The following is a 72089-nucleotide window of genomic DNA, read 5'->3' as shown; positions in this document are numbered from 1 at the left end:
GAGTTCAGCACAGGGAATCTAGCCTGAACTGAGACTCCGAGTGTGTAGGAGTTGGTCATACAGGGAGAGAGCACATTGGAAACCATCATGAAATACCTTGAATATTCACCTTTTTAAATCATTTGTCGTCTTCATTTTATTGTCAGCTTGCAGATGCTCTTTAATAGGTGTAATGAGGGTGAAACTGAACCTTCATGATGGAATGTTTTCATACTACCTTGAATTATAGAATAATGAAGCTGAATAAATTAACTTGCAGCTTGAAATCACTGCCTTTATATTGAATTGTTAGAAATATATTTAGTGGTTAGATTAGATTTTAGTGTGGTCTGAGGCAAAAAGGTTTGTTGGTAATGAGGAAAGAAATGTCATCCCATTCATTCATTTCAGCTAAAAGAGCTAGACAGTTATAGATTATGAACTGATTCATCCAAAGGTAGAAACCAGTTTTAATGTTCACTTGGGAAAAACATAGTCTCATATCATTGACTTTGAATATTGGATAAGAAATTACCTTTTGACTGTCAAAGAAAGAAAGCCATAGTCAAAGTAAAAAAGACAAGGGGCTAACATCCTTAATATATAAATAAAAATTTTAAGTTGCAACAACAAAAACCAACAAGCACATTAAAAGACTGGGCAAAAGACATGAACAGACAGTACACACGTACATACAGACACACAAAGATGTACAAATAGCCCTTAAACATATGAAAAGATACTCAACTTATAATAAGAGACATGCAAATTAAAACTACTGTTGCTTAGGCTGTGACAGATGCTCATTCATCACTGGTAGGAATACAAAATAGTACAGTCCCTTTGGAGGGGAATTCAGCAATATTTAACAATAACATCAGAAGTACACATTTACTCTTAGGCCCAGCAATCTCACTTCTAGGAATTTATTCTCAAGATACACCTCTAAGAATATGAAGAAAATATTTGCATATGCGCCAGGTTGTTTATTATGGTGTAATCTGTAATAATAAAATATTAGAAACAACCTAACTGCCATATGTAGGTTAGCTGAATAATACTGTATAATACTATAGATAATAATCAGGAAAATCTCCATGAACTGATGATTTTTCAGAACATATTGTTCAATAAGTAAAATATGTCAAGGCAATTCACATTAGCAGATTAAGGAGGAAAATCTCATAATCCTCTGAATAGATGCAGAAAGGTTTAAATTCTAAATCTCTTCGTGATTTTTTAAAATTCTAGCAGACTGAGAACAGAACAGTTCTCTGGGTGTTCTCTAAGGGATGCTTTGAGCCAAAATCATACTTGAAGCATTCCTTTTCAGATCAATAACAAGACATAGTGCCTACTATGTCCTCTTTTCATCAGTGCACTAGGACCAAAAACAGAAGTAAAAGATAAAAATTATTTGTAGATTTTATGAATATGTGTGTAGAACATGCAAAAGCGCCTATAGGTAAATAATTAGAAATAGTAAGAGAGGGGCTTCCTGGTAGTCCAGTGGTTAAAAATCCACCTGCCAATTCAGGGGACACGGGTTTGAGCCCTGGTCCGGGAAGATCCCACATGCCGCAGAGCAACCAAGCCTGTGGGCCACAACTATTGAGCCTGCACTCTAGAGCCCGCGAGCCACAACTACTGAAGCCCGCACGCCTAGAGCCTGTGCTCTGCAACAAGCGAAGCCACTGCAATGAGAAGCCCGTGCACTGCAACGAAGAGTAGCCCCCGCTCGCCACAACTAGAGAAAGTCTGCGCACAGCAACGAAGACCCAATGCAGCCAAAAGTAAATAAAAATTAAAAGAAAAAAAAAGATAGTAAGAGAGTTTAGCATGGTTCCTGGATGTAAAATCTGTACGTAAGAATTGATTCTATAGGCTTATTGTGATCATTTTGCAATATACAAATATCAAATCATTATGTTGTATACTTGAAACTAATATAATGTTGTATGTGAATTGTACCTTGATTTTTTAAAAATTATGTACCAAAAAAGAATTGATTTTATCTTTATAAACGATCAACAGTTGCTTAGAAAATGAAATAACATTTATGATAATATCAGAAAATATCAATATAGTTTAATAAATCCAATGAGAAGTATAAGACCCATGTGAAGAAAGCAGTAAAACTTTATTGAGAGAAATTAAGAAGTCTTAAATAAATGGAGAAATATATTCCAGTTCATGGGTTGGAAGAAGCAATTTGTAAAGATGTGACTGTTTCTAAAATTGATCTGAACTTCACTGCAGTCCCAACAGTGTTTTTGTTATTTGATGTTTTGTGTTTTTTTGTTTTTTTTTTTTTAAGAACTTGACAGCTGTTGTGTTATAATTTACATGGAAATGCAAAGGGCTAAAAGTAGTTAAGACTCTTGAAGAATAATGTCAAGGCGGGAGAATTTGCTTTACCGAATGTCAAGACTTTTTGTAAAATTATAGTAAGACACTTACGGTAGTGGTGCAAGGGTAAGAAATAGTCCAATGAGAGAATGGGGAGCCCGGAAAGAGACCCACACTTGATTTATGATCAAAATGCCACTGCAGATACATGGGTGAGATGACAGTCTATTAAGTAAGTAGTGCTGGGACAATTGAGTGTCCATGTGGATTAGAATGGGATTGGGCTCCTACCACACACCATAGCCAAAAATTAATTCTGTGTGGATTATAGAATGAAGTGTGAATGGCAAAACAAACAAGCTCTTACAAGAATACCTTCATGACCTTGGAGTGGGGAAAGATTTCTTGAATAGGACACAGAAAGCACTGACTCTAAAGGAATTTAGAGATTGAGAAATTTGAATACGTTAACATTAAGAATTTACCATAATCAGAAGACACCATAAACAGAAAAGGCATTCTAAACATGCAAAGACTGATCTTGGTATTAAAAGTCAAGAATAGCTGTTATCTCTTGGGAGAGAGTGATTTGGGGGCACAAGTCAAGCTCCTAGTATGCTGGTAATATCTTTCTTTCCTGGATATGGTGCTAGTCACACAGGTGTGTTCACTTTGTGAAAATTCATTAAGCTGTGCCTAGAATTTGTACACATTTTAATATGTTACCCTTCACTATACAGATTTTTTTTAAAAAAGGAAAGCCACTGATAAATTATTTGTAAAACACGTATCCAACAAAAAGCTTATGTCAAAATATTAGAGGACTCCTACAAATCACTAAGAAAAAGGTGAACATTTCAGGGACTTCCCTCGTGGTCCAGTGGGTGAAACTCCATGCTCCCAATTCAGGGGGCCCGGGTTTGATCCCTGGTCAGGGAACTAGATCCTGCATGCATGCCACAACTAAGAATTCTGCATGTTGCAACTAAGACCCAGCGCAGCCAAAATAAATAAATAAATAGTATATATTTTTAAAAGGTGAGCATTTCAGTAGTAAAGTGGGCAAAATAATTGAATAGGTACTTTAGGAAAAGGGAAATACAAATGCTTATTTTTAAATGAAAAGGTGCTCAACTCATTAATCATTGGCAAAATGAGCTTAAGACTAGATTGGTATTTCTCTACACCTAAATTGGCCAAAAAGAAGAACCTGACAACTCCCAAGTGTTAGTGAGGATGTGGAACAATGGAGATTGTACTAGGAGCAGAAACTGACACGACCACTTTGGAAAATAGTTTGTAATTACATAGCAAACATGAAGGTGGTATATCATGTGACTCAGTAAGTCCTCCCTTGGGGAATGTGTGCATAGGTGGAGCAGAGCATGCATCCAAGAATGTTTGCAGCAGCTTTGTTAACAATTTCCAAAAACTTGAAGCAACTCAAATGCCTGTCAACAGAAGAATGGATACAAAAACTGGTGTATTTGTACAACCTCTATATTATACTAATTCTGGAAAATCATAAAAATGAACAAATTACAGAAACTGACAACAATTGGATAAATCTCAAGTTCAAAAGCAGACAAAACAATTATACAGGGTTGCTTTTTAGTAGTGATTTTAAAAGCCAGGGTAGTGAGGAGGAATTCAGAAGAGCATTGGGTGGGGATAGAAGGGGACTCCTGAGGTCATGCTTTATTTTTTGACCTCATTGGTGGTTACATGGATGCTTGCTTTCCGGCATTTCATTAAGCTGTACACTCGTTTTATTTGCTTTTCTGAATATGTGTTAGATTCGCAATTTAAATTTTTTTTAAAGAATAGACAGTGGGTGCAGTAAAGACCTTTTATCTTTAATGTAAGAAAACTTGTGAAAATTGAAAATGTGTTGAAATATGGCAAAATATTTCATGTGAAAAAGTATAATTTTGAAACAGTATTAAATACTGCTTTGAATGTCCCATTTTGGTTTTTCTGCTTTTTATACTTCTACCTTGTCATTAGTCAAAAAAAAATTTTAACAGATATCACCAGTTAAGACTCTTGGATTTCTATAGTAATTTTCAGGTCATAAAATTCACTCATTCTAAGTGTACAATTCAGTGACTTTTGATAAATCTATAGTGTTGTGCATCTATCAGTGTGATCCAATTTGAGAACATTTTCATTGCCCCCTGAAATTCCCTCTAGCACATTGCAGTCAGTTAAATGTATTGATAATATATTTTGAACATGGTAAGTTGATTGATTCATGTACTTCAAATACTTCCTCATTAAAAGTAGAATAACACATTGTTGGATAGAAACTTGAAGAGTGTCAACCAAAGTCCTTTATAAATGTTAGATTCTGTAAGTTGTGGTACTGTATACATATTAAATTAAAATCAACTTTTGTTTGCATCTGTTCTTCATCAATTATTTGAAATAAATGAACAAACTACAGTCGATTTCTTTTTTCACGTCATTTTCTTGGTGGGGAATGCTCTTGTGTGGTTCTGGGTGGTTTTTCAGTTTTAAAAAATTTAATTGATCTATGGAAAAGATTTCAAACATACAATTACTTTTGTGGTTTTATGTGGCCTTCTCAGTAGGACTGATTTCTGAGAGGATAGAGCATACAGAATAGGATGAAGAAAGGAGTGGGAAATTACACTGTAAAGTTATTCAATTAAATATATAAATATTAAGTTATTTCCTGAAAGATTAATAGTAGCTGAAAGATTTATTGATTCTGGTATTGAATTTTTCAAACTTTAGAAATACATAACAAATGTTTATAAAGCTTTTTGTGTCCTTGTTCTACCACTTCATGTTGAGATATGGAGTATATTATATAGGAGTAAATGTGAAGCATATATATTATGTACATTCTCAATTATGTGGTAATTTGTAATTGGGCTTCCTGGATTGGAATTTTAACAAACTTGAGTTAGTAATTTATGCTTTAGTGTTGAATATGAAGTATGGAGGTGTAGATGTATCTTGTTTCTAATTAAGCATTTGTCTGAGAAGAATAACATCAAGTGTCTGTACGTTTTGGAAACCAAAATGATGCCTGGCTAGTTACTAAGCCAGTTAAGAGCAAAGCTATATCTTCTCTATGTTGTTAAAATATTTACTTTGAAATTATTGGTGGAGCTCATTTTTATTGCTATTTCTCCGTTGCCAGGTACTTTATTACCAAGGTTGCCATCAGAACCAGGAATGACATTACTCACTATCAGAATTGAGAAAATTGGCCTGAAAGATGCTGGGCAATGCATTGATCCCTATATCACAGTTAGTGTAAAAGGTAAATAACTATGTATATCTATCTTCCCTCTGGGGAATTTTATAATGTTGCTTCTCATTTGGAACTTTTTTGGTGGGGAGAGGGAGGGGATGTTTTATATCTGTGACAACTTATTTTAGTTGATTTTACAGTGAGGCGAAATCCCTGGGAAGAGGTGGTCATCATTCCCTCACCAAATATTTCTGAGAGATTTACTAAAAATACTTCCCTATCCATAACTTACACTCATATTTGCTTTTAGCTTTTTCTTTGTGTATATCTTTTTATTCTTAAAATTCTGTCAAGGGTGCTGACTAGACAGACACACTGTCTTTAACAGCAGATGCATCCTTCAGAAAACAGGTTTAAAAAATGTCCCCCACCTTCCAAGGGTGTGTGGTTTTCTTTGCAAAGCCCAGTGTTCTTCTGTTTTCCCACGCCTCCGCTTCAGGTCCTCTCGTTCCTGTCCAAGAGAGGTTTGTACATAGGACAGCTGTGCAGAGGTGGATGAGAATCAGGCCTTCAGTTAGTCATGAGTGGAGACAGGGAAATAGGACGCGTCCGTAAACATCCGTGCCCTGAACATAATCCTGCGGGACATTAGACGAGTGATGTATTTCTTATACTTAACTATGTTACCGTCATTATTAAGCATGATTACTCTTAGGATTTGTTTTTTTCTATCCAATGGCAAACCATTTTTTTCCTTGAAAACAACTTTTTTGGTCATTGGTTTAAGAGGGAAGCCACAGTGATTGAACTGTTTTGTCGTTGCCAAGCATTTTATACAGCACTTTATTTGTAAAGCACTCAGCAGTCTTTTAAAAGTAATTATTGGGTGATTGAAGATGAAGTTGTCATGCTATTATTCAGAAATAACTGCACAGTTAATCCAGTCTGCAGTTAATAAACCTGCAGTTTGAGACAAATCAAACAGGTATGGACTGAAATTAAATGGAGGGAACTTTTACCGATCATAGAAATATTCAGACCCATGGGTTCATTAGTACCAAATAAAAGAAAAAGGATTTTGGCCACAGGCAAAAGTTTTAACATGGAGAGACCGTGATCCATAGCACTAATGCTGTGATACTTTAACTTCTGATGTTACTGGTTCTCAAATCCATGGTCTACTGGAAAGTATTTACACCCTACACAAAACTACATCTCTCATTCAGGAGCGAACACTGTAAAATACGAAAAAATGTAATGAAATGTAGATATTATGTTACCTTTGCATATGGTTGAACTGAAACATGTTTTATTTAAATATCTTTAGGAACTGAAGTAATCAAACATACTCTCTTGCTTTAAGGTCCCTAAGATGGGTCTGTTGAATAATACATGAACACTGAGTAGTCATTAAATGAGTCTGTGTTGAATTAGATTAAACTGGATGATTCCTGGCTCCAGAGATTGCAGCAGTATACCATGCATAGTGTGCCATCTGGTTATTGTAAATCAGCTTATGTTACAGCAAATGGAACCAGAATTTAAGTAATATATGTAAGAAGTGTTCATTCGTGGAAAGGTTTCCTTGGCAGCTGTCGTGTCCATTGTTTGGTCCTCTGACTTGAATACAGCAGGGGAATTCTGATAATGTTAGATTTATAGGCCTTTCCGTGTCATGCACGCGATCAAGGTTGGGAAACGGGTAGGAGCACCACTGTGGTATATTACGTCCCCAAATGTAATTCACAAAACTATACTGGCCTGTGTCATCAGAAGACACCTCTTAACTAGGAAGGATCCAATTTTGTGATGTGTAAGGCGGCTTCCTCCTATCCATGGGGGTCTCCCACCCTCTCTACTCCGTGCCCTGCACATGACCCTGGAAACAGCCACCTTCAGGTACCTGCTCACCCCAGACGTGGGTCTTTATTGGCCTCAGAATCTCCTCTCGGCTTTTGCCTCTTCAGGAAACACAACCCTTTGCAGTTTTTACGTCTTTGTATTTGAAGGCTCGAAGCAGAAACTGTTTTTTCCTCTCTAGATCTGAATGGCATAGATTTAACTCCTGTGCAGGATACTCCCGTGGCTTCAAGAAAAGAAGATACGTATGTTCATTTTAATGTGGACATTGAGCTCCAGAAGCATGTTGAAAAATTAACCAAAGGTTTGTGATGCTAAAAGTAGAACTATATTCAGAATGTGACTCTTTATTCTCCAGCTTTGAATCTGTTATGTACAGTGACTGTCATTTTAACTGAGACTAATGCTAATGAGTATACTTTATGTTTATAAGCATTTAAGTTAATCTTCCTAGGCTATTCTCATTTTACATTTTGTCCTTTCTTATAAATGCCATGAAGTATAGAGCTGTGCATACCAGCAATGCAGGAAATATATTATCTACAGATGATGCAGATGAGTAATAAAATTTTTTTAACTTCCTTAAAATGATGGTATCATATTTGGACTTTAATGCTGTTTTCAAATGTGACTTTATTTTCACATTTATTCAGACCTCAGACACAATCACGATGACAAGGAGATGGGTTCCATAGCTGAAGAGACTAAGAAATGTGATCTGCTATCTTAAAGATCTATGAGGTTTTTAAATAATAAAATGCCTCTGTTATTGCCGTGGAAGGGAGAAGAGAAGCTACTCTTTTGTGGACATGGCAGGGTCATACACCTGGGGACCGAGGTCACCGGTAACCTAACAATTGTAATCCTTTCGTGTGTGTTGGTAGCAGATGCTAAATATGCCCATCTCTGGAATTCCCTGGCGGTCCAGTGCTTAGGACTTGGTACTTTCATTGCTGGGGTCCGGATTCAATCCCTGGTCGGGGAGCTAAGATCCCGCAAGCCACGCGGCTCGGCAAATAAATAAATAAATACGCCCATCTCTCCCTCACGCACATCCCTTTGTCTCCTAAGTGATTGGCTTTTCTTTCCTTCCTCGACATGTGAAGCGCTCCGTTTGGACCCAGGTGCCAGGGCTGCGCACACATTTCTGAACATTGTTAAACTTCTGGTCACTTGTGAGTTTTGTCATCAGTGAAAGTATTAGATGTATGTTAGTTATCTTTAAAAGCAAAGCAAGATCCAGCACCGCTCTGGTTAAGCCTTTGTTAATAAGGAGCCAGATAACAGGGAGACCCTGACGTCCTTCCGTCTCTTCCGTTGCCTTTAGAAATTAATTGTTCTTGGCTACACAGAGGAGGCGATTTATTATTCTGTTTTTAGCTTTTCTCTGTGGGGAGGGGGAGAGAGCTTATCTGTTGGGCTTTGGGGAGAGAAAACTATCTACATGTTTCATCACCATTTGTTCACTGGGGGAGGGGTGGGATAGGCGTGCTCTCTAAGCCCTTGTCTTGCTCAGCGCTGTCTTCACACAAGCACATGTCATTCCAGGAAAAACAAAACAGGGCTTTGGACACTGAGAAAGGTATTAGGAAGCAGTTAACATTTAAAAACTGAACGAGCTGTTGTTCAGACTCCAAACTCCAAAAAACTGAATTTTTGAGTTTTTGTTTCGAGAAACTATTTAAGTTTGGATTTTTTGATGAACTCTTTTACATGCCTTTTCTACTTAATGCGTTTCTATGAGTAATGTTAATACTTAACAAGTATCTTCTGTGGGGGTTTTTTGGTAGTATTTAGTATTTTCTATTCTTAATATTTTATAATTCTACCTGTGGATGAACTTATTTACATTCTTGAGTCATTCTGGCTCGAGAAGTTTTGCTCTGCTCTGTAGAATAGGATGATACGGAGACATGTCCCTCTATTCAGGTCCAGATGAGTTTTGGGGTGACAGCCATAGTCAGTCGTATCATCAGAGAGATTGTTTGACAGAGGTTACTTTGTGAAATTATGACAACTGTTGCTTGTTCATAGGCTTCTGGTGATCAAAGAAAATTTATTGACACTAGAAATGTGCTGTCTGTGGCTAATCTGCTTTGCTTTAATTCCTTAGGTGCAGCTATTTTCTTTGAATTCAAACACTACAAGCCTAAAAAAAGGTTTACCAGCACCAAGTGTTTTGCTTTCATGGAGATGGATGAAATTAAACCTGGGCCAATTGTAATAGAACTGTAAGTGATGCACGTTCAGAATTAGTACTAATTTAACGGTGACTGCTCTCTCTTCTTAATATGTCACCTTGGAATAGATCAGTTATCAATGGTTTTTCTATTGTGGTTACAGATACAAGAAACCCACTGACTTTAAAAGAAAGAAATTGCAGTTATTGACCAAGAAACCACTTTATCTTCATCTGCATCAAACTTTGCACAAGGAATGATCCTGACATGAATACCCTGGAACTTCTGTGAATCTTACCACTCAGTAGAAACCATCCTAGCTCTGTGTAGCACATTCGCCCTTCAACAGGCAGGAAGCAAGCCGTACCCAGGCCAGCAGGCCAGAGTGAGTCCATTACACAGCTGTAGCACAGAATTCAAAGTCCAGCACGTCACTGATGGAAAAGACTCCTTTGGATACAGGCTTAATTGTAGATCTTAAAACATTTTCACTTTTCTATTAATTGTGCAATGAATAGCCTCTTTTCTAATTTGCCACTATTCCTGCCCTGCTTCCTGGAACGACACTGTTGTGGGTGGAATGTGCTCACCTTCACACTTAATACAGCAATAAGAGTGTGCTAGAGTTTACACACCTGTCCACTTCTGTTCCAATATGCTCTTCGGTTTTTTGAGTTAATGTCAAACTTTGGGTTGATGTGGGTAGGACAGTATGAGACTGCTTTGAGAGGAATTGGACCAATTATGCTGCCCAAGGTCAGTCTGGAAATTTATAGGCTGCTCCTCAGAGACGGCCTTGATTCACCCTGATCTCATGGTTCTCCTGCTTAGAAATAGTGTGCCTTGGCCAAATCAGTATCCCGTATGGGCGTGTTCGCAGGTGGTAGCTGTGATTTTTCCAGATGACCGGATCGTTTTTCTGAAAGTGAGCATATTTTTAGTCATGTTGATTAGCTTTTTTCTACATCACATCGTTACTCTTTCTGATAGTGATTCTGGGGTTAGTGATGGAACCATCTCAGAATAATTACAAATTCTTGGTGGGTTTATGTCTTCTAAATCGTGTAATCTAAAAATAATTTGAGTCAGATGCTAACAAGATACCGCAGGAATAACTGCTGTTTTTCTGACAACTGATTGTGAAACCTTAAAACCTGCATACCTCTTCTTGTAGTGATGAGTATGCAAATCTGGAGATATTCTATTTTTTTTTTATATAGGTAGATAGGATTGCCATTTATTTCCTATGTAGATATACTGACATTCATCCATATGGAAATATTGCAGGTCATTAGCTTTTTATAATTTGACTATTTACATTCTTTTGACTTAATAATGGGGCATAAATAAAACTTTCATAGAACACACAAGGTGGATATTTGATACACAGAACATTTAAGATTTGGGGTGGGCATTCTCTGGGTTAGGTGTGGAGCCCACATATTTAATATTCACTATTTTAAATGACCAATGCTAGCATGAGGGGAACGCAGTGCCAGTACTTGGCCTACTTTTAAACTCGTGTAATAAGCCTAGTCAATACCGTTCAGTATGTTTGCTTTTTAAAATAAGTAACCACAATTAAGTTCTAGCCCTTGCACTTCAAGAGATCTAGTCTCCACTTTCAGTTGTCTGTTAGGTCAGTTCTGTTTACTATGATGGATGTTAAAAAACTATATGAGCCTGAAGAATTCTCAACCCAATTTAGTCTTGCTTCCCTCTTGATTAGTTTAATTCCAGATGATTCCATCCACAGTAGCTTGAGGGGATGAGGAATTTGCCTTAATAAATTACTTTTGTTGTTCACTCAACTCTTAGACTGTGAGTTGTCAGCCCCGTGCCCTGCCCGCCCCAGACTGTAAGCTCCTCAGGGGGCAAGAACCACACGTTCTCCATGTCACGTACATTTTCTGAGGTGCTTGGCAGCGCTCTGTACCCTGTGGAGTACTCAGTACCTTTTGTTTGATGTTGCTGACAAGACCTAAAAATAATCCCTTAAAAAACCTACCATTAAAATGTAGCAAAACTGATACATTGTTCTTTCTCTTTTCTCATAGACCATAAGACATGTATATCAAGGTGATAGTTTGTCACATCTGCTGTCATTCACAAAAGTATGGTTTAGATGAACTACAAATGCCTTTCATCAGTGTTAAAGAAGCTTAAATCGAACACGGCTGATTAGCTTAGCTTTGTAATTCATACCTGAATGAAATAACAAAACGAGCGACTGTCTCGAAGCAGTAGACGCAGAATACTCCACATCCCACAAATTATTTACTTTTCTATGAAAAGATCAGCCATTGAATAGTAACCACAACCACAGCAGACTTCCAGGCTGAAACGCTGCTGCTCCGTAACTGAGATGACTTTAGCAACTAAGCCCAGAAAGACAGTCAGTTAGCTGGAGATGACTTCTGAAACAGACGTAATTTTCAAGCCAGTTGGGGCTGATGTGACTCAGGGTGATGCCCCCCACACCCTCTCCAAATTGGCAGCTTGCCTGGGCTGGGCTGCCGAAGGGGTGCAAACAGAGGGCTCTGAGAGGCGGCAGGGACGGCAAGTCTGGGGCCGCTCGGCTAAGCCAGAGGTGGCAGTTCTCTACAACTCAATATGAAACGCAGAATAAACACCAAAAAGGCTTTAGAGGTTAAAAAAGAAAAAGAAAAAGACTCCAGGATTTGATGTTGAAATAGATTGAATTTACCTTTGCTACTATATTATCTTCCTAACTGGTGTAATCTATATTTAAATACTATTTAAAAAATTTATCTTAACTTCACTATTATTTCACGTCCTGAAGAGATTGATATACTCAAAACCTGTATTTGTGACTTAATCTTTTTATTTTACATGGTTAAAAATAACCTATGCTGTTAAGTATGGAGTTTTCCTCTTAAATTTCTTCTATTCTTGATAATAAACAGGACACAGAGATGGAATTCTCTTTTCCTGAAAAACTCCTTATGTATTCGTTATGAACTTTGGAAGCGTTGTCTTCTTTCAACGGTCCGTATCTTTCTAAAGTGGCATCTTTTAGTTTAGTATAAAGAAAAAATTTTGTTTCACAGTGAAGCATTTGCTTTATCTTATAAGGTATTCTAAGAGGATTAAATATCCTAATGGTGACAAGTCACGGTGCAGACTTCAGTAGTATCATTACATCACAGAACTTCAGAGAATGCGAGAGATTGATCTAGCCGTGAACAACGATGTCAACCTTTATAATTCTGATTTAATTGAAATCTTAAACTTCTTGAAATGTGCTACAAAGTTACTATAGTTTAAAGTGTCTGATGAGTTAGTTCTTAGAAACATTGTTGAAAAGACCTGGTACAAGTAATGGGTATAGCAAGTATGATGCAATCCTAGCTTCTCAGATTTACTGATTTTTAAATATAAGTGCCAGTATTCAAATATGAATTTTGGAATAGGATCAATCAACAAAAAGAACTGAGTTCAGCCCATGGTTGCTGACCTAGGGCATGTTACGAGCCTCACAATCCTAAATCATTCTTTCTCATCGTATTACCTACTCTTTGCCGTTTTTTGCCATATTCCTTGAAAGTCAGCGGCAAGGTATAGGAGAAATAACAGACTCTCTACGTTTTTTAAAGAAATTTTCTTACTTTTATGGTCATGACACATCATTTTCATTTTTCTGTTATGCACCCTAACGCAAGAACGGTAAAAGCAACAGAATATCAGGTCAAACAATTCTTGCTACATGTAAACGCATACTCAGAAAACCATTCTCAACCAGGCAGAGCCACAGAAAGCACGTGAATGCTGTCCAAACTGGCGAACTGACTTCTTTGAAGTAGAAGGAAGACGTATCAGTTGTGGTGCTTCCCGGTGACTCTGAGGTTGAACTCAGGAGCGGTGAGCCAGGGAAGTGTGCTGCCAGGTCACCATCTTCAGTTCTGGGAGCTTGAGTTTACATGTTTCCAAAATGGTACAAGTCTCGTGAGAAAACAATGAATCAACAGACACTTGGGAAATATTAATAACCAAATTTTTATGAACTGTTACTACAAAGAACTTCAGCAAGAGGGGAGATAAAAGTTTAGTGATCTTTTAGTAAACATTTTTAGCGTAACAGTCGTTGCGACCAGATATTTTTTAAAAATCAAGCTTATAAATACGGTTGCTCTGTATTCAACTGGTGTACACTAAAAATAGGATAATAAATGGAAATACATGTTCTTATAGCATTTCCACAGGAAATGTTCATATTTTTCACGACATCCTAAATCATTTAGCAGTTACATATGCTACATTAACTAAAACACAGGTATTCTTTATTGCACATTTCAAAGTTTTAAGGAGGCTCTAGCTTACAAGGTGATTTTTACTTTGGGGCAGGGGAAATGATATTTTTTAACTGTTTGGCTCAAAAATGCACACTGCCAGGGCAGCTTAGTTCTAAAAACAAACCTTTTAAAATCAACTTTTGGATTTTGAAGCCAGTGAAAATCCTCTACTGTCATGAACAGTGCACAGTCCACTTTCTCTCAGACTAAATGTCCAAGGTCAGTTATGGGCTCTGTTTGAAAGCCTGCGAACAGCCCTGGCTAGTGCTCTGAGAGGCAGGCGGGGGCTCACCTCTGGAGCCGGAAGCCGGTGAGTCTCTTGCAGCAGAGGAAGGTGGATAATCCTGGGGGCCATGGGTTGGGGGTGGTAATCGGGTACCAGGGATAAAGTACTCTCTTGGGCCAAGAGAGCCTAAAGGTCTAAAAGGTGCGTGTCCTGCTAAGAATTCTCGAGGGTCAAGAGGCAGGTCCCGTTTTCCTGGTGGAAGGCCTGGTGCATATTCTCTTACGCCTAGTGGTGGACGCAAACCAGGACCTGGAAAAATTAAAATTCAGTCATGTAACTACATATGAACATATCTAAATTTAGATGATTCCATGTATGTTAATCTTTAATTCCTCATACCCCTGGAAGTCAGGTGGTGGCATCCCCACTTTATAGATGAGGCAAACTGAGGCTCAGCAAGTTTAAGTTACATGCCTGTAGCCAGCCAGCCATGAAGCAACATAGGCTGGATTTAAACGTGGCTCTACCTGGCTTGTGGTTTTTTCGACAACACAATTCTGCTGTCTTTATCTCACAAGAGCTTGATTTGTACTTAGAAGTACTATATATCATACTAAGACAATAGATTATGAAATAAGGGCTTCACTGTTAGTAAATTTTGATAAGGGAAATTCCACTGTTACTGTATCAATTAAAAACTCATGCAGTAGTCAGCATGGACCTACATATGCCATCAAAATCAAGGTGTCTGCCCTGCTGGGAAAGGCCTTCCAGCTCCACCTAATTAAATTCAGCAACATTCTACCTAGTAGCTATTACATTCTACCTTCTCTTTAACATTTCCTTCCTATTTACTCCCAAGGTGGGGAGTGATGGATTAATCTTGCCTTCTTTTATACTCTGTGACCCGTTGCTTATACTTCCATTATGGTGATTACAAGTTTTATGTTGTATATAATGTATGTATAGGACACCTTAAGCTCCTGGAGTTAGGAGAGTTAATTCCATCCATTACGGAGCCTAGTATGTAGCCAGAGATGTTCAAGAAACATAGGCAGAAATAATATTTCTGACTTTCTATGAACAGCCCATTTTCCCTTGTCTACAAGAGATACCTACTGCCCATCTCAGTACAGGGAGATTATGCAGCACCCCATGTGTCCTGAGAAACTGGCAGAAAAGTTCAAATGTACTCAGCCAGCTTTACCCTTTCATTGCACAGCCCTGCATAGCAACTGTTAAAATTTTATCAAGGATTAGAGTGAAAAGATGAATACACTTCACAAGTCCATTACTACCGTTCAATCATCATACCAAAGGGCGGAGGAAGTGGCCGAGGCCCAAAAGGCCCGCAGAGTTGAGGAGGTGGTCCGTATCGAATGGGCGGCAGTAGAGGGCCTCCCACGGGGGAGCTCATGAGGGGTGCCCCTGGAAAAGGAGGGGGCCCTTTTGCAGCCGTATTAACCTGCAAAGGAGAAGTAATGAAAGTTCTGAAGTGCTTGGATATGACAGATAAAAGCACCAACACCAGTAAAAGCTAAAACCCAATGAAGCAGATGTCAGGCACTTGTCCAAAGAGCGAACTATGGCAACAAAACTCTACCCCTCCTATCTGTTCCACTGACAGCTCAGGCAGGTTCAAAGAATGTCAGAGGAGTGAACACTTCCACCATAATCATATTATTGCTCGTATGGACAAACAGAAGAGGATGCAAGAGGACTGTCAAAGGATATTAACAGAGGCGATTCCCAACTAAGAACTAACAATCATACCATACACACAGTAAACTGCTTCTAGGGCAGCCCCTCCCTCCCGTCACCACAATAGCTCATTTCTCCATATTAAGAGTGGAAAGAACAAAAGGGAATGAAAAATCCATTTTCTACATGTAAGAAGAGCTAATATTCAGAGTACCTTCAATTTCCTTTCATGTGTTGTAAGATCTCACCTTGCTTTAAACATGAGGGAACAGAGGCACAGAGAGTATTAGATACCTTGCCGAAGGTCACACAGCACGTAAGAGGCTGGGCTGGAATCCACTATCAGCCTGACTCCAAGCCAGTGCTCTTCCTCCTCTGCCCCTGCTATCAGAGGAGGCTCTACTCTCTTTGAAGTCAGTCTGCTACTTCAAAGGGGTCTTGGGTCTTAGCCAGGCTGCCCTGGGACACAAAGAGCTCTCAAGCAATGTGTATTCCTGGAGTCCTGTACTGGAACTTGCAAGTATTTCCCAACAGAGATAACGTTATATATACAAGTTCAGCAGGCACAGCTCCAGCATCCACCCCCATTCACCAGTAACGCCGTCCTTCACATTATGAGGTGCTGACCAATCCTTCCCTACGGAAGCTGGGTTGGAAATTCTCAATAATGAAAATATGTATCTTGATGTCAACACAGTAAAGCACTGTGAGGTACAATCAGATGACTTACCAGCTGTCACAGCTACACAAGTTACAAGAGGATACACTTATGTGAACATAATTTAAGGCTACTGCTGGGAACTGGCACAACAGGTAATTAAAGATTTCCACTATTCAGTACTTCACTTATAGCAAACATCCTCTGTTACTGATCTGTAATTTCAGATTATTCAAAATAGGGCTTGCCTGGTATACCACTAGAGATTTTTTTTTTTTTTTTTTTTGCGGTACGCGGGCCTCTCACTGTTGTGGCCTCTCCCGTTGTGGAGCACAGGCTCCAGACACGCAGGCTCAGCGGCCATGGCTCACGGGCCCAGCCGCTCCGCAGCATGTGGGATCTTCCCGGACCGGGGCACGAACCCGTGTCCCCTGCATCGGCAGGCGGACTCTCAACCACTGTGCCACCAGGGAAGCCCAAGATATTCTTAAATAGCACACTTCCAAACAAATACATAATAATGATGAATTTACACAATATATGATGAACTGATTTGCCTTAGAGCACTCAACACCGAAGCACACAATACAGAACTGAAGTGATGACTTTTCACATTTTAAGGTTAACTACAACAGATGCTCTAAAGAGATTAATCACCTAACCAGAACAGGAAAAAGGAGTGAAAACCAACCAACCAACCAGACTTCAGCAACCCAGCAACACTTCCAAGTCAATAGTAAGGTCAGTATTGCCATGCAATTTAAGGCAAAGCAGATTAGTGTCATGCTCCTCAGCTCCTTTCCAGAAACACACCAAGTAAAAAGCCCAGTTCAACCTACAAGTACTTAGTGCTACTGGATGCTCAGCCAAAGACATAATGCTGGGAACTGAAGGGCCTTCAGGCTCTTGGGGAACAGTCTGCTTTTTCAAAAAGTAAATGAGATGGTACAGACATAACAGAACACACAAAAGGGAGATGGATGAGGCAAAGAGAGGGCGTTGTAGAGAAAGTTAGATGTTTTCCTGAAATACCTAATTACAACTCAAAATGACCGCAGGATTTACCTTGCCCTCATCCATCACCTTAGAGGGGGAAGAGCTTCTTGAGCTACTGTTCATCATGGGAGCTGCACCAGATTCTGGATCTGTGGGAGGCCAGAGAACTGATTTAGATTTATTCTGACTTGTATACTCTCTGAAGAAGAATACAAAGTCCTCTACCCACCTCCTCCACAATTTGAGACTCTTTGAACACACTTAGGTCCCTTACCAGAGGCAGAGGGTTTCCCAGATGCCTCAGATGACCATCGAGGACGAGGTAGAGGCCCATCCACTGACCCTTGAGAGAGAAATAACAGCCCTTGCATGAATTTTTCAGAATAAACCAATTGTGGACAGGTCAGGTTTCAGTTCTACCCAGAAAGCAAAATTTAAAGCGGGTCTCCCAATACGTATGAGGAGAAATCACTAACAATTTATGCACAAACTTAAAGAATTAAAATAAGAACTATCTTGGATTGAAAGACCTGCACGTTAATAGCACTGGTCAGGTACTTCAAGCTACAGGCAATTGTATAGGCTGTTTTTTCAGTCTATATGTAATCTGACTTCCATATCTTACCAAGTATTATAGACATATTTATGATTAGAAACAGACTTATAGCATTTCACATTAATGAGAAACAGATGTACACTGCATAAATTATATAGTTTTAAGGCTACTTTTATATTATTCAAGAGAAGAACTCAACAGAAGTTTAAAGATAAAGGCCTATACTTCACAGCAAAAATCTGAAAAGAAACAATAAGAATAAATGATATTTATATATTTGTTTTACATATACACTTATACATGACAAATAGTATTGTTGTAATAATAAAGAAGTGCTTTTTGTTCTAAAGCAAATCTAAAGTAGACTATCCACCGAGACAAAATTAAGAAATCTCCTTCTTTATATATTGGACAGACCCAAATTCTCAACTGCTGCTTGCATCAGAATTCTCGAAGAAGGAAAAAGCTCTTGAAACAGTTTACTGCAAGGTAACACGTCAATGCTCACCAAATTCACTTCGAGGCATCTCTCTTCGGTTAAGCGTAGCAGACAGAGGTCTTGCGGGTGGGTCTGCTGTCAGTGGCGGAGAGCATTCTCCACCACTCACAGGAGATGGGCCAAAAGAGCCATTCTGGCTCAGAGGACCTGAAGACAACGGGCAATAATTACCACTTTAAGTGAACCTTTTTTTTCTAAATTCTTGGGATTATTTCTAAGGCATCATAAATATTACACACATATTCAGAAATAAAAAGTAATTTAAACACATTTTCCACCAAAAAATAGACTGCAGCCCTTTAAAAGTGCTCCCTACCTCTCCGTGGAAGGTTTTGTGTGTTGGGTCTTCCTGGCATTGGTTTTATGATCACAGGTTCTTCTTGCAGCATTGCCATCTTTTGGGTTAGTTCCAGTAATCTTGAATATAGAGAAAGAATGGATTTAAATATGAAACAGAAAATTAATTCCTTATTGGATACCACACAGCACAGCCTTTAGAAACTCTAAAACACACTGAAAATATGTTTTAAAATCACATACTTGTGTCTCAAGTTGGCAGCTTCTCTTTTCTCTTCAGCTATGGCTCTTTCTGCAGCACGAGCTTTGAGCTATTGGAGAAAAAAAATATCCAAAATAAGCCGTGGTAGACAACACACAAAATAAAGGAAAGAAAAAAAAAATCTTACCCAGTTATCGTGAGCTTTTTTCTCATGAGTAGCGATCTGAAAAAGATAACACATCAAAAAATATGTTCAGAGATTCATTATAATATGTATTAGAAAGCAAAGAAGTCTGCTGCTGTAGGGCAGTATAATTATTACCTGGTTTTTAAATGAGCGCTCTGTTTTCTGTAATTCTTCCTCCATTTCTTCAATTCTCCGCCTAAGAATTAAACTTGCTTTTATCATTTAGAGCACAACTGAATAATATTTTAAACAATCTCGCCATGTTCCCTTTACTCTAACAGCTACAGCTGTACCCTTTCAGACTTCATCCATATGTATAAAAACACATTCTACATGGCTGTAATAAGAGTACAGTGTGATCAAAACTAATACTGCATAATTTCCTTCCTTATTATTTAATAGCTGGAGATTCTGAACTGATACCTTATAATTTCCTTAACTGTTCTCTTCAATATGTTCTCAAACAATCCCACTATAAATATTTTTCTCCATAAAGCTTTTTCTTCCTTTAATTATATCCACAGAAAATTTCCCAGAGCTATGATTACTGAGTCTATCAAATGGCATGATCATTTTCTAAAAATTAATTAATTAATTACTTTTATTTTTGGCTGCATTGGGTCTTTGCTGCATGCGGGCTTTCTCTAGTTGCAGCGAGTGGGGGCTAGTCTTTGTTGCAGTACAAGGGCTTCTCACTGCGGTGGCTTCTCTTGTTGCGGAGCACGGGCTCTAGGCGTGCGGGCTTCAGTAGTTGTGGCACGTGGGCTCAGTAGTTGTGGCCCGCGGGTTCTAGAGCGCAGGCTCAGTAGTTGCGGCACACGGGCTTAGCTGCTCCGTGGCGTGTGGGATCTTCCCGGACCAGGACCCGAACCTATGTCCCCTGCCTTAGCAGGTGGGTTCTTAACCACTGCGCCACCAGGGAAGCCCCGGCATGATCATTTTAATGTTTTTTTAAATACATCATACAACAAACTGCCTTCCAAAAAGAATTTCTCTGATATATAAAACCACTCAGAACTGTTGGCATGAACCAATTTCCCTTACAGTCTTGTCAGTATTGGGTGTAAGGAAATTTCTGTGAATTTAACACTTTTTCCTTTGTTAACTTAAAATTTATTTTTTCTCATGTTAATTAAATCTTTTGACCACTTATTTCTGCCTCTGCCATTTTGTTCTACACAGTGTAAAAAGAAACAGTTTTTTTTTTTAAAAGCCAACAGTAGTTTCATCAGCCACTGACACCCTCCTCAGAAGCTGAACTCACTTGTAAGTTTTCACTTCCTCTGCCGCCAAAAGCGCCTTTTCATCTGCAGCTGACAGCCGCTGCTCTTTTTCTTGCCGCTCATACTCTTCTTGACTCAATTTCCTAAGATAAAATCAGTTGTCAAATGAAAGTGTTTCTCTTGCTCTCCCAGCCATCTGTCTGAATGCCTTGTTACTTCCCATCCTCTCTAAAACACACATACAAACAAGTCATAGGAAGGAATTCAAACCTGCCACTTACGGATAAAAATCAGACTCTGGCCTGTTGGCAAATCACCTGCATTTTAAAACTTTTCCTCATAATTCTCTACTCACTAGTAAATGAAACAAACAAATGGAAAAAACACTCTGTGCCCCATGGGCAACTTTCCTGTGTTTGAGACAATGAAAGCTCATTTTACTTCAATGTGGAAAGCCAGGGCTGATCAACCTAACACAATTAAACTTATTAGGATAGAGCAGGGGATAATTATTGCTCTTATTTCTACCATGGAAAGACCTGTAATTACTTCTCTTACTTCAATCTTGGAAGGATTATTTTTCAATCCAAGACTGGTACCATGATAATTAGCCCCCCAAAAGCCTTTTAGAACGTCTTCTAATTGTGGAATTAACCATAGATTAATTCCACACTTCAGATGTGGGACTCCTACTGCCTATTTCAATAGAATTATGATTAAAGGAAAGAGAAAAGTCTTAGAATTGGCCATGTCTACTGGATAGAAAAAGAATCTAAGCTGTCCCATAATCAGAGTATCATCTACTGGAAACTGGTTTTAACCTACTAACCTTGGAGCTCAAGATATCAATCTACTATAACAGAGATTGCAATGATAGCAACATGGCTTTAAAATGCCATTTTCTTGTTACCCTTGTACTTCTTTGACCATAGTTCTGATCCAAAAGAAACCTGAGACAATTTCTATGAAACAGAAGCATAATCAGAAGAGCTATAGTAAAAACAGTTAGTAATCAAAGAGAAAAAGGGTTGTATATTCTTTTGTAATTGTCCATTCAATACTCAGCATATGTCTTATGAATAGCTATAACATACTTTACCTAGTAAGATGCTAAAGATAAAAATATGGGCAAAGTACTATCCCTACACTGAGTTCGCAGTTTAATATGTAAACGATGTACCTAACAGCAGAACAATCCCTAACTCAGGAAGAGATGTGAGAAAACTGGGTCTTGAAAAAAGATCAGAGAGAATTTTGCTTCCAGGAATGAATGAGTTAGTCTGAGAACACTGAAAATAAATAGAACATTCGACAAAAATATAAAGAACATGCTTGAAAGCATCAGAGAGCTAATATATTAGCTAGTAAGCAAATATATGAGGCCAAGATCTAGTTAAAAAAAAAAAAAAAAGGAATCTCAGAATTACAAATAAGCCTGGCATCTGAAGCCACTTTTCCCCTAGGTTCACCCATGCACTTAAGACAATGTAGAGATATAAGGAGGCTACTGAATAGAGTTTTCAAAATATTCCTGGATCATAGAAAATGAAGTGGAGCTCAGGGCTACCACTGAGAGGGACCCTAGTAAAAGCCCTGGGCTTTAGGTTGAGGCTAGAAAGAGTACTTGGAGTACCAAATGAGCAATGCAGTGTCCTTTGAAGGAACTAAGACCTTTTTTTTTTTTTTTTTTTTTTTTGGCTGCGTTGGGTCTTTGTTGCTGCATGCAGGCTTTCTCTACTTGTGGCGAGTGGGGGCTGCTCTTTGTTGAGGTGTGCAGGCTTCTCACTGCAGTGGCTTCTCTTGTTGTGAAGCACAGACTCTAGGCATGCTGGCTTCAGTAGTTGTAGCATGCGGGCTCAGTAGTTGTGGCTCACAGGCTCAGTAGTTGTGGCGCACGGGCTTAGTTGCTCTGCGGCATGTGGGATCTTCCCGGACCAGGGCTCGAACCTGTGTCCCCTGCATTGACAGGTGGATTCTTAACCACTGTGCCACCAGGAAGTCCGGAACTAAGCCATTTTTGAATGACTTCTATTGCTGACTGGATTAAAATAATGACCACCTGCTAGAAATAAACTCAAATCTTTTCTCTAGGAAAACAACACCATTCTAGGCCTCCAATTCCCTCTACAGTGTTTGCCACTCAATCAAAACTGTCTAGGCACTGTCTAACACCCACAAGACACTGTGATTAAAATCTAAAAGACAAGAGGAATGACCCATTGAGGATCCACATAATGGAATTATCACACAGACTTTAAAATAACTGTGCCTTATATATTCATGGACGCGAAAGTCAAGATTACAAATTTCAGCAAAGGATTAGAAACTATAAAACTGAAACACAGTAACTGGAATTAAGAACTCAATGAATGATTTTAGTAGCAGATTTGATAACTGAAGTGAGATGTTAGCACACTGGAAGACAGGTCAGAAAAAAATCCGGAATGAAGCAAATATAGGTAAGAATGTAGCCGACATAGGGGAAATTATTTTAAAAAAGGTTTAAATGGAATCTCAGAAGAAGAGAGAATGAGGCAGAATCAACATATGGAGAAAGACCCCAAAGTTCAGGAGGTGCTGATGACCTCAAACAGCATAAATGCAAAATAGTTAGGGAAGGGGAGGGGAAGGAGAAGAGAAACCCAAACCCAAACATCCACACTTAGGCACCGCCCAATAAAACTGCTGAAAAACCGAAAGCGAGCTTTTAAAGGCAGCAACAGCAGGGGTGAGACATCTGAACAGGGAAAATAAGAGTGACACTGGATTCCTTAAACTTCAAAACCAGAAACTAACTGGTTATCTTTAAAGTGCTGGAATTAAATAACTGCAAAAATCCCAGAGCCAGAAGAATATCCTTAAAAAATGAAGTCAAAATAAAGACGTTTTCACACAAAGATAAGGTGATGAAATCCGTCACTAAAGGACATTCTTCAAGTAGAATGAAAGTGATCCCAAATGGAAGACCAAAGGTGTAGGAGAGGATAAAGAACTACAGGAACTACAGGCAGACCTCAGAGATATTGAAGGTTCAGTTCCAGACCACCACAATAAAGCGGAGAAAGAAAGTGAGTTTCGGAATTTTCTGGTTTCCCAGTGCATGTAAAAGTTATGTTTACACTATACTGTAGTCTATTATAAAGTGTGCAACAGCATTGTGTCTGAAAAACAACATACAAGCCTTAACTATCAAATACTTTACTGCTGAAATATGCTAACCATCGTCTGAGCCTTCATAATCTTTAAAGTAACATTAAAGATCACTGATCACAGGTCACCATAACAAATATAATAATGAAAAAGTCTGAAATACTGCGAGAATTACCAAAATGTGACAGAGACACAAAGTGAGCAAATGCTGTTGGAAAAATGGTGCCCAAAGACTTGCTTGACACGGGGTGGCCACGAACCTTCAATGTGTAAGAAATGCAGCATCTGCAAAGCGCAATAAAGCAAAGTGCAATAAAACCAGGTGTGCCTGTATGAATATGCGTGTAAATCAAGTGAACATTGGCCGGGAAGCACTGTAACAGGCACTAAAAACATCTCGTGGAGTTTAAGTATACAAAGAATTAAAGATGCAGGAGCATCTTAACTCAGGAGGGAGTGAAAGCCCAGAAAGAGGTAAATCTATTGACTAAGTCCAGGATACATGCTGTGGTCTTTAGGGCAAGTATATGAAGACAAGTAAAGCAACCAATAACTACCAAGCTTACACAGGGGAAAAATAGAATTATTAAAAATATTCAAATAATCCAAAAGACAGAAAGAAAAGAAAAAGGAACACAGAACACGCCATCAAATAGAAAGCAAATACCAATATGTAGATTTAAACCTAAATATACATTTAGGAATTACATTATAAGGAAAAAATGAGTACTCACCTATTTATTTATTTATTTATGCCACAACTCACTCTAGAAAAGATTTTAAGGAACATAAACATTTGAGTAGGCAGGAGATTGCCAGGTGGAAATAATGTAAAAGGACATTTTTACTACAGAAAAAGCAGCATGCATAACTACACAGAATCTCAGAGTGGCATGAAGGAACTGTGGTCAGGTCAGGCTGCATCAGAAGGAGCTGCAGGAGATGCACCTGGAGAGGCAGCTCAGGACAGCTGAGGGGCCCTGTGTGCTTGCCAAGCAGTCGGAAATTGACCCTGAAGGGAATGGGGGGGGGCTCCTCGACAGATTTTAAACCACATGATGATATACAAGGACTTGTATTTTAGAAAGTTCCTTCTAGCAGCTGTAGACTTGGAAGAAGAGGTTTAAGAAAGAGAAACTGGAGATAGGTGATTAGTTAAGGGCTGGCAGAAAAGATGACTTGGGCCTGACCACACACAGTGGCTTTGGGGATGAAGTGCAAGCAATTTGTGCCCGGACATGGTGACTGAATGGATGCTGGAGGAATTGAATAAAATATTGCCACACTGACTATATCATAAAGACAGACAATTGCCATTTAGGTGATTCAGATGACTACTGGTGGCAGAGAAGTGCCTTTTTTCCCCCCAATATTTATTTATTTATTTATTTGGCTGCGTGGGGTCTTAGTTGTAGCTCGCGGGCTCCTTAGTTGTGGCTCACAGGCTCCTCAGTTGTGGCATGCAAACTCTTAGTTGTGGCATGCATGTGGGATCTAGTTCCCTGACCAGGGGTCGAACCCAGGCCCCGTGCACTGGGAGTGCAGAGTCTTATCCACTGAGCCACCAGGGAAGTCGCCAGAGAAGTGCTTTTTAAAAAATAATAATAAATAATGAAATGGGAAATATTTATCTGAAGCAAGTCAGGTATTTAGAGCTAGCCTGAACAAAACTTGGAAAATCTAAACTAATTTCTTGGTGAGCAAAGAATTAGAGAAAAAGTGGTATGGTTCCAATGTTTAATGGCATCTGGCAATAGCAACCTAAGCATATGAAAAAGATTAAATTTGCTTAGCAAAATAAGCCTGCTCATAGACTGCTATAAATGCCAAAGAGTGAAGTATAGGAGCAAACACAAATCGCAACCGCCACCAATAAACTATTTTAGAGGATTCAGGTATTTTCGGTGGAGAAAACTGGAACTATGAAAGTATATCTTTCAAAAGATATCTAACTCCAAATTTGAGATGTATATTTCAAAAGATTAATACCTAAACGTACACATGAAACAGGTATTTCTTTTTTTATGGTTTCCATATGGTTGTCATTGAGAACACATGCAGTTAAAAAGTTAGGGGCATGTGCTATAGAGTCAGAAAAACCTAGTACAAGGCCCTGCTTCACTACGATGTGATACTGGGTAAGTTACTTAGTCTCTCTGAGCCTCAGCCTCCTATACTTAATATACAAATAATAATTGTACCTATCTCATAAGTTGCTCTGAGGATGAAACAAGCATTTCTATATCCCAAACTCCCAACAACCTTGCCACAATTACATATTATACATGTATAGTCTGAATATTGACTACATTAAGTCCAAAACTTACAATACTGTCAGTAACTAAGTACTCCTTTTGAAGTATTTATTCTATTTAAAATCATGTCATACAAATCACTCAGGATTTTTAAAGGCTATGTTAAAAACTAGTAGAACAAATGCAAGACAAATCAGAATGATATAACTAACAACAGCAAAAGAAAAGTGGAGTAAGTGGTGGAGCCTCAGAAAGGGTATGAATCGTCAAAAGAAGCACTTCCAGAACAGCAACTCTTAGTACCTGTTAGTTAGTAGCATAACTACTATGGGGTATCATAACTACTACTACTACTACTACTACTACTATTATGCTACTATAGTAGCATAACTATTATGCTTCAAGTAAATTACAGGCAATAATTGCTGACAATTAGTTAAAATGGAAAAAAAAATTGCAAGTTATGGGAAACAAGGCAGAAAGGAAGAAAGACAAATCTATACTAATTATAGGCAGAAAAAACTATAAACAGTCTTTAAAAAAGACAAGATTATCTATAGTAGTACAGACATTTAGCTAGATGACAATATTGTTAACAATGAACCACGAAAACCTTACTTTTGCAGAGCCATCTCCTTTTGCTGATAGAGCTCATTCAGAATCTCCACTTTCTGCCTCAGTGTTTTGCATTCATCTTCCAGTACAGCTTTGGCAGACTGCAGGGAATTGCGATCCTCCTCTAATTTCTTTATTTGGTCTGTAAGGGATAAAACATTTGAGCTTTGTGTGCACAAGAACTGGAGAACTTACTGAGGCGGCCAGCATTAAGCGGGGTGAGAACACGGAAACAGGAAGCCACTCTTTATTTTTCAAGTGGCAATTTCTTTTCAAGAAGCAGCCTACCTTCCAGGTTACATTTAGTGGACATGGAGGCTCTAAGTTTAAATTGTAAAAGTTTTAGATCCTCTTCAACTACTGATATTGCAGTCTGTGTCTAAAATTTGCAGAAGAGAGAAACAGTCTTAAAAGTGAGGCATAGTAAGAATTCACAGGCACTTATAGTACTCTATAAAAAGGATTATACCCGAGAAATGTCCATCATCTGCTTAATCTGCTTTTTCACCTTCTCACTCCGGTCACCTAAGAAACAAAAGGATTTCAGTGCTCTTTCCTTCCATGCTGTTTAACTATATTTTCTTAATTTCCCCCAAACAATTATCATGTTCAAACATTCGATGAAAAAACAAACTAATGAAAAGAACTGATTCAGCTATTTGACTTTTAAGAGATGTGCAAACTTAGGTTGAAAAAAAGAATTCCCAGTTTGTACAATAAAAATATTATCCATGCTGTACTTGAGCAAGAAGGGATATGTGAAGTAAAGCTCTTTCTTCTCTCTCAGATCTACCTGCCCCCAGTCAAATACCTTATTTAGAAAGACTCATTCCTCTGCTCTCCCCTTGAATCTGCTACCAGGTGTAGGTTAAAACACCCACAATGTGAACAATCTCCAACTTGAGACAGAGTGTCTACAAACATTTCTCTCATCAGTAAACACTCTTTCCCTTTAGCCTCCACTCTAACTGCTTAGTTAAGTTTACGGCTCCAACCGCTCGGTACTTTTGAAATTGGTTGTGGCCCTAAAACCACAGAACTACAGAAATGATAAGCATGAAGTTCAGAAAGAAGTTTCTCCTACTGAGGAGTGTTCAGTACACAGAGCTGGGAGACAGGACGGATGCTGCTCTGGCTCCAGTGCATACCTACTGCTATACCACAAACCAGCAACCCACCTCTGCCCAACGCATACAGACCTGTATCGTCGTCCCTTGGTATCCACAAGAGATTGGCTCCAGGACCCCCTCCCCCACCCCCCACAGGAAACCAAAATCCGTGGATGCTCAAGTCCCTTATATAAAATGGCACAGCATTTGCACATAACCTACACACATCTTCCCACATACTTCATCTCTAACTTACTTATAATACTTTAAACAATGTAAATGTTATGTAAACAGCTGCTGGCACGCAGCAAAATAAAATTTTGCTTTTTTGAACTATCTGGAATTTTTTTTCTCCAAATATTTTCAACCCGCAGTTGGGTGAATCCATGGATGTGAATCCACAGATTCAGAGGGCCAACTGTACAAATTCAGTGACAGGCGTCTACAGCTTTAACCCTAAAGAGGAAATTCAGACCGCTGAAAAAAGCAACAGTGTACTTAGAGACTAGGAGGGAAAAAGAGGTCCAACCTCCCTGAAACCAATCTTACCTCCCACTTCTCCATTTGCTAATTCATCTGATTCATTTCCTCCTTTATTTTGACCCTCAGATTCAGATTCACAATCTAACTGATTCAACTGTGTAATGCAATTAGTCAAAGCCTAGAAAAGAAGCAAAAGGATATTTATTAGAAAGAGCCTCTCAATTTCAATTACCCAGATTCATGAGAATTCATGAGAATTAAGCACGTATTCAGGAAAATGAACTCACATTAATATTATCATCCTTGTGAGTGAGAACCACTTCCAAATCTTTCTGAGACTTCTCAAATGATCTGATTTGTTCACTGAGCTCAGCATGTGATTTACTCCAGTCTTTGATTTCTTGCTGCAACTGCAAAGTTAAAACACATCAATTTCTAAACGTTATGGCTTTTGCACTGGAGACAGCAAGACCACAAAAAAATGAGCCAGGGAAGCAGGGAGCCATGCTTCTCCTTGGCTCGTCATTAGGGACTATACTATGGCCTTGGTTAAGGGATGGAGAGTGACTCTATCCCTCAGAACTGCAATGAGAACCTAAGAGCTGTCAAGGACACTGATCTAGTGTATTGCATCCTTCAGAAAATTGCAGCCAGTTCAAATAATTCACTTCCAGTAGGAACAGAAGGGCACGTCTCCCTGCCTACCAAGCCCAGACTCCAGATCATGTAACCTTCCCTTGGTCAGAGAAACAGTAACTGCTCAAAGGAGGGTAATAAATACCTAATTCTTTGGGTCTAAGAAGCAAGTCCATCGCCCTCTTGAGGCTATTCAAGTTAATATTTGGCTGGTGCTGGATGAGACAAAGACTAAACATTCTGATAGCTGCAAGGAATTGTACAAAAGAACAGAAAACCTAGAACAGATGGAGAATGTACACATGCACTCAATTTGGGGAGCGCAGTTTAAACTCTGCATATCTAAAAATTGAATCCTGCATACGTACTTCATTTCCTTAAAAACCATATCCAAGAAAAGATATTCAAGCGGTAATGATATCTGGTTTCCTAGTTACATAATCTATGATGTTAACTTTCCTTTACCTGCTCCTTCTTCTTCTTAAGTCTAGCATTTTCTTCTTGAACCCGATGGCATTCAGACTTCGCTTTCTCTTCACTAAGTTTAGCTTCATTAAGGGCAATTTGAACCTAATGCAAAACACTTCTATTAATGCAATAATTCCAAAGAAAAACACATAAAAAGTTACTTTCCCAATTAGACATACGGTTTTTGTCTTTTGCATTTTCTAGCACACATCAAATGTTTGCTCCTCAAAATACTAAGGCATCATATTAATGTATCTTGCAGGAATTGTACAGAGCTTTACCTCTGAAAATTCTGAGGCATTCATTGAAATAACATCTTTTAACTTCTCTACAGATTTCTTGTTTTCTGATATCTGCCATGGGAAAAAGAACACAAAAATGTATTAGAATTTCAGTAGAAACACTGGGATATATGATAAAAAGAAGAAACATTAACAAAACACATCGCAGAGCCATCCCCTAGATAGCAGGTAAAAGCAGATGATCCAGTCTTGGCCTAGGAGAAAAGTCAACAATGTAAAGACATGAGGAAAGAAAATACTGAAGACATAAATATTTCATACCATCCACAACTTTCCTAGTTATGAAATAATGTGGTACATGATGAGACAAAAAAGTCAAAGGAAAGAAAATGAAAAAAAATTCAAGTAAACCAGTTCAAATCAATGATTTTTCCTAGTGGTAGAGAAAAAAATCCCAAGGTCACTTAAAAATTCTCTTGCTAAACTAAAAATGGCTGGACTTGAGGGGGAAGAGCCAAATCTCAGATACAGAATTCCAAAACTTACCAAGGAATATGTCAAGGAGGTGGAGCGTAACTCTTCACTCTTTAACTGTGGGTTGTGCACAGTAACTTCCTTCCAAAGAGTACAATATGCAGAGGATGGAAAAGGGTAACTTTATAGCGAGAAACCTGGCAAATACTACCTCAGCCAGGTGATCAAGCTTAACTGGGTGTGCAATATATGGGAACCCTCTCTACTATCTTTCCAACTTTTATATAATTCAAAAATTGTTCTAGGGACTTCCCTGGTGGTGCAGTGGTTAAGAATCTGCCTGCCAATGCAGGGGACACAGGTTCGAGCCCTGGTCCAAGAAGATCCTGCATTCTGCGGAGCAACTAAGCCCGTGCGGCACAACTACTGAAGCCTGAGCACCTAGAGCCCATGCTCCACAACAAGAGAAGCCACAGCACTGAGAAGCTCGCGCAACACAACGAAGGGTAGCCCCCGCTCGCCACAGCTAGAGAAAGCCCGCGCGCAGAAATGAAGACCCAACTCAGCCAAAGATAAATTAAAAAAATAAAACAAAAAACTGTTCTAGCCTTTAAAGTTTATTTTTAGAAAAGAACCATGCAAAAACAAATCAAAACAAAGTACTAAGACCACTCAAAGGGGCAACTATTTCTTATTTGCTCTACATGTTTCAAAGGGCAGAGCCAACCAATATGCAAATTACCCAGGGCTGAGGACAAAAATACTTCTGAGGTCTGTAAAATTAATAACTTGGGGTATTAGCATTTAAAATTCCACGAAAATGCATAGAAGTAGGTTCAACTTCCCTGACTCCCAATGTTATTTGAGTTAAAGCATGGGAAAATGCAGAGTTCATCTCATCCAACCTACAAAATAGTTGAAAAGCCAATTTACAGTAACACTTAACAGCAAAACTCTTACCAAGTCCTGATTCTTCGCATTCTGTTCTCTCTCAGATTCTAACATAGCACACAAACTTTTAGCTCTGTCACCCAGAATTTCATTAGTTTCTTCAAGATTCTTGATTTTATCCTACAAAAAAAGGTATTAATAATAATTACTCATTACTTTTCTTTTGTCTTTAGAATGCAATCTCAAAAAGAGAAGGGATTTTTACCTTAAATCTAATTGCTTCGTCAGAGAGAATCATGTTTTGTTTCTTGGTTTCTTGAACATGTTTCTTTGATTCCTTGATCTAAATAAAATAAAGCATTCAAAATTTAGAAACATAAATTATAGTGCTACCAAAACTTATCTCCAGGACTTCCCTGGTGGTTCAGTGGTTAAGACTCCACACTTCCACTGCAGGGGGCACAGGTTCGATCCCTGGTCTGGGAAGAACCCACATGTCGGGCCATACAGCCAAAAGAAAAAAAAAAAAACTTATCTCCAAATAGGAGATCCCTCAGAGAAGAAAGCAGTACTTTACACATATGATGACTACTTCACATTTGGACAGTTTGTAGGAGATAAAAAAAATTTTTTTTAATATGATTTAAAAACACCATAACAGGACTTCCCTGGTGGCGCAGTGGTTGAGAGTCTGCCTGCCGATGCAGGGGACACGGGTTTGTGCCCCGGTCCGGGAAGATCCCACATGCCATGGAGTGGCTGGGCCCGTGAGCCATGGCCGCTGAGCCTGCGCGTCCGGAACCTGTGCTCCACAATGGGAGAGGCCAGAGCAGTGAGAGGCCCGCGTACCGAAAAAAAAAAAAAACAAAAAAACCCACCATAACAACTGAACTATAAGACAGGAGGAAATAATTCGAGCTGGAACCACAGGGGGAAAAAAACTAAAAGAATAATTAATACCTTCTGCTCATAACTTGATAATTTTTGTACAAGCTCTGCATTTTCTTTCATGATATTCTTCAACTTCTCAGAAATTTGCTGTTCAGTGACTGAAAAGGGGGGGAAATCCATAAAATCATCAAAAATTGAATTACCCAATGCATTAGCAGCAAAGACATGCTATCTGGCACTCTGAGGGAAATGAACTCAGCATTAACTATTATGCCTTTAAAAAGCAAACTGTAGTTAACAGCATTAAGGATGTAAAAATATTAAAATTTAAGAAAAACATAATAAGAACCCTTACTTCAATGAGATTCCAATTTAAATTTATTTCAAAGACAGGAAATACAGTAAAATGTTTTAGCTCAATGTCTTTCCCCTTCATGAGCACCTTTCTTCTCAGAAAATGTGATCATTTCAAATATATGCCATTTGTAAATAGAAATAGAAAATGCAAGCATATTGACATACCTCTATTCCTCAAATTATCTACTTAAATACGTATTTACTGTACTGAATAAACCATTAGCACAGGAACACTGTTCACAGGTAATAAATTGCACTACTTCAACATTCAAAGTCAATCTGCCCAAGCCGAATCCTCTTCTCCCTGCTGCCACCTCAACTCCTATCTCATCTACTCGCATCACCATCTACTCTGTCATCTAAGCTAGCAACCTAGGATTAGTAAAATGTTCAGGAGTTAATAAGTCAATCAGAGATCAGAAGTCACCATATCTACTGTTAGCTTACACAAAACTCGTATCAAATACCAGTACTGAGGGAATAGTACAAATAACAAAATAAGCCTGAATATTTACCTTGATATACTCTATTCTTTACCTAAAAGAGAGAGAAATAAAATTAAACTTGATATCAAGACATCTTATTAATAGAAATATTATAGTTCTTAACACAATAGTCAAATCATAACAGAATGAAAATTTAATAATGGTTTGGTTCAGCATAAGGATCCACAGGATTAAAAAATAAGAAAAGGCTAAAAAAATTTCAAATTTAATTGGTAGTGATACTTCATTAATAGTTTATGATAGATAAAAGCACTAAGGTAAATACCTTATTTTTGCAACTAAAGATACGTTCACGGGGACTTCCCTGGTGGCGCAGTGTTTAAGAACCCGCCTGCCAATGCAGGGGACACAGGTTTGATCCCTGCTCCGGGAAGATCCCACATGCCATGGAGCAACTAAGCCCGTGCACCACAACTACTGAGCCTGCGCTCTAGAGACCGCGAGCCACAACTACTGAACACGCATGCCACAACTACTGAAGCCCGCGTGCCTAGAGCCCGTGCTCTGCAACAAGAGACGCCACCACAGTGAGAAGCCTGCACACTGCAATGAAGAGTAGCCCCCGCTCGCCACAACCAGAGAAAGCACGTGCACAGCAACGAAGACCCAACTCAGCCAAAAATAAATAAAAAAGATACGTTCACGTATCTTTTCAATGAGCACCAATCTTATTAAAAGAGGACTTAAGTTCCATAATGGAAAGGGATTATCATATACATGGACGTTGCTAAGAGAGCAGATCTTAAAGGGGGGAAAAGGGGAAAAAAGATCTTGTAACTATGTATTGGTGACGGATGTTAATAACTAGACTTATTGGCAATCATTTTGCAATATATACAAATATCAAATTATTATTTGTTCACCTGAAACTAACATAATGTTACTAGTCAATTATTTCTCAATTTAAAGAAAGTGAAGAGGAATAGTGGTTTCATATTAAACATACTAATGCTTCACTTATCCAAATCATTTACTTGACAACCCCAAATAGCCAGAATGAGATCTAGAAACAATGATAATTGAAAAAGACTCTGAGGAAACAAAATTAAAGGCATGATTGTTGTCCTAAGATATGCCTCTTTCATGAGGAAACATCTTAGAACTCCTAATCAAAGTTGGCTATTGGGTGAATTTAGAAATCTAACAGACTGCAGCATCTGATTTTCCCAACCCCCTAAAAATAGCAGTCATAAATCTAAAAGGGAAAAGAAGACTGCTACAGGAAAATACACAAGCAATGAGAGAAATAGCAGCTAACATCTTCTAAATCATCTCCTAAAGACAGCACCGAATTACAGGAGAATAAAATACAAGCAGTACTCAATTTTTAAAAAAGTGTTACTAAATGTCTTTGTAACCCAGAACTTACTTCCCTTGTCAAACATCATAAATGGTGATGAGATGCTCAGATCAGTCCACAAATCATCCATGATCTCAATATTATTACAGTATCTAATACCATTTTTAACGATGCTGTTACAGGAAACTGCATTCAGAGTTCCAACACAGAAATAAATAACTATTTCTCTAATGTCACAGCCTTGCTAATGAGGGAGTAAGCTTCCTTTATCCTCCTTTCACGCAAATCAACAGGCGAGGGAAAGCAGGAAGATGCAACAAGCAGGCAATGAGAGTAGGGACCAAGGTCCCAAATGTTGAGGCTGCAGGGCAGCAGTTAGGACATAAAGCCTACATAACCTTGTAAAAATCTAAGCCATGTCAGGGTTTTTGAGATGGGAGAATTAAGAGTGGGAAACAGAAAACGTTTTCACCGTTTTCCCTTCTGTTCACCCTTTCTATTCTTTTTCCCCGTATCTGAGGAAAAGCCCCATGAGGTTTAAGGAGTCTTCACAAGAATCCAGGCAAAAGACCCTTCTTTTTAAGTGATTTTACAATCACTTGTGCAAGGAGAGAAAGCTTATTAACAATGATATGTCTGATAAAATTAAGAAATCAGAATACTCGAAGTTTAGAATGGTACTCATCCAATGCTTTTGGCCATTTAACTGTTAAGCTTCAACTGAAACTGAAAGCTTTTCATCTGCAAAGCTCATTTACACAGAATATCTTCTTCCTCAATTATGTTAGATGACCACGAAACAATCATAAGCATGTATCTGTACGAGAATACGTATATATATGTGTGTATATATATATATATATATATATATATATATAAAGCATGAAAGACAAATTATACACAGAAAAAGACCCTAAGGAATAAAAATTTTAATAGTGTGTCTTTGGACACTATATAATATGTATTTCCAAATAAAAAGATGTTTTCTGAACACAACAGCACATGATCAAATTAGAAAAATCTGTGAAACAGATATATATAAGGAAAAGGACTGAAAATTTACCTCTTCTCCTGATATATATTTTTACCATTTGCAGCATTTTTTCTGTACGTATATATGCGTTTACATAATACACAGTTTATCTACACTTTAAAGTCTTGGTTTCTGCTTTTTTCCACTTAACATTAAATTGTGAGCACTTTCTGTGCCCCAATGTCTTTGGAATACATAAATTTTAAGAGTTGCCTAATATCTCATTATATAGATGAACAATAATTTAATAACCCCCCCATGATGGATCATTTAGGTTCTGTGAAGTTTTCACTCTAATAAACACGGTTCCATTTTTAACACCCTATACAAGATCTCTAATGTATGATCAGTTACTTCTTTAGAATAGACTATTAGATATGGTATTATACTATATAAAAGGACATGAACATTTTTAATGCTTCTGATTTATAAACTGAAGTTTTCCCATTGAGATTATACACATGCCGTCTTGTTCACCTATGTCTTTACCAACAAAGATTACACTGTTAGCTTGGATTATAAATATTAATTTGTGTTCAACTTAGTAACTAAAAAAGAAACAACAGGGCAAGTGATTATAAAACAGTCCTGTATTTATGAGTCTAAAGGTATACGTTAATTTTATTTACTCACAGCAAGGACAGTTCTCCAGAAGAAAATGGCAAATGAAACCATTCCTAAGAAGGCAGTGGTAAGTACAGGCTTCCAGGGCAGTCCGTAAAAATCAGGCCCAGGCTGAACATCATCAGGCAATGTAGCAACTAGCTGAAATAGAGATATTAGAAATTGTGGGAAACCTGACAGAAATTTACTATAAAGCAGTCACAGAGAATCATCCGCAGAAATCGAAGTCAAACTCCATTACATAGCGATCCCCTCAAAGTTCTTCAATAGTTTCCACTGCTTCAATAAAAAGAGGATACTGGCGGCCTCCTATTTCTTGTTTGGCTTGACGTATTTTAAAACATTATAAATCTGTCTTTACATTGAGCATATATTTCCATTTTGCAATAAGCCCTACACATCATGTTGTCCAACACACGGCTCGAATCCCTCTGGATCATACTTTTCTCTTAGCTGGTTTTTATGACTTAAGCCACATAAAACAAAAAGTTGAAACATACTATAGAATCTTTTATGGCTGCAAATAAAACCGAAGCGATAATGAACAACGCAAATATAAGCTTTTCCTCTAAGATTTGAAATCTTAATTGTTTTCTACTCACAGAAAGACAAAGGCTGAGAAACTGCAAACACTTCCTGATAACTAACTGGTTTAGACAGACTGCTCTGAATTTAACTGTCTTCTATAAACCCAATGTTTTCATTTTAAAAGTTTCCTCAAAGACAGCGCATTAAACTCCTGTCTGCTTCTACACTGTTTTCACGGCCCTGTAGAAGTTAACTATCATATTGGCCCCATCCCCCAAAGGTGCGGAGGATAACATGAAAAGGAGCCGTATGATGACGCTCGCTTGCTTTGATTACGACTGTGTACCAGAAAGTAACACAGTGCCTGGCACATCGTAAGTAATTAAAAAATGAACACGCGACAAAACCTTCTCAAATACACTCCCATCATCTCCTGAAACAGCACCGAAACGTCCCGCCCGCTTCGGGCCTGACACACTCTATTTCCTCTTCGCCCCGTCAGTCAGTGTATCCGTCCGCTCAGAACTCGTCCACCCGCCTGCCAGAGCTGGGGGCGGGGGCCCATCACCTCCAGAAGCCTGCCGATGAGAGCAGCGTAGAGCACCGACAGGGGTCCCAGAAGCTCCGAGTCCCCCGGGGAAGAGGTGACAGAAGGCACAGTGGCAGGAACTGAGTCCATCGTGACGGGACAGCGGAGCGGAGGCGACACTTCCCCGCGGGACGACACCGGACCCCCTCTCTGTCACCGTTTCCTCCTTCAGAAAGGACCCGGCTCAGGGGGCGGAACCTGGGACTGAACTTCGCCTGCCCCGGCAGCTTGCACTTTCGCCCTACTCCTCCTGTAAAACACGTCATCAGACACGGCCCCGGGCGGGCGGAAGTACACGAGTCTACGGAGGCCGGGCCCGCCGTAAGCGGGCCATAGCGGAAGAAACCAACGGTCGAGCGAGGCGGGGGAGCAGAGCGAAGAGACCTACGCGGAAGAAACCAAGTAACGAGGCGAAGATGACGGGGCTCACCTGCGGCAGGAACTGGGAGAGAAAGCGCTGTTCCATGGGCCTGGGAGCTTCGAGAAGGAGGAGAGTGGGCGGGGGCTGGGGGAAAGGAGAAAGGCCAGCCACTTAACTCCTGCCCAGAGCTGGATCCTTTTGTCACCAGGTACTGAGACGCCGGGTACCTGCCCTAAAATGCTCAGACAGATCAGCCGTTCCCGCTCCCTCGATGGACCACCCCCTGCCTCGGCCGCCGTCTCCTGGGCCAGGTTCCTTCCCAGCCCGCTCCAGTCCTGCTTGCTTTTGCCCTTCCTGGACTCCAAATGTCCACACTGTCCCACATTCGTGCCGATGCCCCTTTAAAAAGTGTAATTCTAGGGAATCTTGCTATTACCACACCTATGCCAATGAGGTCAGTTCTGGGTCCCACATTTTAGGGTTATAGGACTTGTGGAAAAGGGCAAGGAAGAGTCTGGAAATTGCGTTCTGAAAGTGGAAGAAACTAAAGATATTTAACCTGGGGCGGGGGAACGATGTTTGCAGATCTTTAAAGGTATGTCTATGAGTTGAATATAAAGCCAATTCATTAGAACAATCAAGCAGGAAAAGCCTGAAAAAGAAGGGCATGGCATGGGTGGAAGTAGGCAGGCGGTTTAAGCAGGCTCTGTAATTAAAACAGTCTGGTACTGGCCCAATAATAGACAGACAGACCATGGAACAGAACAGAAAATCTAGAAATAGGCCCAACTGCGCTGGCAACTCAGCATACAGTAAGTCAGTTGGGGGAAAAACAGACTTTTTATTTAATAAGGTGGTGTTGGCCTAACTGGATAACCAAATGGAAAATAATAAAAATTCGATCTTTTTCTCACTATTCACAAGAATACATTCCAAATGGGTCAGAAACCTGTATGTAAAAAATGAGAACAAACAACTACTACAAAAAAAATATGGATGTATTACGAGTGAGCAAAACCTTCCTAATTAGGTCTCAAAATCCAAACGAAAAGATTTGTAACCTTGATTACTTGGAGAAAAAAAAAAAAGTGTCCAGCCCGTGGACACAAAAATACAAAATAAGCAAAGCCTGACTATGAAAACCTGCGGAAAACATATTTGTAACATATTACAAAGGGTTAATATTCCTAAAATATAAGGAACTTTACAAATAGAGAAAATGGCCAGCAAACCTATAGTAAAATGAGCTGAAAAAATGAATAGATAGTCCTCAGGAAAAGAAGTAGGAATAGCTCACAAACAGGGAACCATGCTCTGTCTCACTCATAATGAAAGCAATACAAATTAAACCCACACTGAGATACCATTTCTCACTTATATTCGCAAGATCCAAACATTTGACAACGTATTCTTAGAGAATGCAGAGGAAATGGGTACTCTTATGCACTGATCATTATACAAAATGATAACAACCCCTATAAACAGTAATCTGGCAACGTCTCCCAAAATTACCTGTGTAATTACCTACTGATGCAACAATCCAACTTCTAAAGTTCTATCTCAAAGATACTAGAAACATAACAACAAATGTTGGAAAGATATATGCACAAAACCATGTTATTCTAGCATTATTTATAATAACAAAAGACTGGAAATAACCAAACTGTCCATCGACAGAAGAGTTGTTGAATACACTAAAGTATACAGTTGACCACTGAACGACACAGAGGTTAGGGGTACAAACCCAATGAGTAGTCAAAAATCCCCGTACAATTTATAGTCAGTGGGCCCTCCTTACGCGAGTTTCCTTGGTATCCTCCTTCTGCATCTGAGGATTCAACCAACTGCAGATTGTGTAATACTGTAGTATGCATTTAGTGAAAACAATCCGCGTACAATTAGGGATCCAAACGATTCAAACTTGTATTGTTCAAGAGTCAACTGTACTGCGAAACTGGAAAAAAGAAATTAAATAATTCTATATACTGCTAGGGTATGATGTCTAGAATATACATATCTTTTTAAAGGGAGTGGAGAAAAGTATATTTTTATCTAAAAAATAAAAGGAGAAATTATTTTTTTTCCAGCTTTGAGGTAAAAGTGACATGCAATAAATAAAACTGCACATATTTAAAGTGCACATCTGGATAAGATGAGTGCATCTGTGAACCCATCATCACATTCAAGATAATGAACATATCCTCACCTCCAAAAGTCTCATCTCCTTGGTAACCCTACCTCCCACCACTTGTCACAGAATTTCTGTCCTAATGGATTAGTCTGCATTTCCTGAAGTTTTATATATATGGAATAATTCACTATGTATTCTATTTTCTCTGGCTTCTTTCACTCAGTATAAATTGAGATTCATTCATGTTGCTGCATATATCAGTAGGTCATTAGTTTTTACTGCTGAGTAGTGTTTCATTGTAGGGATAAACCACAATTTATTTACTTACTCACCTGCTGATAGACATTTGGGTTTTTTCCAGTTTTTGACTTTTACAAATTGAGCTGCAATGAAGATTGACACACAAGGCCTTCTATGGATGTATAACTTATTTTTCTCTGGGGTAAATGCTTAGCAGAGGGATGGCTGGATCATCTGACAGGCGTATGTCCACCTTTTTAAGAAACTGACAAAGTGTTTTCCAAGGTGGTTGTACCATTTTAATATCCCCACCAGCAGTGTATATTTCCAGTTCCTCCACATCTTCTCCAACACTTGGTCTTTTTAATTTTAGTCATTCTATTGTGTGCAGTGATAACTCAGGGTGGTTTAAATCTGCATTTCTCTCATAATTAATGATGTTGAGCTTTTTTTTTTTTACTGTGCTTATTTGCTGTCCACATCACATATCTTCTTTGGTGCTGTCATTTTACTGGGTTATCAGTTTTCTTATTAATGAGTTTTGAGAGTTCTTTATATATTTGGGATATAAGTCCTTTATGAGATATATGCTTTGCAATGATTCCTTCCTAGTCTGTGGCTTGATATGATTAAGTTTAAGCCTAGCGTCTTTTTTTTTTCTATTTGTCCCATCTGTTCTTTGTTCCCTTTTTCCCCAATTCTTGCCTTCTTTTGAATCAAGCCTTTTAATGATTCTATTTTATCTCCTTTGTTGGTTTATTAGCTATAACTCCTTGTTTTGTTATTCTAGTGGTTACTTCAGAGTTTATACTATACATCTTTAACTTATCAGTCTACCTTCAAGTGATACTATACTACTTCATATATGCAATAAGAATTTTATACAAGAGTTACTACCACTTTTCCCTCTCCTGACCTTTAAACTATTGTTGTCATACGTTTTATTTTTACATATTTTCTAAACCCCATAGTACATTAATAATATTTTTCTTTAAACAGTAAATTAACTTTTAAAGATATTTAAATAATGAGATAATCATTTTATATATTTACCCATATGGCTACCATTTCTGCATTCTTCACTCCTTTGTGTAGCTCCATTATTTCCATCTGTTGTCATTTTCCTTATGCCTAAAGGTCTTCCTTTAACATTTCTTATGGTGCAGACGTGCTGGTGAATTCTTTCAGCTCTTGTATGTTGGAAAAAAAATCTTCATTTAATCTTTGTTTTTGAAAATTATTTTGCTGGGTATGCTATTGGAGATTAACAATATTGCTCTTGAAGTATATACATATATTTTTAAATTAATTAATTAATTTTTTGGCTGTGTTGGGTCTTTGTTGCTGTGCGTGGGCTTTCTGCAGTTGTGGCGAGCAGGGGTTATTTTTGTTGCCGTGCATGGGCTTCTCATTGCGGTAGCTTATATTTGTTGTAGAGCACAGGCTCTAGGCACATGGGCTCAGTAGTTGTGGCTCACGGGCCCTAGAGCGCAGGCTCAGTAGTTGTGGCACATGGGCTTAGTTGCTCCGCAGCATGTGGGATCTTCCCGGACCAGGGCTTGAACCCGTGTCCCCTGAATTGGCAGGCGGATTCTTAACCACTGCGCCACCGGGGAAGTCCTTGAAGTATATTGAAAGATATTATTCTACTATATTCTCCCATTCCTTGTTTCCAACAAGAAACCTGACGTCAACCTTATCTTACTTCCTAAAATCTCTTTTCTCTAGCTGCTTTTAAGATTGCTCTTTATCACTTATTTTGATCAACTTGATTATGATATGTCTTGGTGTAGTTTTCTTCATGCTTCTTGTACTTGGGTTTCATTGACTTTCTTAGATCTGTGGGTCTATAGTTTTCATAAATTTTGGAAAATTTTCACCCATTATTTCTTCAAATAATTTTCTGGACACCTCTTCTATCCTTTCCTGCAGGGATTCCAGTTATACATTTATTACAGTGCTTGAAAGTGTCCCCACAGCTCACTGATGACCTGTTCATTTTTCTTGAGTCTTTTTTCTCCTGTATGTTTCATTTTGGATAGCTTCTATTACTGTATCTTCAAGTTCACTAATCTTTTCACCTACAATGTTTAGTCTAGTATTAATCCCACCCAGTATATTTATCACCTCAGGCAGTTCATCTTTAGAAGTCTGATTTGGGTCTTTAAAAAAAAAAAAAAACTTTCACATCTCTACTTAAATGGTAATAGTAACTGTTTAGTATTGTTGCCTAATTCTAACATCTCTGGCAGTTCTTGGTTGTTTTGTTTTTTTTTTTTTTTTTGTGGTACGCGGGCCTCTCACTGCTGTGGCCTCTCCCGTTGCGAAGCACAGGCTCCAGATGCACAGGCTCAGCGGCCATGGCTCACGGGCCCAGCCGCTCCGCGGCATGTGGGATCTTCCCAGACTGGGGCACGAACCCGTGTCCCCTGCATTGGCAGACGGACTCTCAACCACTGCGCCACCAGGGAAGCCCGGGGTACCCAGATTAAATGTCATTTTGGGATATGTCTGTGTGTGTTTCCAGATGAGATTAGCATTTGAATTGATGGAATCAGTAAAGTACGTTGCCCTCTCCAGTGTGGGCATCATCCAATCCACTGAGGGCCTGAATAGAAAAAAGTGCAGAAGAAGGAATCTGTCCCATCTTCCCTGATTTCTTGAGCTGGAACATCAGTCTTCTGTTCTTGGTGCTCCTGCTTCTCAGGCCCTCAGACCTAGACTAGAATCTCATCATAGGCTCCCCAGGCCGCTGGACTTTGGACTGATTACCACACCAGCTCTGTGGGGTCTCCAGCTTGAAGACTGCATACTGTGGGACTTCTCAGCCTCCATCTCTGTGTAAGTCAATTCCCTGTAATAAATCTCTTCCTATATGTATATCCTCTTGGTTCTGTTTCTCTAGAGAACCCTAACTAATACAGCAGATATTCTTAAGCTTTGTCCTGGGATGCAGGTAAACTACTGGGAAACAATTTGATTCTTTTGGGTCTTGCTTTTAAGATTTGTTATGTAAGGCATGAGCAACATTTAGTCTGAGGCAAGACCCTTCTGAAACTCTACCCAATTCCCCTAGAATTAGGAGGTACTGTTCCTGGCCCTGTGTCAGCACTGATGTGTTTCTCTGACCTTGAATAGTCTTGTCACACTCACGTGCTGATCAATACTCTGATGAATACTTGAAGGGGACCTCTCAAAGATCCCTAGGGTTCTTTCTCTGTGTAGTGCTCTCCTTTTGGTACTCTGCGCTGTGAATTCTAGCTGCTTTGCTTTCCCTGGACTTTCAGCTCCATCCCCTTAACTCAGGGTTCCTCCTTTCTGTGCCACAGGCTGGGAACTTTCTCAAGGCAATAAAATGTAACAATTGTAGCCCTCATGGCATCTGTTCCCTATCTTTCAGGAATTACTGTCCTTTGTTACCTGATGACTTGAAAACTGTTGTTTCATGTATTTTGTCTGATTTTTTCTTTTTAGCTGTTTCAGTTAGGAGGGTAAAGCTGGTACCTAAAAACCTATCTTGGCTAGATGCAGAAATCATTTGCTTATTTTTTAATGGTAGGGTAGATAATGAAATTAATTTTTAAAATACATATAGAGGAGGGTATCAACAGGTTGGATAACACTAGGACAAAAGTTAGACTTCTCTGAATAGACCTTGTTTTACAAATTGACTTGGGCTCTTGTAAATGTTAGATAATTATAAAATAAAAAATCTTTAAAAAATCCCTAAAAATTGAAAGCAAATATGAAACAATTAACCTAACTGTGTATCAAGCTGGTGGCAGAACAACATTAAGGAATTATTTCAGGCATACCCTAGTGGGATATAGGTTAAAGACAAAAAGAATTGCAAAACATCCTTGCAATATTTTCAATAACGTATCGCTGGTGGCAGTGTTGCTATTGGTATTTTTAATACTGTTATGTGAACATTGTAAAATAAGGTAAATAATTATGTTGATGTTAGTAAAAACTGAGATTTCCAACACTGGAGGAAGAAAATACAATGTCAGATAGATGTGGTTAGCTTAAATTCCACTAGCATCCTTAATTCTGATTGGGAGCATCCACGTGGCATCATGATGAATATTCACATAAGAAAATCCCCACATATTTCCTAGCTTTGTCCTCTAAAAAAGGCCTAGACCTGATGGCCAACTCAAAAGCAATAAGCAACCTTAGTACCCAGAATGTTGCCTCTAAATACCATTTCCCACTAAAAGGAACCAGGGCTCTTTAGAGAAATAGCTCCTTCGAGATCTGGGCAGAAAATGTACAAAATGAGCTTGGAACATCTAGTTACACTGGAAAGCAAGGAAGGTATCAGTGACCATGAGGTGGTGTCAAAAGGGCCCAGGAGCCAAGCTGAAGAGGCTCCCACTGACCCACAATGGGAGAAATTGAGCACTGATAAGAATAATAACTACAGTGGATTGTAACGCACTAAATATTTTCAAATTCACGACATCATCATGATTCTTAAAAAAGAATTAGAAGAGACGCACACACAAAAGCCTCTGGGAATCTCTGGATAATGCTGGGAAGACAACTCATTATTTTGAAAACTATTTAATCAGAAAGAATCAAATATTTATACTGCCTTAACTATACACACCAAATCTCAGTGTAAAGCATAGCTGATTGTAAATTTCTCTTTGTAGAAGTATCCCAGCCTTTACATGAAGTAGGAATAATACAGTCAATTACCATTCTGCAGCCTATGATACAGATTTAGTCAATGTCACCAATGACTAGTAACATCAAAAGAAGAGGGACATTTAGACATTAGCTGCCTCCTGATAGAAGTATACATCTTCTATCAAGTATTCTTGCCAAACAAAATTGAAACTGAAAAACAAAAAATTGAAACTGAATCTGACTACCAATCTGACCAACCAATTCCCAAGAAATATAAAGAACAAGGGAAAATGTTCCACTGTACTAGGGGAATGCAGTTAGCAAAATCCACACTATGATACCCCCTAGCAGCCAAACCTGTTTCTTCAATGAATACATTGCAACAAACAAAAAGGAGACATCTACAGACAGAGTAACTAATCGGATACTTGCCCTCCCACTGAAAATAACTAGAAAACTGGACAAAATATGTGAAAAAAAATAGTTTTTCAGAAACAGAACAATAGGCAGCACACAATTGTGACTCCTGAGAGAAGGGAAACAAATGAGGTGAGCCCTGTGATCACCCAGCTTTCTACCTAGAGGCACTTTCTAGACCTCAGTACAAGCAGGGAGAACCAAAGCAGAGTACACCAGTCTCACTAGGAGGCAGAGATCAGAGCTCAGGGAGACTGAGGTGCCTGAACTATGCAGGGAAAGTTACCAGAAAGATGAGAACCACAAAGAAAGAGTTCCAGAAATCTGCACGGATGACTCCTTCAGTCTTGGGCTGAACTCAAAGCAGCACCTGTGTAAGCAGGATTCCTTGAGGATCAGCAAAGAACAATGACAGGCAAAAAGAACAACTATAAGGAGGCTGGAAGCTGAAGAATTCCCAGTTAACACAGGGCTGGGAGACATTTGTATCTCAGCTAGTCAGCATGAATTAACCTTAATGAATGCTCAAGGCATTTAGTACATTACAGAAGAATAACAGTCATCACAGTAGGGAGAAACTAGCCCTGGAGTAAAGACTATACATATACTACACCTCTTAACACATCTTAAAAATAAGACTAGAAAGGATCAAGCTGATCATCAAGTAACTTAACAGCTTAGCAAAACAAACTTCAATCCTTTTGAAAGGAAGCCAGCAAAACCCAGGCACCCAACAACATTCACATTCACGGCGCCTAGCATCCAAAAAACAAACAGAAACAAACCAACCAAAAAAAAAAAAAAACTTTAGACATGGAAAAAAGCAGGAAAATGTACGCCATAACTAAGAGATAAGTAAAAACAGACCAAGAAATTGCAAGAGATGACAGAATATTAGCTTTAAAGGGCTTTAAAAGAATCATAAAATATATTTAAGAATTTTTTTTGAATGACCATACTAAGGAGAGAAATGGAAGATATAAAATAGGACTGAGTGGAACTTTTAGAGCTAAAAAATAAAATATCAGGAATAAAAAATTCACCTGATGGGCTTAACAACAGATTAGATTCCACAAAAGAAAAGATCAATGAACTTGAAGACAGCAACAGGAAGTACTGAAACTGAAGCAAAGGCATAAAAGGGCTAAAAAACAACAACAATAAAGAACAGAGCCTCAGTGACCTGTGGAACTACATAAAGTGAGCTAACATATGTATAGTTAGAGTCCTAGAAGGAGAGGCAAGAGAAAGGAGACACAAAAATTTTTTGAAAAAATAATCTGAAAACTCATAGAACTGTACACAGAAAGGGTGAATTTTACGAGATGTAAATTATGCTTTAATTAATCTGACTTTTTAAAAAGGTGTGTTTATTCACAGATGACATGATCATCTACACAGAGAATCCTATGAAATCTACAACTCCCTCTAGAAATAATAGATAATTTAGTAAATAAGTACTAAGATAAGTAAATAATAAGTAAATGTAGTACGGTACAAGGTCAACATACAAAAGTCAACTGTATTTCTACACATCAGCAAAAAAAGTAATTGTAAACAAAATGTAAAAAAGATACCATTCACAACATCAAAAACCATGAAATACATGGCATACATAAACAAAATACACATGAAACTTGTACAGTGAAAACTACAAATCATTGTTTAGAGAAATTGAAGATCTAAATGAATGTAGAGATGAACTTAATTAGAAGCCTTAATATTTGTTGATATCAGTTCTTCCCAAACTCATCTATAGATTCAATATAATAACAATCAAACTCTCAGCAAGCTTTTTTGTAGAAACTGATAAGTTGATTCTAAAATGTACATGGAAATGCGGTAGCCAAAACAATTTTGCAAAAGAACTACCTGACTGCAAGACCTATTATAAAGCTGTAGTAATTAAAAGCGTGTGGTATTGTCTCAGGACAGAAATAGAGATCAGTGGAACAGGATAAAGTCCAGCAAGAGACATGCATATATGGTCAACTGATTTCACCTCAAGGTGCCAAGTAATCTGAAGGGGAAAGAAATGGTATGGGAGCAAATGGATATCCATTTGAGGGTGGGGGGAGGGAATGAAACCTGACCTTTACCTCACATCATTCACAAAAATTAACTCAAAATGGAACAAAGACTTAATCATGAAAGGTATAACTATAAAACTTCTAGAAGAAAACATGAGAAAATATTCATGTCATTGGAAATGCCTAAGATTCCTTAGGCAGGAAATAAAAAGCACTTTACATAAAAGTAAACATTAATAAAACAGTTAAAAAGTTAAAAATCTGCTCTTTAAAAGGCAATGTTAAGAGATTGAAAGGCCAAGCCAGAGTCTGGAAGAAATTATTTGCAATATGTACTGACAAAGGCGTTGTATCTAAACTATATGAATATAAAGAACTCTTAGACCTTAATATTTAGTAAGAAAAAACCCCAGTTTAAAGGAGGGCAACAAAATAATGCCATTTGCAGCAATATGAATGGACCTAGAGATTGTCATACTGAGTGAAGTAAGTCATTCAGAGATACATGATATCACTTATATGTGGAATCTAAAAAAAGGGTACAAATGAACTTATCTAAAAAATGAACTTATCTAAAAATAGTTAAAGATGTAGAAAACAAACTTATGGTTACCAGGGGGTAAGAAGGGGAGAGGGATAAATTGGAAGATTGGGATTGACATATACATGCTACTATGTACAGAATAGATAACCAATAAGGACCTGCCGTATAGCACAGGGAACACTACACAATACTCTGTAATGGCCTATATGGGAAAAGAATCTAAAAAAGAGTGTATATATGTATATGTATAACTGATTCACTTTGCTGTACACCTGAAACACACAACATTGTAAATCAACTGTACTCCAATAAAAATTAAATTGAAAAAAACGTAAATAAATAAATAAAGAGGGGCAAAAGATTTGAAGAGCTATTTCACACATAAACCCACAAAAAAGTATGGCCACATGAAAAAGCGCTCAACATCATAAAGCATCAGGAAATACAATTAAAACCTCAAAGACACACCCACTAGAATGTCTACAATTTAAGACTGATAATACCAGGTGTTAGCAAATATGTGACCAACTGGAAGTTTTAGAAATTGTTAGTGGAAGTATAAAATGGTACAGTCATCCTTGAGAACAGTTATGGCAGTTTCTAAGATAAAATAAACTTACCACGTGACTGAGCAAATTTCAATCCTAACTATAAATCCATTTATAATTGTAATTCTACAACAGGAAAAGCTAATCTATATGAGAAAAAGTTCTGTCAGTGGTTGCCTGGAGTTTGGGGGATATATTGGGAAGGTACGCAAGGGAACTTTTTCAAACAAAGGAAATGTTCCGTATTTGCTTATGGTTGTTTTTACACGGGTGTATACATTTGTTAAAACTCACTGAGCCATATTCCTAAAATGGGTACACTTTGTTATATGGAATATATATCTGATTAAAGTTGATTTAAGGCATATATCAACCCCTTATAACTTTTGGACTTCAACAAGATCCCAAATTAAGTAAGAATAATTTTAAAAGGAGGGGGGGGGATTTTGAAATGTGTCAAATAATGGGTGATATTAAGGAATTACCATTAAGCTGAGTGATGGGCCCATGATTTCATTTTACTCTTCTCTCTCTTTACTATTACTATTTTGAAATTTTTCCATGCTAAAACACTAAAAAAAACCCCAAAAATTAAAGCAATAACTTCAAATATTTAAAAGATTACTATATAGAAAAGGAATTAGATTCTAAGAGAAAAAAAATCATATGGAGGAAAATTTGGAGTCAATATAAGAATGAACTAGCCAACAGAGCAATGTGTAGACTTATAAGGTAGGTTGATCACACTAGGAATTTTTGATGCCCAGACCTCGTAACTACTGGTCAGGGCTGTAGTAGAGGAAATTACTGCAGTTAGTGAGAAGTTGGACTAATTGTTCTCTCAGATCTCTCCAAGCCCTGAGATTCCATTAACTGTTGATCTATGCATCTGACTTCTGGTGCAGTTTTTCCAAACAAGTCAGCAACCCATTATTCCCCAGCTCTATCAAATAATTATCTATACTACTTATTTGATAATTCATGAAAGCGATTTCATGTTTTCCATTTTTCCAACTTTCATATAGATTTGATATACCCCTTTTTAAGCCTTTCAGAAATCAGAAAGATGCTTCATACCTCTTAGACTCTTTTATTCCTAGCACAATACTCTGTACATACTGGGCCATCAAAATACTTTCCTGACAATACCTTTCAAATCATTGTTAGTTTGTAACATGCGCCCTTTTCTCTTGCTATTCATGTCTGCGTCTTCTCCCACCATCCCTCAAGCAGAGACTGTATCCTCTACCACATCTGTGTCCCCCAGCCCAGGACTAGAACAGGGCTCTGTGCCTATCCACAAATAAAATGAATGAAGAATTCCTCCCACATTTGGAGGCTGTTAAGTTTTAGAGGTGATGATGATTCATGCTGATAGCCAAATCTGAATTCTAAGACTGCCTTAATCACTGAAAATTTCATTATTCTAACTGCACAAGTCATGCACACCATCACCGGGGTGGCTGCCACTACCACAACCATGGAGAAAACTGGAAAATGGTTTGGTTTTCCTCCATCTTTCCCATCCTGGTGGCCTTTCTCCTGAATTCCCCAGGTATTCAATGTCTTTACACTGCACTCCGACCATCTAAATGAGAAGTAGGCAGGGGATGAGATCCTATAAAATGCCAGGCACTACACGAGACACTTGACATTATCAATTCATTTAATTCTTACAACAGCTGGAGTAGGCATTATCTGCATTTTATAGATGAGGAAGCTGAGGTTCAAACTTAGTAATTTGCCCAGGCTTCTAAATGATAAACATGGGATTTGAAACCGGACCATCCTCACTCAAAGCCCCTGTGTTTGAAATAACAAAAAATAACCCTTTTCCTACAAAAGCCTTGAAATAACAGAACCTAAAGGAAAAATATTTTTGTTGGAGACAATACTTTCTCTATAGCTCCAAGGGCAACTTTGTCTCCAAATTCGGAAAGCTTGCTCATTCCCATACTTACCAAGAGGAACGTCGAATTTCAACAAATACCACAAGGGGGCGCTAAGTCCTAAAAAGCTTAAGCTTCTGGACAGATTAAATGTCTCATTTGGATCAGGACTCAGACAGATAAATCTGAACAAATATTCTGCCATAAGTGACTCTAGGAACAAATATGACCATACTTCTTTCCTCCTTAAAGCCTTCAAAGGATCTCCATCCCTAACATCACTTATCATGACACACAACTTCCTTTATGTGTGACCATCTCCCTCCAAAAGACCGTGACCCTCTAACTCTATATTTGGATAACGCCGACTAACGCTTCCCTGGCTTCCCCAAGTAACCATTTCTTCATGTCCCAACTCTTCAAACATGCCTTCTTCCGTGTGACTGCATCTCCCCCAGTCCTATTCAACAACAAACTACACATCCAACTCACACGGGTCCTTCAACCCTGCTCAAAACATGTCTCAGCTAACTTCTGACCTTCTCTGACCGTCCTCCCACCTCAGTGAATTAATTTATTCAACATATTATTCCACCATCAGGTAAATACTTCTCTCCCTTCCCATATCATACAGTGTTTCAAGTCAGTGTCCTTATCTCCCTGCTAGACTGAAAGGTCCTCGAGGGAAGAACCGCGTTTTACAGGTGTGCATATGTCTAGTGCTGGCAGGCAGCACATCCTTCTCAAGTGCTGAACTGAGCTAAGAACCCACCAATCAACATCACACACCTGCGGCTTGTTTCAGAGGCTACCTTCAAAGGCTCAGGAGTAATTTTCATACAGACATTTTAAGTTCTTCATCTCATGCTTAAAATCAACTTGAAAACTGTAATGATCAACATTCTATTTGAAGAAATTGTATGTCAGACTTACCGTCTTAGTTAAATAAAACACGAATGAATATATGAAAAGAATTGAATTTTCCACAAGTGTGACACTTGATGGTTCTTCAGCATTTGTTTCTAGTTGCTTTTTTGCATCAACAGCATCGATAGGAGGGACTTCTGTTGTAATTATCCCTAAAATTGAGGGAGAAAGCTAATACTTTATTTATGCTTCAGAATAAGATTTGTTTCTCTTCATGTAAAATATTTATTGAGTGCCCACTAAATATCAGTCACTCTGCCTGGATATGTGCTTCTCCTGAAGACAATTATATAAAAACATTTCAGAACCCCCATTAGAGCCATCACATTCTCAATTATAAAGTGAACATCATCTCCAACCCACTCTACCCACCAGCAGTCCCTCCATCACTTCCCTGGCAATGCAACTGCTATCTGAACAATATAGACTCATGGGGACTGAGAAAACCAGAATTTTATGCTTTTCCCATATACACACTGTCACATTTAACAAACATTTATTTAGTGCTGGTGAAGCACTGTATTAGAAACTTCAGGCAAACAATGAGTAAGAAAAGAGTGTTAGTAAATCTATACCAATGGATGATCTTTTTTAAATCTGAAAAACTGTAATTCTGAGTTGGTTAAAAACTGATGGATTTCTGTTTCCTTTTATGTGAGAGAATATGTAAATAAACAAAACTGAAAATTAAAAACAACAAAAGAGTGTTAGTTTGCAGACTTGCACCCATAGTCAGCACCAGCATCTGGCACCTGGCAGGCACTCCGTGACTGCTTACTGAATGGATGAATGACAGCTACACAAAAGGGAATATGGTAAACACCAAGAGAGATGAAAGGGAACTGCTTACAAGGTGGGGGCCTAGCTTGTAGCTCTGTGAAAAAGCTCGAATTCCAGCTCTTCCTGAAAGGATCTCCACATGACAGGGTGGTAGGGAGGAGATTTCAGGATGAGTTATTTGGGTCTGGGGTGCTTCTTATAAACAGCTAGGAGTCCAAGAAGCAATTAGTGAGAAGTTAGACTAGTTGCCACTCAGATCTCTTCCAGTCCTGAGATTCCGTTGCTATTGACCTATGAATCTGACCACTGGTGAGGTTTTCCCAATCAGGTCAGCACCTCAACACCTGAGATGCATGAAGGACCATTTGGGAAGATCAGCCTCTAAAGGTAGTTGATGCCATTTTGTGCTGGAACTTAAAGGACAAGGCAAAACCTCTGTTTTTAATTCTGCAAGCAAAATCTTTCCTAACCCTGAATGTTTTTAAGCAAGAGAATAATAAGTCTTATTGATATATGACTCATTCTCAACAAGCAGAACCTTTTTGAGTTACAAGAGTTTAGAAGTAGAGTATTATACATGAATGCAATATCCTCTGGAACACAGGAGACCTCTAATATGCCGTTTCTTCTCAAATTAGCTGAATTCCTCTTCCTGCTGTGACCTCTCCTATATTTTAAAGGGGGTAAATCAGGGGGGCAGCCCAGTGCTGCCAGGCCTGTGGTATCACAGGGTAATGCTTTACCTATGGTTAGAGACCATGACCTCTAAAAACGTAAAATGGTAATGATTCATATTGCCATATTGGATAGACAAAATAACACAATCAGCTATTCTGATTTATTGGTAAAATGAGTGACTACACAAAAATCAGAAAGCTGTTGATACTAATACTTGGGTTGCATTCTTTCAAACTCTATTTTTAAAACAACTTTCTCAATCCAAATGAAATGAGTTGCTCTCCCACTGGATGTTTACTGTGCTCAGTGATTTAAGTACTATTCACAGGGGTCCCTCTACACTGGGCCATTATGTACTGCAAAAATTCTGTACTGCTTCCTCTCATCTTATAGTATATCTAGACATAAATATCCCCTCACTGTTTTAAAAAAAAACTTCTATGTCCAGGTGGCAAATTAACAAAAGAACTAAGCTACAATGTACTCTATTGGAGGGGAGGGGCAGATGGAGGGAAGACAGAATTGTGAGTTTCAGAGCAGTGGTTCTCAAACTTTAACTTGTAACAGATCAGAATTCCCTGGACTGCTTGTTAAACAGATTGCCGGTCTCCACCCCCAGAGTTTCTGCAGCTGTTGGTCTGGCAGAAAACTACTGTTTTTGAGCATAAGGCTTTTTAAGAATAGTATTTTAGATTTAAGTTACTTGCATAAGCTAATGCTAGCCAAGCACTGGTTGGTAGGTTAGTTATGGTCTCTGACCTGCTTCGTATGATTGACCTCCACCTGTCTTGACTCCTACTTTTTCTGTTAGTTCTGGTATTTCCTATTTTTTATGCATTCACACCTGTGTTATTCTCTCCTCTATTTCCTACCTTTAGCAACAAATCTCCTCAGAGGGCTTCTTTAGAATAGGCTTCTACTTTGTAGAGAAAAATTAGCAAGCTTTACCTGGGTCTCCAGCTGTCTCAGTATTTGGCTCCTGGGACACTTCTAATGTACCCATGTCACTGGTCACAGGTTGATCCATGTGGCTGGGCTCTTCAGGAATCTGCATTATAAGAACTTCTGTGTTTTCCCATGGAGTATTCTCCTCCAGCGGTGGTTGTATGTCTATAGGGGAGAAGAACGCACTGGGCTGGCAAAGCTCGAAGACAGCCCCCCCTCCAGCAGCCCCTCACCACACATCTCCAGGGCCCCTCACCCCTTGCCCTCAGTGTGCTAGCATCCCGTGGGGCACAACTGGGCAAGGAAAAAAAAGAGTTTCAGTTGCTTTCCTTTCACTTCACAAATGCCTAAGCTACACAATGAAATTGACAAAGAAACCCTCATCCCGGGAATTCCCTGGTGGTCCAGTGGTTAGGACTACTGTGCCTTCACTGCCATGGCCCAGGTTCAATCCCTGGTCCGGGAACTACGATTACACAAGCCACGTGGCAAAACACACAAACAAAACAAAACAAGAAAACCCCTCATCCCAAAGTATTTCATAAATAAATATATTTATGGTAGGGACTTCAATAAGCCTAACTTCTCTTAGCAAACCAACATATGCCCACATAGATAAATGTGCAAAAGGGAATTCCAGGAAGAGCAGAAATAGGAGACGTCTATTCTACCCAGAAATAACAGGCCCCCTTCATACACAAGCACGCTTGTTTCACAGAGCTAGCCCAGAGAAGGGCATTACGTACAAAGGCAGCTCGCTGAAGTGCCTTTCAAATATTTTCAAAGTACCTCCAAGAGTCAGAAGGAGTGAACTCATTTCTGTCCCTAAGAGGCTCAGAGCACACAGCCCAATGCGACCCACAGCCAAGGTGAATTTCTTTGAAACCTCATAGTTTACCCTGAAAGTTCATTTGAGTTTTGCATTCTAATCCAAAATATAGCTGCTTTGATTAAAAGCAAAAATGTTCCCGTCTCCAAACTGGCATTCTGGGAAGATACATTTTTTCTGTGGCTTTATGTCCCCCTGTTAGTCTGCCGTATACCCTCAGTTCAAATGCCTCCATTTGAAGAGCATGGGGACAGAGAAAAGAGTATGGAGCTAGGAATCAGCTTATCTAGGATGCTGGCTCAGGGTCAGTCCAATCACTACTTCCTCAACAGCTTCTCTGCCAAGTGCTGTGTTAGAAGGCTCTGCATCCTGGTTGATCCTTGATCAAGCTGCATGCGAGAGCCCGAGGGCCTAGTAGAATTTAACTACCTAAGTGACTGCCCTAAAGAGGCAGGAAAGAACGTGGCATCCATCAAAGATGAAAGCTGGAGGGTATGAAGAAACTCGGGCAAGGCATCGAGTTAGAAGTTATGCCAGTCCATCCCTGGACAGACAGCAGTTATTCTACGTGTTCAAAAAAGCCCTTTCATGAAACTTGTATGCTGTTAACAGGTCTACTTTCTGCGTCATTTTCTTGTCCCTTTCTCTTTTTATGATGTTTCTTTTTGAGAATGCTACCAGTCTCACTGTCTAAGGGAAAAGCAGGGCAAGAAATCCTTATCCACGCTCCAGCCTCCAAGAAAGAAGGCGGGAAGGGCCGTGTGGGCGTCCCCATGCTGCCCCTCACCTCTGAGCACGCTGGGACCTGTGGACGGAGCTTCACAAGCACGGCACGAGGTGCTTCAGCAGTCCCCTGGTCCCGCCACCCGTTTCTCAAGCCCAACCCTACAAGGCCATAGGTGGGCACCTCACCTTCCGCTGGTCCACCCCAGCCTTCCTCTGCAGGCTGTGCCGCTGCCAGGGGTGCAGTCTCCTCCACCGTGGAGTGTCTGTACCTGACAAAATAGATCAGGTCTTGAACATCATCTAGCACCGCAGCCTCTTCAAACATGCTACTGTCCTTCATCCCCAGGTCTCTATTTTCCATCACACGAGCATCGAGCATCTTCTCTGCCTCGCTCAGAATGTGTGACTCCCAAGCACGGAAGACCTTATCTAGGACTTTCTCCACATTATAGGGCAGGCTCTCCCGCTGTGCCGACTTCAGCTTGGATGACATTTCCTGGAACATGGCTTCCAGCTTATGGACGTCAAAGTACTTCTGGAACCGCTGCAGAGACTGCTGATCTTTAAAGAAACTGCTGATTATGGGCAAGTCCTCCATGTGGATGCTGTGCTCAGGCTGTACGGGTGTATGTGGAGCCCAGGGGAATGGGTCGTCATCACGGTCCTCAGAAGCGGACCCCTGGCTCCCTGCATCCACGAGGTTCTGTACATCCTTCTCATCCTCTTTCGAGAGTTCTATCCCAGGCTTCTCTGCGAGCCCTGAGGTCTGCAGGTGTTCCCCAAGGCTGTCTTCTTTAAGAGAACCAGGATCTTTATTCTGAGATGCTTCACTGAACTCTGGAGTCTGATTTTCTTTCTTGCCAGGAAAGTCACTCCCTTCAGGGGGTCTCTGTGCTTTCTGATCCACACTACCTGGGTCCCTGCCTAGACTGTCTACCCCTTTACCTGCAGTCTCATTTTTTCTTTCATTTTCCAATATATTACTAGTTTCTTCTTTGTTTTCTTCAGTTTCAGGATCGGTCTTAATGGCACCTAAAACAGCTTTTTCAGGGACTCGAAGGTCAACATCTAACCTCTTGTCCTGAATCTCAGGGCTTTTTTCTTTAGACCGTTTCGCACTCACGGCATTTTCATCCTCCAGTAGCTCTTCGGGGCTGTAATCGTCACCTTCTGCTTCTGGATTTTCAGTGTGGAAACCTGGTCCTTCTGTGCTATCAGTTTGGCCCGTTCTTCCCACCTCCTGTGTGGCCGGCAGTGGCTTGTGCCCTTCGTCTGAGGTGTCCGCTGTGACCTCTGTAACCTCTTCCCCAGAGAGGCTTCTCTTCTCCCTCGCTTGCTTATGAACTGCGGCAGCCACATCTCCTTGCTGCCAGGAAAGATTTCTTCCCAGAATGGGACCCTCTTCTTCCGGTTTTCTTGGCAAACCAGTTTCACCTGGCTGGGAGGACCTAGTCTGATTCTGAGGTTTGAGAAGCCATTCCTTTATAAGTTCCTCACCTGGATGCTCCCCCGAAAGCATGCGTGGTTTCGGTCTGTTTACCAAACCATCTACTTCCTGCACGCTCTCTTTGGAAGCATTATGCTGGTGACCGCCCAAGACTGGGGCCACACCCACGGACTCCTGTGTAATCTTTCCCTCGTCCCTTTGATTCCCTGCCGCTTTAGGTACCGATTCCCTCTCCGAGGCACCTTCCAAACTCCGCCCCCCAGGCTTCTCTTCATGGAGCATTTCTTTTGCGATATGAACGGCTACTCCTTTTAGGTCATTCTCCTGGTTAGCAAAGGCTGGTTTTAATGTTTCCGTACCCTTTTCAGCAGCTGGCGAAGAGCTGAGGTGGCCGCTTTGAGGAGAACCACGCACAGCCATGCCTTCTCGAATCTCATCCTCTAATCCTACCTCACCCTGCACCAGGTCCCTCTTGGGTTCCTCAATCTTCCTCCATTTTCCTTTAATGTGAAGTTCTATGTCCACTTCTGGGTCTTGGTCATTATTTGCTTTAGGGACTTCTACATTCAAAAGGCCGTCTGCTGCCTTTTCAGGGTCAGTATGATCTACTGCTGGCTGTGGTTTCCCCAGTTTGCTGTCCAGGACTAACGCATCATCCCCTTCCTCTCCTTCCTTTGATTCAGTACTCTGTACATCTGTACCTGTGTTTTCTTTACCTTCTGTGACATCAGAGAAGATGGTATCTTCCCAGGTTGTTAGTATATTTTTATCACCGTTTTTGACACCAGGGGTCTGAGTTTCCTCAACTTTCTGCTCTTCATTTGAATTCTGCTCTTTCTCTGTTGAATGTTTCTCAACTCCAGAGTTGGCTGGAGCTTTCGTATCTTCTCCACCTATAAAGGTTAGTAATGGCAGCTCATCCAAGTTTTCTTTACTCTCCTCTTCTTCCTTCCCCACTGTGTAATACTCAGCATCCAATTCCTCAACAAAATCATCCTCTAACGAAGTAACAAGTCTGGTTGTCTCGCCATCTGACACAAGTGCGTCGGCAGTTGAGCCAAATTTGGTTTTCAAGTCCAGAGTCATTTCTGTTTTCAAAAGTTTGTAAGCATCAATCTTCTCCTGTTCATTCGAGACCTGAGAACTATTGCTGGTTTTGTTGTTTTCACTTTCTGGCACTTTTAACTTATCTTGCAGCATTTCTTCAAAAGGTTCAAATGAAGATCGCTCTCCCTGAGCATGACCCGTCTGACTATTTACATGGGGGTGGCTCTTCTGAGCCTCATGTCTTTCCCTGAGTTCCTTACTGTTTTCTGATAATATACTTTCACTTTCCTCTGAGGTGGGTTCTACTGGCTCAGGTTCAGGGTCACTTCCCTTAGACGCTTCAGGAGGTTCTTCCACATGCTGAGAAGTTTCTTGTTTAACTTCCGCAGAATCTCCAGTGGCAGAATCGTACAATTCCAAAAATCCTAGAAGTTCTTCTACGTTATAATTATCAAAATCATCTCTTCCCCCATCAAAACAAACAAAATCTGTCTCCTGAAAGGGAAAGGAAAACATTAGTGTGTCACTAACCGAGTGTCACAAGAGCAAAGACTTACCCAGGCTAATGGCAGCGATGATCTCAAATTCACGTTTGGCTCTAGAGGGGCTTTTGTGCCAACCTTGGGGAGTCAGGAGATAGGAGGATGGAACCCACTTTTCCCTGGCTTCCTGCTTCCATGAGGAAGGACTCCTACCTGAGCAATGCTCCTCCTGGCTTCCCCTCATTCTCTTTTCCCCAAGGGAGGAATGATTCATGTGGCTGGTGGGTTTGTTCTGCACCATCCCTGCCTTCTGCTTGAGACTGGATGGAAGGAACACACGCCCTCTCTCTTCCATGCTGTCAGTTTTACAGGGACAGCCCCCCCTTGGGGAGACCCCCACTTGGCCAGCTCTGCCTGTGGCTGGGTAAGTCTGTCTTATTCTAGACTGCAATGTTCAAAAGCCCATTCATTTCCGCACACTTGAGCCATGTTCTCCAAAAAGCTTTACCCGTAAGTAATGGTGACATTCTGGTCCCCATCTACCTGACTCCTAAGCACAAGTAGGGAAAAGTAGGGTTATCATTTATTGGGTCCCCCGACTTCCAATACCTATGCCTGATGTTCTGGGAATTTACCTCACACTACTTTGCCCAGGAGAAGCTGGAAGACCACCCAGCGTCTCCATCATCCTCCCCTCTAGGCTGTGCTTCTCTGCTTACCCAGCTGGAAACTGGGAGAATCACCTAGCTGACAGGCTCTACGTCTACAACAGATTTCTGGGTCATTTTTTCCTTGGATTGGGAAAGATAACTCAGCTTAAGAAGCATCTTACTGAAATACAGGTGCAGGGGAAGTAAAAATGTTAAGGAACAGAATGGTGTCAAGGGGCTCCCCACTTAACTATCACCACAAATACACCTTGAAAACAAGATTCAGTGAGGGATATATTCTACTCTAAATCAGGGTTCTGATTAGCTGTCGATAAGATCTGCTTTTAGACTACCTGTAAGTCTATATTCTTCCTTTCCTCTTGCTAGTAAACAAATTGACATAAAATGGGTCGCAAACAGAAAGAAAAGTTAAAAAGCCAACAAAGATAATCTCCTTCTCCTAACTAAACTCTCACAATACTCTGGAGAGACCTGACAAGTGTGGTAAGGACGAATGATTCCTCTTCCCATCGCGTGCATTTCTAAGCCATTTCGTAATGTTGAGGGAGGCATGTAGTGAGGGGTACAATGAGAAGGCAGAATCCCCAACAAGTGAGGTCTCTGTGACCAGTGAGCTGCTGTCTCATGCGTATTTCCCTCCCAGCAGCATCTTCATTAGGAGTGAAGCCTAACAGGCAATAGGGCTGATTTCACGTCCCTCGAAAAGACAAGGAAATTTCAAGAACAGCAGTGGCTCTATGACTTCATCCGTTCTGCCGAGCTCAGCTGAGAAGCGCCCCAGGCCAGCAGCTCACATGCTCTTGCAGCAACACCAAAGAGTCATTCAAAGGTTTCTGTTTGAAGGTGGGCATCAATTCTTATACATTTTAAAACTCCAGAAAATAATCAGCTGGAATGAGGATCCCAGAGCACAAAATCCTTGTCATCACAAAGCTAGTTTAAGTTGGTGCACCCTGGATGAATGCTTTACAGACTGTGCAGTCAGGACCTTGCAGATTTGAGGCTGGACCTCATCTGAAATGCTCAGGTTCCCTTTTCCAAAATCTATCACATAACTCTAATCCCTTAAATCATTACAGTCAGTAAGAAAACCTAGTACAATTTGGGGTTTGATTAATTTAACCTGATCTCTATATACTTAAAATGTCTAAAAGCTATTCAATGAGTAGTTTTCAAAGTGAGACACCTCATCTTACTTGTAAAAAAAGTATTTACCTCCTAAATTTAATAACTAAATACAAAGATATTGAATTCTTCATCCTTTTTTCCTCACATAAAATAGCAAAGAAAAATCCTGAGTAAGTATACATAGCCTTGTATAAGAACACCTGCTTCAACATATAACTATCAGATTATGATATAAAGTCTCCCGTAAATTCTTTTCAAACTTTTCTTCCTTCCTTCCTTCCTTCCTTTCTTTCTTTAAAGGTGTCTAATAAATTAAAATCTGATACACAGATGTTAACTTTTTTTTTGATCAAAACACATTCAAAGACTTGCAAAAATAATTAATTGAATGTAACTGATGAAGTTATAAACCAATTTATAATTGAGAACAATAACAACAAAAAGTCCACAACTTACATCTGTTGGAACTTGTAGCTCTTTTTGAGTATATTCATGGACTACGCGGATTAAATCCTTTGGAAAATATCCAAAAGTACGCCCAACCTATATTAAATGGGCAAAAGAAATGAATATCAATCAAAATTCTGTAGAAGAAATATAAATGAGAGACTTCTTAGTAGTGAGAGGAAACATAAAGATAGGTAGATATAACCACAAGAGATGCATGTTGCTATTATGATTACAGAGATTATCATTCCAATAAAAATTAAGTACAGAATGTTGTAAAGGCAACTTTTCTAAAACCACTGAAGTTTTCTTTCAACATTCAGCTTAATTTTAAGCACAGGGCACATAAAGTGAGATTTCTGAAGTAGCTAGAAGATCTGCATAAGAGAAAATTATTGTATATTATGTGACTAAAACTATGTAAATCAAGGCTCGTTAGAAACAATTCCAAATAACCTCTAACCAGAATTTATCTGCACATTTCACAGTATCACTCATAAACCAGTACTTACAAGTCTTTCTTAAACCAATAAACAAAAGCCATAAGGGGACTTCCCTGGTGGCACAGTGGTTAAGAATCTGCCTGCCAATGCAGGGGACATGGGTTCGATTCCTAGCCCAGGAAGATCCCACATGCCGCGGAGCAACTAAGCCTGCGTGCCCTAGAGCCCATGCGCGGCAACTACTGAGCCCGTGCGCGGCAACTACTGAGCCCATGCGTGGCAACTACTGAAAGCCGCCCATGCTCCGCAACAAGAGAAGCCACGGCAATGAGAAGCCCGCACACCTCAATGAAGACCCAATGCAGCCAAAAAGAACCACACCGACAAAAAAAAAAGCCATGAAAATTAATAAGTAAAAAAAAAAAACATTTCTGAAATGCATGACCACTACAACAAAAGGCAAATATTTATTGATATCATGGGCTATACTAGGTTTTTCAACAAATGGATTTTCAAGTATTTGGGGAGAAAATAAAATTCATACTAACTACACAGCAAGCTTAGTTTCTTGCAAAGTAAACCTCTATAGAAGATTATCCCATTTCTCTATAGCACTAACCGCTAAGATATATTAAGTTTGTCCTCTTGAGAAACATACGCTGTCTTTTACTAGCTACAGTCTGAAAGGGAGAAGCAGATCTCTTTCCAATTATTAAAGGAGATTGACATGCAGATCAAATGCACAAAAAGAAAAAAAAAGGCTATCTTATCACTAACTCCTAAAATATCCTCATTACCAGGGCTCTTGTTATATCTGGCAACTATGTGAAAGCCAGTTTTAGTAGAATACTGCCTTGAAGATTAGATAAGACAAGGCAATTTTAAATTGCTACATTGGCAGTTAAAGTCTGAAACTCTAAGAAACAAAAAGAAGCTGCAGGATGAAAACTAAGAAATAAAAACAAGAACCATTCTGAAAGCTCAGGAGAGAGAGTTTTTAATTTCCTTAACTATAAGGTTCATGAAATGAGACAGGAGACTGAGGGAAAATACATTTACTTCCTTCTCAGGAAAAGTTTATTTTATTGAGAGAATATGGAAAAGGGAAGGAAATCAGAGCTATGTGAAGAGAGGAAATACATTTATCTTTGTATAATCTTTGTCAACTGAGAGCATAGGTCATAAAATAACTCTGTATTTTTACATTGAGTGGGTCCCGTTTCTTATGATCTGACAAAAAGATGCAGAATCATGGGCCCTCATGACTGAAAGTAAGCTTTATATCTAATTTTGCTTCCGTATATCATCTCTGCCAAGGAACTGCTGAGTTGATTTGGGAAAAGAAAGAAAAGGGGAGGGGAGGGGAGGGGAGGGGAGGGGAGGGGAGGGGGGGAAGTGAAGGGAAGGGAAGGGAAGGCAGGGGAAGGGAGGGGAAGGCAAGGGAAGGGAATTGTTTCAAGAGAACAAAATCTGCATAAGCTACTATTAGGACAAATGTAAATAAGTGCCCCTGCCCTGAAAGGAAATATTCACAAGGAAAATGGGTAAGATACGGGCCCTGCCGGAGCTTTTGACTCCACAGGAGGTAAGACTGTACACACATTAACTACAACACAAGGCAGTAAAAGGAACGCCACATGAGCAGTGCAAACAAAGTGCCACCTAAACAATTATTAGACAGCAAAGATCCCTTCTGGCTGGGAGCTGAGGGCAGTGCTTCCCTAGGAAGGTAGGGTCAGAGTTGGGAACCAGAAAGATTGGCAGGCTTTCCAGACGTGAATATGGTCGTGAGCAAAGGTGTGGAAGAGGGAAAATGCAAAGTCAAGTTCACTTATCCAAACGCTCCAGCTTCACCGCTACATGAAAAATGCAGCCTAGGGACTTGGAAAAAATGTTCCAAGAGTAGAAATCTCACGCAGTAGACTTGAAAGAAACAGAACAGATTCTTCTTTGAATATGGTGATTCAACTGGGATCCCGCCTAAATACAAGAGCTGTACCTGACCAGCTGGTCTTACAAGACTCCTCCCTAGGAATCTGGACTGCCAGCAAAATAAATCGAATCTTCCCGATGGGGGATTCTCAAGCCCTCTTTCCTGTTGTTTGTTTGGTGTTTTATTGAGAGTAAAACTTTTCACATTTGGGACTGGGTGTTTCTCCGAGTTTGTACAATCCTAAGGGCATTGAGGACTCTTATTACTTTCAGTAAATAACCAGTCCACACATCACATAAAAAGGAAAGGACAAGAGCTCATAAGCCTCCCAATCAGGTCACTCGTAGTGAATCTCCTCATTAAAAGCATCAAAGCATGACAAAGTCATTGATTTCCATGTCTGCTGTCCTGGCACCCACAGAGCTGGCTGGGAATAGAGCTGCTTCAGTGAACCTGGGGGAGCAATTGTCCAAAAAAGCAGGAAAAGGATGCCCCAGCAGTTGCAAGCAAAACAAGCAAACAAACAAGAAAGCACACAGTGAAAATGATACTTTGCTTTTTTAATAGGAACAGCACACATGATTAGGTATGTGAATAATTTAGAAAAAAATTATTTTTTTTCTCCATACGTGAATACCTGAAACACTATCTTGCCCATACTTTACAGGATTAAGCCCACAGATACTTCCTTTTTGAAACAATGAAGTTAAGATTTTTCAGGTTTCACCACTGGTAACTACTAGTTTGTTTCCGGCGTCTGTGAGTCTGCTTCTGTTTTGTTACATTCATTCGTTTTACTTTTTACAGTCTACTTATAAGTGATAACATACAGTATTTGTCTTTCTCTGCCATATTTCACGAAGCACAACACCCTCCAGATCCATCCATGTTGTTGCAAATGGCAAGACTGCAGTCTTTTTATGGCTGAATAATACTCTATTGTATATATATCCACCACATCCTTATTTACTAGAGCATCTGTGGCTGGTAAGGCCTAGAACTTGATGCCAGAAGCAGCTCAGTTCTGTTTAAGTCCCTTTTCTGTGTCCCCAGCTGGGGACACAGAACCATCCTCTTTTTCCACAGTCTAGCAGAGAGGACAGGTTAACTCCATCAAAGACCGCAAGAAACAGTTTCTTAAATTTACAGTGCTGGCTTCCCTGGTGGCACAGTGGTTAAGAATCCGCCTGCCAATTCAGGGGACACAGGTTCGAGCCCTGGGCCGGGAAGATCTCACATGCCGCAGAGCAACTAAGCCCATGTGCCACAACTACTGAGCCTGCGCTCTAGAGCCCGCGAGCCACAACTACTGAAGCCTGTGCGGCTAGAGCCTGTGCTCTGCAACAAGCGAAGCCACCACAAGCCCGCGGACCGCAATGAAGAGCAGCCCCCGCTTGCCGCAATTAGAGAAAGCCCGCGCACAGCAACGAAGACCCAATGCAGCCAAAAATAAATAAATAAAATTTTAAAAAAAATCTGCAGTGCTAAACAAGCCAATACAAAGGAAGAAAATTAAGTATGTCAAATTTTTACTTACACTTCCAGCCCAAACTTCAGGCGATCCCCCTGCCAGTTTATAGTAGACATATACAGGGTCACCTTTTTTAAAATTCACAAAACGACAATCCGGGCCTGTAAAATCTTCCAGAGCCTCGCCCCGGTACATTAACACTGTATATAAAGAGAGAAAAAAAACAAGCAGATATCAGGATTCAACTTCCACAGTCCATAGTGGCTGATCAGGAAATATAAGAATCCACTGTAAACAATAATAAAGTTTCTCCAGTACTCTCTGGAACCAATCACTTTCAACTCATATGCTCAAAGCATCTATAGAGCTTTATTCATTGTAAATCATGAATCCCCCTGCAAGTAGACAGGAGAGAGGGAAACTTTCCCAATGCGTCCACCGCCACACATGGCTGGTCTCAAGTGAAACCCTTGGTTCCCTCTCTAACCATCTAGTCCTCAGTCTTTGCTGTTTCATAATCATGAAAAGCTTCATTTTACAGTTGGGTAAATTCGAGCGCAGATGCTACTAGTGTAAGCATGACTAAATGCAGAGGTAATAGGTAATTGGGGAGAGCACCCAAGAACCCCCAAGGGGTCAATTAACTTGAACTAACCACTAAAAGGCCCTATCTTTAAGTGGCTGTAACTGCTACCATGCAGCAGTAAACACTGTCCATTTCATTTGCAGTCAAGTTGCTCTCTCCCTCAGTATATGGATAATGGAAAAGGACATCACACCCTATTATGGATCCAATCACATTACAAGATATTATTTTTCTGAAAGTATATAATGTTGACTATACCCAACATTAAGGTTTATTTATTTCTATAAACAAAATCAAAAGTAGGCAAGTGGGTTTTGTTTCTATAAACAAAATCATATGTGGCAGGGACAAGCAAAACTATGAGAATTGTTTAGTAGTTACCTTCAGTCTTAAAATGCAGGACAAATCCCACTCGATCTAGAAATTGGTAGAAGCAATATTTTTCTTTTTGTTGGCCAAATACACAGTTTCTAATGTAAGATGAAATGGACAATAAATGCAATTAAGCAGCAGAGAAAAAGAAGAATGAAATGGAAATAACACTTTCTCTAACAGCCAATTAGCAATAAGTACATTAAAGCACATGTTTAAATACGTATTTGAGGGACAAACATATAGATTTAAAGGGGGTTATTCGGATTTTAAAGCTAAAATCTTATTATTTTAATACATGTCAGCATCCTAATTCAGATACAATTAGGTGAGAGGCCAAGTTGAAGGTGATGGACAATTTAAGACTGGGAATTCTATCAGAATTGGAAACAGCAATGTATCTCTTATTCCCCCTTAAAAGAGATCACTGCAGATTTGTAATAATAAATCAGATGACAACATATGCACACTGAGGAACAGCTATCTGAAAAGCACACAAGGACAGCTCACAGGCACACACCTTACTAAGTAAACACTTTATGCAACAGAACACAGACCCAGAGCCTGCTCTAGCTGCTGCCTGTTGTGTTTGGTTACATCTGTTTCGACACATGCCACTTCTCAAGTTATGTGACCACCATGGGCCCTTCCAACACCATGTCTCCATACTAAGGAAGCATCAGTGATGTGATTCTCTAGGTAACTGGTTTTGAGGAACCCAGGTAGGATACTGCTTGAAAGCAATGAATAGCAAACATCTGCTATATCCAACCCTGCTTGCTAATAACCCGGATTTACTCTGAGAAAACTGCAGGAACAATTCATGGAAGTTGCTCCATTTTCGTGGCGTTTATTTACATCAGTCCTAGGGTTACTTCTAGGAATGGCTTAACACAAATCAAAGACTGACTCCTTTCTTTCCTCTAACGGCTGGCAGTGCTACAGTTCTTCAAATTGTGAAATTTGGTTTCGAATAACACCCATTTTGAATATAAATAGCTAAACTGTAGGCTTCGGCCTCCTCAGAACGAACATTTTTCTATAGGTACTGGTTACAACAGATGAACAACCGTTTCTGAAGTGGTTATCGGTAAGTTTACAAGGTTATTTGAGACCGGCTGGAGGCCACAAGGATGATACTTGTCCGGCAAATACACAGGAAGACAGCCCAAGAGCAGTAATGATTAAGGCTGAAATGAGCTGGATTTATAAAACTCTTGCAGTATTTACCGTTTTTACTTTAACAATCCTCTTCACCTGAGTTTGGGGCTCTCTGCCCTCCTCAACGCCCACGGTCCACCCTCCCACCCCCAATTCGCGGTTAGGGAACCATTCCGCTTCCTGCGCAAAGAGGAGGCTGCTGGTCCCAGGTGGCCTCTTTCGAGAACGAAAGATTTTGGCCTTTCCGGTGCCCTCCCTGTCTGGCTGTTTGCAGGAGCCTTCCAAGCACAGAAATGACAGAACTGAGGCAGAGCCGGGGAGGAGACCTTGGAACACACCGCAAGCCTGGACTCCGGGCTCGTCCCAAACCTAAACTCCAATCCCTGTTCAAAAGGCGGTCCGAGCCCCGAATCCCAGTGAAGCAGAGGGGCGAAGGGGCAGCGCCAGGAAGGCTTTCCCGAGCCCCACCAGCAACCTGCCGCTGGGAAGGCGCCCACCGAGCCCTTAGCGCATCTGCCCCCGGACTGCACCCAGCGAGGTCCCCGCCGAGGGAGCAGGATAGCGCTCGCGGGCAGCGCGGGGAGCCCAGGGAGAGCGGCGCGCCACCCCATCCTTCCTCGGAGCCGGGGCGGGCCGGGGGAGGGGACGCTGCGAGCGGTCCCCAGGGAAACCGAGGGCCACCCCCGACCCCCCACCCCCCCCCGCCCCCGTCGGCGAAGGAAAAATGAACAGCTGGCAACAAGTAGGAGGTGCAGCCCCCCCCACGGCTGGGGCCGGCTGGCCTGGGCGCCGGCAGGGCCGGAGGAGACAGACGCAAGGACCCGGGGCTCGCCCACCTCGGCGCTCCGCCCGTCCGGCCTGCGGCCCCCCGGCCGGCTTGGTGCGCGGCCGAGACCCCGCCCCCGCGCCGCCCTCCCGGGCACTCACTGCTGCATTCGTCGTCCGCGCAGAGTTTGTGCTGCGAGAAGCGCCGGACGGTGTCCTGGTTCGGCTGGCCGGGTACCCGCCAGAGCGGCCTGAGCAGGAGCAGCCACAAGAGGAGCCCCGTCGCCGCAGCCATGTTGTGGTCACCTCGCGGAGCCGGTGACGCGGAGGAGGCGGCCCGGGCGGGGCGGGGGGCGGAGCGCGGGGGGCGGGGGGACGCGCGGCGGGGAGGGGCGGTGCCCGCCGGGGTGTGAGTCCCTGGCGGACACGTCAGCACGGCCTCCGGGAGGGGATGGAGGGGGTCTGGGAGGAGGAGGAGGACCAGCACTCGCACCTCCTTCCCAAGGCTTTCTCCTCCGGTTGCTGCCTTGGCAACCGGGACTCTATCTTCTCCCTCGTCCAATCGTCTGCCTTTGCCCCTGTCCATTCGCAGTCGACCCTCCGCAAGACTCCCTCCCTTGCCCACACCTCTCTGCGACTTTGGATCCCCCGACCCCGCGCCATCCCAACAGCAGGTCTTCTTTGACACCTTCTTGCAGCTTCTGATTTCTGGTTCGTCCCAAGCTTGCTCACACCCTCAGCCCCCTTCCTGGTTTGGTACTTCCTTTTGCGAACTACCAAATCCCACCCACGATTTACCACTGATCGTCTCCAGTTCGAGATTCCCTCTTATTCTGACTCCCAGGGGTTTTGGGGGGCCCCATCCCATGACCCCCTTATATTAGGAAAGGGAGGTGTCAGTGGAATGGTGGGTCGGTGACATACAATAGAGCCAGTGGCCTGCTTGCTCTTTTTCCCCACCCCCGGCCCTGGGGGTTGGAGGTGGGCAATGGGTCCTCATGCTGAGATCTTCAGATTTGGGGGTCTTTATCCATAAGGGGAGAATAATTTAATTCAATGCAAATATATTGAGCTTCCCTTTTACGCTATTATTTCAGGCCAGACGCTGGACAAAGCATTAGGATGGTGAGGGGAAACACGTAGATCAACAGACAAGATATCAGGCCTTTGTCTAACAAAGCCCACAATTTAGTGAAAACAACTCACATCAAAACGACTAAAGAATAAACGTCGTTAGGAGGAAAAAGCTAATCAATAGCGGCTAACATTTATTGAGCGGTTTCTTAACGTCCAAGTGTTATTCTAAGGTATATATACATATATATATACATATCAATTTGTTTAATGTATCTTCACAACAATAGTAGGTCCTATTACTATCTTCATTTTCAAGATGAGTACATTGCATTTGTCTGTGACCAGGGTCTTCTCACTGTCGTCTCTGCCAAGGCTATTTATCAACCTTGAATGCCAATCGAATGCATTAGTTGGTTTCCCAAACTGACTGGATTCTTTAAAAGCAAGAGGAAAGAATGTAGCCCATCCATGCAAACCATAATGCTGAATAAAGGAAAAGATGAGAGATGTTCACAGTTGTTTATCTATAGGGGTCATGAGATGTCCCATTGGTCCAGTATCGTTTCCATGCTATCTGGAGAGAATGTACAATAGATTAGGTGACTGTCCAAATAGCAGTGCCATGAGGAGTTCTTCTTTTCTTTTCTACTCTGTGTTTCATTGCTTTAGAATCTTAGGTATGTCTAATAGGCATCTCCAACTTCATATGTTGAAAAGCAAACTTCTTATTTTCTCTCTCAAACCATGCTCCTTTCAATCTTCCCTATCTCAATAACTGGCCATTTAATTCTATTTTCCAGGTGTTCAAGTCAAAAACTTACAAACTGTTCTTGACTTCTCTTTGTCTCATACCCCAAGTCCAATCCATCAGACAATCCTGGGCACTCTCTTTGAATTGCTTTACTGAGGTGTGATTGACATACAATAAATTGCACACATTTATAGTTTACAACTTGATAAGTTTTGACACATACACACTCGTGAGACCACCACCACAATCAAGGTAATTAACATATCCATTACCCCAAAGAGTCCTCATGCTTCTTTGCAATCCCTCCCTCCCCTCCCCTGCCTGTCTCCAAACAACCTTCTGTTGCTACAGATTGATTTGTATTGAATAGTTGCTAGAATTTGATATAAATTGAATGATACATTATGTATTCTTTTTTGTCTGACTTCTTTCACTCAGCATAAGCATTTGAAATACGTCCAGGATCTGACCACTCCTCACCACCTCCTATGCTAACATTTCAGGCCAAGCCACCATCATCTCTCAACTGAAAGACTGCAGTAGCCTCCTCACTGTTCTCCCTGCCTCTGCCCTGCCCTCCCAAAGCCTATTGTCTCAATAGCAGCCAGAGCGATCATTTCCTGATATAAACGTCTCTCCTCTACTCAAAACCTTCCTCTAGCTTTCCACTTCCAAGCCAAATGCAATGACTTTATTATGGACTGCACTGTCTTATTTGATCTGACGCGCTCATCCCTTTTACCCCCATTTCCTAGCACTCTCCCCTGGCTCTGTTAGTTTCACTCAAATACACCAAGCCCACTCCTGCATCAGAGCATCTGCACTTGCAATTTTCCCTCAGCCTGGAACAGTTCCCCTAAATAGTCTGCTTGGCTAACTAGTTCGCTCACTTCATCAAGAGTCTGTAACAATACCATATCTTATTAGAGGTGCCTTCCCTGTTCACTGTACATAAACAAGAGCTCCTTCCCATGATTACCTAGCCCATCACCCTGCTTTATTTTTCTTCAGGGCAGTTACCACCTGCCTTACATTTGTTTATCTATTTGACTGCCCCCCTCCCCCAAACATGAGCTTCACGGGAGAAAGGAATTTGACTTACTCATTGTGTAACATAATCTCCAAGGAAAATGTCTAAAATGTCTAGAATGTACGAGGTACTCAACAAATGATTTGATAGATGAACCCATAATTCCTCACGTATTGTAAATATACTACACTATTAACCTACATGGAGGCTCCATATATAAATAGCACCGAGAGGGAATACGCCATGAGAGCAAGGCATTTTCTGTTTTCCCTTCAGCGGCATCCTCAACACTGGAAACAAAACTTGGAATATATGCACTGTTGATTGAGGGCATATTTGTTGTGGAGGGAGTGAATGAAATTGCACTGTACTCTTTTCCTGTATCTTATCGGAATATTAAAGCAGATAAAGAGGTCATTTTCATTTTTCTTATTTCTATTTAGAGTAGTATTAATGACAATTCATTGGTGGAAAAAACAAAATTCCAAAATGACCTGAGTATCACTTCACTAATATTTAATTTGACTGATTTTCACGTATGCTTTTATATGAGGAGTGGGAGTACTCAGTTACTAAGGAACTGGCTGCTTAGTTTGTAGATTTTCTAGGGGTTTATGTGCATTATTTTTTACTATTATTATTGCCTTAAAGAGATATTAACAAGTTTGGTGGCTAATCAAAAGAAATCTCAGCTGACCACAGTGAGAGTGGTGGTAGTAGTTCTTCCAGCCTGCATATATATAATTATAGTGGATGAATCAGCATTCAGTTTTACTCATAGCATTTAAACACAGATGTTCAGGGCTTCCCTGGTGGTGCAGTGGTTAAGAATCTGCCTGCTAATTCAGGGGACACAGGTTCGAGCCCTGGTCTGGGAGGATCCCACATGCTGCGGAACAACTAGGCCCGTGAGCCACAACTACTGAGCCTGCACGTCTGGAGCCTGTGCTCCGCAACAAGAGAGGCCGCAATAGTGAGAGGCCCAGGCACCGCGATGAAGAGTGGCCCCCACTTGCCACAACTAGAGAAAGCCCTCGCACAGAAATGAAGACACAACACAGCAAAAAAAAAAAAAACAAAAACAAAAAACAAAACAACCCACAGATTTTCAACACAAATTCTAATCTCAAGTGCATTATTTGTTAACACCTCAAATGGAATTTTCACTAAGTAAAGGTTGAGTAAAAGTCAAAAAATAAATGTGTCTAGTTTGGTGGGGGGCTGAGCATAAAATATAAGGTATGGAGGGTCCCTGACCTTAGAGAGTTTGCAATCTGATTGAGAAAACAACACAAGTACATCTGAAACAAATAGAAGACAGCATAATAACATATACCATTGTAAACCTCCCATCATGCCTACCCAGGAACATCCATAAGGCTTAACACTGAAGTTATCAGAAATAAGCCAGTCTATTCCCAATGCTGAAACCACTCAGAGTCCAGAGAATAGGATAAAACATTTCTTAAGGACCACGGCTTCCAGTCTAGAGGGAGTAACAGGGACTAGATTTACCCTCCCTCTGTGCTTCAATTCAATATCTAGAAAACTAGACAAAATATGTGAAATGATAATTTTTAGACATTGAACAACAAGCAGTATAGGCAGTGACCCCTAAAATAAGTGGAACAAATGAGGTGAGTGCTATGATTGTCCCAACTTACTTCCCATATAAAGTTTCCAGGACACAACCAGAAAAGGGAAACTTAAACAGGCGATCTCCTTGAGTTGAAGAGACAGATTTGAAAGTTTGGGGAGGCCAACACAGCTGGAATGCATAAGGGAAGAGTACAGGAGAGAAGAGAGCTACATGGAAAAAAAGAGAACTTTGCAGAGAGAGCTCCAGAGATCTGCAGAAGGTTTCTCTCAAGTCGTCAACTGAGTAATGATAACTGCCTGTGTGTGAGGAGCTACCTGAGGCCAGGGAAAGAACCAATGTGAGGACAAGGAGAACAATCACTGCAGTAGAGAATAGTTTGTATTTTCACTAGCCACAGTGAAAAACCTGTCATATTCAGTGCATCAGGTAGAGTACTCAGTAAAGGGAAAAATCAGCCTAAGATCTAAAGCTACTCTTATCCTGCCTAACAAGGCTTGAAAACAAGACTTGAAAAGATAAAAATGTTTTCAAGTAAATTAACTGCATTCCAGAACAGAGGTCAAGATTATTTAAAAGAGTACAAAATATCCAACACTCAACAAGGTAAATTTACAATGTCTGGAATACAAAAAAAAAATTATGAAGCATGCAAGGGAGCAGGAAAATACAAACCATAATGAAAAGAAAAATCAATAGGAACGTTCCAAAATGACACAGATGATACAATTATTACACAGGACATTAACACAATTATATTTCATATGTTCAAGATTCTGTAGGAAAGCATAAACGTGTAAAGGAAAACGCAGAGGACAGAAAAATGATCTAAATCAAACTTAGGTGAATAAACCAATGGCTGACATGAAAAATACACTGGATGGAATTGACAGCAGATTAGACACAGAAGAAGAAAATATTAGTGAACTTGAAGACATAGTTATATAAACTCCGCAAAATGAGACAAAGAGATGGAAAGAAATGAACAGAGCATCAGAGTGGACACCTTCGGTTAGCCCAATATTTATGTAATTGGGGTCCCTAAAGGAGGTAGGAGACAGAAAAGGTGTTTGAAGAAATAATGAATGAAAGCATTCCAAATAAGATGAAAACTCACAGATCTAAGAAGCTCAACAAACCCCAAACACAAGAAGCATGAATAAAATTAGATCGATGCATGTCAAGTTGCTTAAAACCAGTGGTAATGAAAAAAAAATTGAAACTCATCTAGAGAAAACAGACACACTATGTACATAGGAGTAAAGATAAATTTCTCTTTGGAAACATGCAAGCCAGAAGACAGAAGACCAATATATTTAAAGTGCTGGGGGTAAAATATGAAATTCTGGAGTTGTATATCACATGAAAATATTTTTCAAAGATAAGGTGAAGTCT

At 40.1% G+C, this 72089-nt stretch overlaps 2 protein-coding genes across 9 annotated transcripts in view; one reads left to right on the top strand and one right to left on the bottom strand.

Moving 5' to 3' along the window:
- AIDA (axin interactor, dorsalization associated) overlaps positions 1 to 11650 on the top strand; it is a 44177-nt gene extending 32527 nt beyond the window's left edge. Inside the window, exons 7-11 of one of the 6 annotated variants that reach the window (XR_003436134.1) lie at positions 5501 to 5623; positions 7596 to 7718; positions 8196 to 8259; positions 9528 to 9645; positions 9758 to 11650. Coding sequence is in view for 5 of the 6 variants with exons in the window: in XM_027122252.1 (XP_026978053.1) it covers positions 5501 to 5623; positions 7596 to 7718; positions 9528 to 9645; positions 9758 to 9854 (461 nt within the window). In the remaining variant the exon portion in view is untranslated. The other 5 variants (XM_027122253.1, XM_027122252.1, XM_027122254.1 and 2 more) reach the window with 5 other exon arrangements.
- Positions 11651 to 13201: 1551 nt separating this feature from the next.
- MIA3 (MIA SH3 domain ER export factor 3) lies at positions 13202 to 66549 on the bottom strand. 3 transcript variants are annotated; one of them, XM_027122245.1, is made up of 30 exons: positions 66402 to 66505; positions 64323 to 64411; positions 63422 to 63555; positions 59518 to 59604; positions 54473 to 57275; positions 52735 to 52896; positions 50335 to 50480; positions 35496 to 35627; positions 32539 to 32560; positions 31736 to 31824; positions 31041 to 31118; positions 30845 to 30955; positions 29450 to 29521; positions 29166 to 29270; positions 28352 to 28474; positions 28131 to 28242; positions 26942 to 26997; positions 26761 to 26851; positions 26476 to 26614; positions 20494 to 20595; positions 19365 to 19425; positions 19230 to 19265; positions 19084 to 19151; positions 18860 to 18960; positions 18553 to 18690; positions 17763 to 17831; positions 17558 to 17637; positions 15448 to 15598; positions 14200 to 14442; positions 13202 to 13524 (listed from the first exon to the last, which is right to left on the bottom strand). In XM_027122245.1, the coding sequence occupies exons 1-30, from the start codon at positions 66407 to 66409 to the stop codon at positions 13304 to 13306; spliced, it is 5829 nt and encodes a 1942-aa protein (XP_026978046.1). In that variant the 5' UTR covers positions 66410 to 66505; the 3' UTR covers positions 13202 to 13303. The 3 variants fall into 3 exon arrangements, with proteins under 3 accessions (XP_026978046.1, XP_026978045.1, XP_026978047.1); XM_027122244.1 differs by lacking the exon at positions 64323 to 64411 and having other exon boundaries at positions 66402 to 66549; XM_027122246.1 differs by lacking the exons at positions 13202 to 13524; positions 50335 to 50480; positions 52735 to 52896; ... (3 more) ...; positions 64323 to 64411; positions 66402 to 66505 and adding an exon at positions 36583 to 36838 and having other exon boundaries at positions 13593 to 14442.
- Between the last annotated feature and the right edge of the window lie 5540 nt (positions 66550 to 72089).

The sequence above is a fragment of the Aethalodelphis obliquidens genome, unplaced genomic scaffold (genome assembly GCF_003676395.1).
Source record: "Aethalodelphis obliquidens isolate GAN/ISIS:26980383/991018 unplaced genomic scaffold, ASM367639v1 scaffold24, whole genome shotgun sequence".
Classification (NCBI taxonomy): Eukaryota; Metazoa; Chordata; class Mammalia; order Artiodactyla; family Delphinidae; genus Aethalodelphis; species Aethalodelphis obliquidens.
The sequence above is the reverse complement of the archived record's forward strand: the minus strand, read 5'-3'. Positions and strand labels throughout refer to the sequence as shown.

Excerpts from the sequence above, each read along its gene's own strand:
- MIA3 (XM_027122244.1), bottom strand. The coding sequence starts at position 66,534 with ATGGCTGCGGCGACGGGGCTCCTCTTGTGGCTGCTCCTGCTCAGGCCG. Across the intron at positions 26,615-26,760 it reads CACTAAATGTAACCTGGAAG|ACCAAATAAAGAAATTAGAG; the intron begins GTAGGCTGCTTC and ends TATCCCTTACAG. Across the intron at positions 19,266-19,364 it reads AGCGCTCATTTAAAAACCAG|ATCGCTACTCATGAGAAAAA; the intron begins GTAATAATTATA and ends TATCTTTTTCAG.